Genomic DNA, 72,089 nt, shown 5'->3' with positions numbered 1-72,089 from the left:
ATTACTTTGAGGCTCCAGCGTAAAGGGCAAAACCATAGGTTTTGGTGCCAGATAATCCTGAGTTCATGACCAGTTCATTCTTTATTAGCTTTATGGTTTCTACATAATCCTCAGTTGCCAATTTGTGAAATGCTGATAGCAATTTCTATGAGGGAGTTAATGAAAATTAAACAAATGACTACAAATAGTTACTGGCAGAGTAGGTACTTAATAACTGATGGTTACTATTAAATATCATGAGAAAATTTTTTGTAGACCATACATAATTTAAAAGAAAGTGAAAGAAATATCATATGAAATTCATTATATGTGGACTCTAAAAAGAAATTATCCAAATGAACTTACTTACAAAACAGAAAGAGACTCACAGACTTAGTAAGTGAACTTATAGTTGCCAAGGAGAAGGGATAGTTAGAGAGTTTGGGAAGGCAATGTACACACTGCTATATTCCAAATGGATAACCAAGAAGGACCTATTGTATAGCACATGAAACTCTATTTAATGTTACATGGCAGCCTGAATGGGCTGGCGTCTTAGGGAAGAATGGATATATATATATATATATTATGGCTGTGTCCCTTCACTGTTTACCTGAAACTATATTGTTACTCAACTATACCCCAAAATAAAAAGTTTAAAGTTTGAGGAAAAAAAGAGAGTTTAAAGGATAAAATGCCAGATTCCTGCTGTTTTTTACAGTTGGTAATCATTTATTTAGCTTTTTCATCTATACCAAAAAGAGCTTTAAAATAATTCACTTAATAATTTTTTAGCTATGATTTACTACCAAAATCATCCAAACTAATAAGAACTTCATTTTTAATTATCTGAGGACTATATTGTTTTCTCACATACCTGCATTTCTATCACTACTTAAGAGTTTCTAAGAACACTCATTTGGGATCAATCTAGACATACTAAATATGTGTTCAATATAGGACATGAGTTTAGATAAATAGTTTTTAGATCATTTACTTTCCTGTCAGAGAAATATATATCTAGCATTTTACATTTTCTAAAAGTTAATTTTATTCAACATCTCCATCCCCTGGGATTGAGAGTCATGCCAAAGGTTGCATAGCATCAGATTATTTCATCATGGAATTGTGAAATGAAAAACTGTTCTGCCAAAGGCTCTTAGTAGACAGTAAATAGTGAAATTCATACTCTCTTACTAATGTATGTCTTTAGCAGCTTGTTTTTAAGACAGGAGTACAGAAGGTCACTATGTGATTAAACTTGAGTAAACCTTCTAATTCATAGTTAAATTTTATCTAAGTTCAATTTTCTTTTTTATTTTTTAAATTTATTTTCATTGAGATATAATTTTTAATATTTTAATTTTATTGGAGTATAGTTGATTTACAGTATTGTGTTAGTTTCAGGTGTACAGCAAAATGATTCAGTTATACATATATATATGATATATATATATATATATATATATTCATTCTTTCTTAGATTATTTTCTCATGCAAGTTATCACAGAATATTGAGTAGAGTTCTGGGCTACATATTTGGTTCTTGTTGGTTATCTATCTTTTGTATAGTAGTGTGTGTATGTTCCTCCCAAGCTCCTGATTTTTCCCTCCCCTCTGCCACATTACATTTCCCCTTTGATAACTGTAGGTTTGTTTTCAATATCAATCTCTTTTTTATAAATAAGTTCATTTGTATCTTTTTTAATTAGATTCCACATATAAGTGATATCATGTGGTATTTGTCTTTCTCTGTCTGACTTATTTCACTTAATATGATAATCTCTAGATCCATCCAAGTTGCTGCAAATGACATTTTATTTTTATTGAGATATAATTGACATATAACATTGTGTGAGTTTCTGATATACAAAATGTTGATTTGATCCATTTATATATTGCAATATGATTACCACTATAGCATAAATTAACACCTTTATCACATCAGATAATTAACATTTCTTTTTCATGGTGGGAATACTTAAATTCTAGTCTCCCAATAACTTTGAAGTTTATAACATAATATTGTTGTCTATAATCACTATTCTGTACAGTAGCTCTCCAGGACTTATTTATCTATGAGTTGCAAGTTTGTACCCCTAAATAACATATCCCTAAACCCTCACCCCACAACCCCTGGTAACCACTGTTCCACTCTGTTTTTATGTTTGACTTTTGAAGTCTCCACATATAAGTGATATCATACAGTATTTGTCCTTCTCTAATTTATTTTACTTAGCATAATACCCTCAAGGTCTATCCATGTTATTGCAAATGGCAGGGATTCTTTCTTATGATGAAATAATATTCCATTGCATTTGTATATATATGTCACATCTTTTATTCATCCATCTGTTGCTAAGGACTTATATTGTTTTCATATTTGTCTACTGTGAAAAATGCTTTTCACACACCTGTTGGCTATTTGAATGAGTTGTATTGGTTCTTTATTTATTTTAGATATTAACCACTTATCTAATATAAGGTTTGCAAGCATTTTCTCCCATTCCATACATTGCATTTTTATTTTGTTGATTGTTTATTTTGCTGTACTTTTTATTTGACATAGTCCCTCTTGTTGATTTCAGTTTTTGTTGCTGCTTGAGATTTTGGTGTCAGATCAAAAAAAAAAAAAAATCATCACCCAGACCAGTGTCAAGGAGCTTCTTTCATATGTTTACTTATAGGAGTATTACAGTATTATGTTTTATATAGGTCTTATGTTTAAGTCCTCAATCCATTTCAAGTTAATTTTTGTGAGCAGAGTCAGATAGGGATCAAATTTCATATTTCTGTATGTAGTCATCTAGTTTTTGAAGGACCATTTGTTGAAGAGACTATTCTTTGCCCATTGAGTATTCTTGGATCCCTTATTAAATGTTAGTTGAGCATATATATGAGGGTTTATTTCTGGGCTCTCTTTTCTGTTCCGTTGGCCTTTGTGTCTATTTGTATGCCAGTATCATGCTATTTTGATTACTATAGCTTTGTAGTATAGCTTGAAATCAAAAATTGTGGTGCATCTGACTTTGTTATTCTTATTAATGATTTATTTGACTATTCAGACTTTTTTGTGGTTCCATATAAAGTTTACAATTGTTTTCTCTATTTCTGTGAAAAATGACATTTGAATTTTGATAGAGATTGCATGAAGTTTATAGATAGCTTTGGATATTGTAGATATTTTTATAATATTAATTCTTCCAATAAAGGAACATGGAATATCTTTTAATTTGTGTCTTCAATTTCTCTCATCAAGGCCTTGTAGTTTCCATTGTACAAATCTCTTACTTCCTTGGTTAAATTTATCTCTAAGTATTTTAACGCTTTTTTGTTTTTGTTGAAATTAGATATAATTGACACAAAGCATTGTATTAGCTTTAGATGTACAGCTTAGTGATTTGACATATTACAGAAAGATTATCACAGTAAGTTTTCAAGCTTGCTATATTTGTTTTATGTATGTATGGTTATGCTTATGGGTTTATGTGTGTATAAACCATACATCGTTACATTTTTTTCATATGATGAGAATTTTTAAGATTTAGTCTCCTGGAAACACACTATTGTTAACTATAGCCACCAGGTTGTACGTTATACCCAGGACTTATTAATCTTCTAACTGGAAGTTTGTAACTTTTGACCACACTCACCTATTTTACCCATTCTTCATGACCTACTTCTGGCAACCATCTTCCATGTCTTGACTATTGTAAATAACACTTCAGTGAAAATGAGGGGTGCAGATATTTCAAGATAAATGATAAGTTATCTGGTATTCTTTGGGATAAGTACCCAAAGAAGTAGAATTCCTTGATCATATAGTAGCTCTAGTTTTAATTTTTTGAGGAACCATTGTACTTTTTCCATAGTAGCTACACCAATTTCCAAGTCTACCAGTAGTGTTAAAGTTTTCCCTTTTCTCCACATCCTCACAAACACATTTCTTGTCATTTTTTTTTTTAATAATAGCCATGTAAACACACTTCGTGATATCTCCTTGTGGTTTTCATCGTCCCTGGTTGTCTAGTGGTTAGAACTCCACACTCTCATTGTGGCTTTCATTTGCATTTCCCTGGTGGTTAGTGATGTAAAACACCTTTTCATAAACCTGTTGGCCATTTGTATGTCTTTGTTGGAAAAAGGTCTATTCAGATTCTCTACCCATTGTTTAACTGGATTATTTGGTTTTTTGCTATCAAGTTGTATGCGTACTTTATATATTTTTGTATAACTGTGAATAGTTATATGATTTTCAACTAGTTTCTCTCATTCAGTCAGTTGCCTTTCTATTGTTTCTTTCACTGCATAAAAGCTTTTCAATTTGATGTAGTCCCACATGTTGATTTTTACTATTGTTGCTTCTGCTTTTGGTGTCAAATCCAAAAAATCATTTTTGCCCTTCCATAAAGGAGCTTACTATATATTTTTATTTTTAATTAAATTTCTATTGAAGTATAGTTGATTTGCAGTGTGTTAGTTTACACTGTACAGCAAAGTGAATCAGTTATACATATATCCACTCTTCTTAGATTCTGTTCCCATGATGGTCATTACAGAGTACTGAATAGAGTTCCCTGTGCAATAAAGTAGGTTCTTGTTAGTTATCTTTCTTATATACAGTATCATGTATATGTTAATCCCAATTTCCCAGTTTATCCTTTCCCCCCTTGGAAACCATAAGTTTGATTTTTACATTGGTGACTCAGTTTTTGTTTTGTAAATATACAGGTTCATTTGTACTATTTTTTAGATTCCACATATAAGCATTTTATATTATATTTCTTCTTCTCTGTCTGACTTACTTCACTCAGTATGACACTCTCTAGGTCCATTCATGTTGCTGCAAATGGCATTATTTCATTCTTTTAAATGACTGGGTAATATCGCATTGTATATATGTACTACATCTTCTTTATGCATTTCTCTGTTGATGGACATTTAGGTTGCTTCCATGTCTTGGCTATTGTAAACAGTGCTGCAGTGAACATTGGGGTGCAGGTATCCAGGATTTTGTTTTGTTTTGTTTTTCCTCCAGATGTATGCCCAGGAGTGGGATTGCTAGATCATATGTAGCTCTATTATTAGTTTTTTAAGAATTCTCCATACTGTTCTCCATAGTGGCTGTACCAATTTACATTACCACCAGCAGTTTAAAAGGATGTCCTTTTCTCCACACCATCTCCCATGTATTGTTCATAGATTTTTTTGGTGATTGCCAGTCTAACCAGTGTGAAGTAATAACTCATTGTAGTTTTAATTTTTACTTTTCTAATTATTAGTGATGTTGAGCATCTTTTCATGTGCCTCTTGGCGATGAATACTAAAATTTATTTTAGGCTATGACTTAAAACTCTGTATTAGGAGTTGTATGGTATAAGGTCTTATGTATAAGTATTTAATATATTTGAGTTGATTTGCATGTATGATGTAAAAGTTGTCCTGCTTCATTCTTTTACACTCAATGGTCCAGTTTTCCCAGCACCAGTCGTATTGAAGAGACTTTCCTTTCTTCATTGTATATTCTCTGTTGTGTATATTTTTTGACCATAAATATGTGTTTACTCTAATCTCTCTATTCTGTTCCGTTGAACACTGTGTCTGTTTTTATACCAATGCCATAGTATTTTGAAAATTATATAGCTTGGTAATACCGTATGATCAGGAAACATGATGCCTCCAGCTTTTTTCTTCTGTTTGAAGCTTGATTTGTTATTTGGGGTTCATGGTTCCATACAAATTTTAGGATTCTTTGTTCTATTTCTGTGAAAAAATGCCACTGGAATTTTTATAGGGACTGTACTGAATCTGTAGATTACTTGGAGAGTTTGGATATTTAACGGCATCAGTTCTCCCACTCCATGAGCACAGGATGTCTTTCCATCTGTGTCTTGTTCACTTTCTTTCATCAGTGTCTTACATTTTTCAATGTACAGGCTTTTCACTTCTTTGGTTAAGTTTATTTCTAAGTATTTTTTCCTTTATGGTACAATTGTAAATGAGATGTTTCCTTAATTTCTCTTTCTGATAGTTCATTTTTAGTAAATAGAATTACAGCAAATTTTTGTACATTGATTTTGTATCCTGTAACTTTAATGCATACATTTGTTAGTTTTAACAGTTTTGAGGGGTTGATTGTTTAGAGTTCTCTAAATATTACATCATGTCATCTTAAAATAGTGATAGTTTTATAGTTTACTTCTTCCTTTTCACATTGGATGCTTCCTTTGTCGCTTTCTTGCTCTGGTTACGATATCCAATACTGTGTTGAATAAAAGGAGCAAGAGTGGGCATCCTTGTCTTGTTCTCAATCTTAGAGGAAAAGCTTTCAGCTTTTCAGCCTTTAGTGTGATGTTAACTGTGGGCTTCCTGTATATTGCCTATATCATGTTGAGATATATTCCCTCCATACCCACTTTGTTGGGAATTTTTATCATAAGTGTATGTTGAATTTTTTCAAATGCGTTTTCTGCAACTATTGAGATTATCATATGATATTTGTCCCTATTTTGTTAACTGGTGTATAGCATTGATTGATTTGTGGACATTGAACAGTGCTCACATCCTTAGACTAAATCCTAGTTGATCATGGTGTGGGGTTCTGCAAAGAGAAAACAGTTATTTTTAGTTCCTGCCTAGGCACTTTCCAGTATGACAGTCCTGCTCACACCTAGAGTCTGGACATTTAGAAAAGGACTCAAGCTTAGGATTCCTACCAAAAATTCTCATTTTGCTTTTCTCAGGGCACCTTTTAAAATAACCACTAAAAGTTAAGCCTGAGAAAAGTTAGTGACAGCTATTCCAACCACCTATAAGTAATAGGTACTCACTACTCTGCTCTGTTTTCTGCTTGCTCACGATCTGTGATGGAGTACTGCCCTTTCCCCAGTTCATTGCATCCACCCCTTCTCTGGGATCTGCAAGGGATCAATAACGTGACTTGAATTCCTTTGTATGAGTACAATGAAACTGCAACTGCAGTGAAGAGCTTGAGGTTGAATTTTTGGTTGTTGCTGCTACTGTTATTCAGTCGCTCTGCTGTGTCTGGCTCTTTGCAGACCCATGGACAGAGTTTCCTCTGCCCTCCACTATCTCCCAGAATTTGCTCAAATTCATGCCCACTGAGTCAGTGATGCTATCTGACCATCTCATCCTCTGCTTCCCCCTTCTCTTTTTACCTTCAGTCTTTCACAACATCAGGGTCTTTTCCAAAATGTCAGCTCTTCACATCAGGTGGCCAAAGTACTGTTGCTTCAGCTTTAAAAGTGAATCAGCTTCAAAGTGAATCTTTAGGATTCAGCTTTAAAGTGAATTTAAGTAAATTCACTTTTAAATTTACTTCTAAAGTAACAATTCAGCTTTAGAGTGAATTTTTAGGATTTTCTATATTTAATATTATATCATCTACAAATAACAATTATCTTTCTTCCTTTATGATTTGGATCCTTTATATTTCTTCATATTAGCTAGTTACTCTAGCAAGGACTTCCAGTATTATATTAAGAGTGGTGAAAGTGAGCACCCTTTTCTTGTTTCTGAACTTAGAAGTAAAGCTTTCAATTTTTTACCCTTGAGTATAACATTAGCTGTGGGTTTGTCCTATATTGCTTTTATTATGTTAAGGTATGTTCCTTCTATGCTTAATTTGTTGAAAGTTTTTATTCCTCAAAGAATGTTTGAAGGAATTTTGTCAAAATCTTTTTCTGCATCTATTGAGAGGATCATATAAAATTCATCTTCTATTCCATTCAAGTGGTATATCACATTTATTGATTTGCACATGTTGAATCATTCTTGCATGCCAGGGATAAATCCCAAATGATTAATATATATAATTCTTTTAATATGCTTTTGAATTCAGCTTGTACTTTTTTTGAGAGTTTTTATATTTATATTCTTTAGGAATATTGGCCTGTAGTTTTCTTATTGTGTCTTTATTTGGCTTTGGTATCAGGGTGACACTGGCCTTGTCAAATGAGTTTGAAAGTATTGTGTCCTTTTCAGTTTTTTTGGAAGAGTTTGAAAAGAATTGACATTGATTATTCCTTAAATGTTTGGTAGAATTCACCTGTGAAGCCATTTGGTCCCAGGGTTTTCTGTGTTGGGAGGTGTTTCATTATTCTTTTAATCTAAACTTAATCTAACTTTACTCATTATTTATCTGTTCCGATATTCTATTTCTTCCTTGTCCAGTCTTTGGTATCTTGTATGCATCTAGGAACTTATCCATTTCTTCTCAGTTTTGCAATTTATTCATGTGTAATTGTTCAAAGTAGCCTCTTATGTTAGTGCCAGCCTTTGCTGCCTGGAAAATTCCATGGACGGAGGAGCCTGGTGGGCTACAGTCTTTGGGGTTGCAAAGAGTTGGATATGACTGAATGACTTTCACTTGTACAGTTTATACCAGGAATTGTCAAACTTTTCGTAAAAGACCAAAACTTTCCCAGTAACTTTGGACACATAGTCAGACTCACTCTTTATCCAGTGCTAAAACGCTAAAGTTCCTTCCGGCTTCATGCCATCTTTATTCCGAAATAAGCAGAAGAATATGAAATGTAAGAATCAGAAGAAGTAACAATCTTGTTCAACCCCCTCATTTCAGAGGAGAAAATTTATTCCTAGAGAAGTTCTTATTTACCTCAAGTCATGCCCCGTAGTGGTTGAAGCCACACTGGAACTTCCTAGAACCTGTGCATAATCCTGAGTGCAGCCACAGGAGCCCTGAAACATCAATGTTCTGGATGGTGAAGGAGTCTGTTAGAAAATGGGATTTTTAGACAGGTTTAAATTGTTAGGAAGCTCCTCCTTAAACTGAGCTAACATCTACCTCCAGTTTGAAGTTTATATTCTTTTAAATTTATTCCAAATCTAGTGCAAGTCAGAATGAAGAACATGATAAAATCAAATGTAAGTAACACATAGAATGAGATTTCAGCAACACTTTATGCAGGGAAGACCTTCAGCCTGAGGGTGGAAACAAAGACAGGTCATCGTGGGGAGATAATTCATGGGTATGGCAAGATTAATGGTGACCAACGTTTTCAAGAGTCTTGATTACTGACATCCAATAGAACTTTCTTCAGTGATGGAAATATTCTGTTTACACTGTCCAATATGATACCAGCCATGTGAATCTATTGTGTACTCAAATGATATGACTATGACAAAATTAAGACTCAGAGCTTTGCCACTCAAAATGTGGTATGGAAACAGCAGCAGCATCACCTGGGAGCTCATCAAAAATGCAGACTCTCAGCCCCACCCAAATCTACTGAATCAGAATCTATACTTTTTACAGTGTAGTGACATAGACTATACATATTTAAACTACGGTTAACACACCATCCTATTACAGAATTAGAGTTTCCTAAGTCTATGTATTTACCTTTATGAGCATGTTGTATACTTTCATACGTTTTCATGACACTGGTTAGAATTTTTTCATTTCAGGTTGAAGAACTCCTTTCAACAGTTCTTGCAAGGCCGATCTGGGGGAATGAACTCCTTCAGTTTTTCTTTTCTTCTGATCTGGGAAAATTCTTATTTTTCCTTTATATCTGGAGGAAAAAAAATTGTCAAATTGATATTCTTGGCTGGCAATTTTTCTTTTAACACTCTTGAGTATGCCATTCTACTCTCCTAGCATATAGGATTTCTGCTGAGAAATCCTATGTGCTAGATTTCTTAGCATATAGAATCCTATATACAGATTCTTACCTGCTTCTTTCCCAATATTCTTACTCCTTCCAGTCATAGAGGTTCTACTTCAGATTCCACTACAATCCCTAAGGACTGAGATCAGAGTAGAGGTTTCCACAAAAACAAAAAGACCCATGATGTTGGGAGGAGGTGGCTAGTTGTTCCGCTGGGCTCTCTTTCACCACTGGAGGAACAGAGGCTCAAAGAGCCCTCTCTCGGTACCATGCTGGCCTGGAGAAGGGGCAATGTGGTCAACTTGTATGTGTTTCTCTTACCTTCTAATGCACTCTGCCTTCATCTCTGTGATCTGAGGGTTGCTTCAACCTCATTACTGTGTTCTAGGATTATCTTGGTGGTGCCTCGCTCTTGAATAATTGTTAGTTGTTCCTCTTGTGAGGGGAGTAAAGTCAGAAACAACCTATGTCATCATCTTGGTGAAGTCACTCTCCCAAACTTTGACTTATCTTTGTAAAATTAGAATTCTATTAGGTTAAGTCATACCCACTATAGTAGTTTCAGAAATATCATTGATATTACTATAACTTCTTGCATTATTCTTAGAGCTACATTCTATTCTTCCTGGAAAAAGACCTTGGAAATTCAATAGCATCATTGCACATAAAATTTTTCATCTAATTATCAAGTCTCTTCTTAACTGGGAAGAGGGCCAGAGGATGAGGAGGGCCAGAGGATGAGGAGGGCAAGGAGGATGAGAAAGAGGAGGAGGTGGTGGTGGAGGCAAAAGCAGCTAGTAGACTTAGCAATAATAAAATATAATGTCTTTGCATCCAAGAGGACACAGAGTAATATTCCTAGGGACCATGATAACTACTCTGTAACAAATTATTCTTTGAACTTGAAAGATTAACTTTGTCCTAAGGACCAAGTCCTTCTTTATGTATGTAGAAATATCTGCTCCATAATTAAAAAAAAAAAGAAAGTGGAAAGTATAATTAGGAGTGTCTCAAAATGTGTTTTAAATAAAAATATGAGGTTTTTTTTAATTATAATAGTACTATAATGTAGCATCTGTAAAACTTTAAATTCAAAAATTAACATTGTAGCAATGTAGAATTCTTTAAACTGATAACTGAGTTTGAGATTCTTCTATGATATAAAACTACTGATATATAACATTTGTCACTAGATTTCTAAGAGCAAATGAAACATTTTGAAACTGACAACTACAAACTGCATATGTATAGTACCCAGAAGAGGCGAGGAGGAACATGCAGGGTGAACAGATCAAGTTAACCAATTTACCTCGAGGGATTATTTTTGAAGTTTCTCAGGATGAAGGTGGAGTAAGAAATAGTGTACCACTGACTCGGCACCAACAAACCTAAGAGCTCTGAGGATAAGCACTCCACCCACACACAGCTGCGTGGCCCAATTTAAGCATGTGATTTTGAGAGGAAAACGTTGGGAAAAAACAGTCAGAGATTGCACAATTCAGGAGATTTTTGCCAAAGTGCTCCCCAGCTTGCCTGAGACACCCTGGATCTGGCTCTCAGACATGCTGAAAGGGCTTTCCTTGATCTCTACAAAGCCAGAAGCAAGGCTGCTATAGCAGCCAGCTGATTCTCTTGGGTCAGTTAGACCCAAGTTCAACAGCCTTGTAACATCTGGGCTACAGCAGAGAAAGAGGCTTCTCTTTGTTCTTGTGTCCAACATCAGCTCAGTGCAAAACTAAACTAGCTAAATAATATTCTGTCTGCCTTTTTATATTTCCATGTGTGATTGTCCTAAATAAAAATAGGGCAGAGTTTGTTTTTTAATCAAGTTGTAGTAGTAGACTTCCCATTATAATGCATTTTTTAAGAAACATTAAATATATTTATTCAGTGGTAAACTAGTTTAAAATTGCCATAAATAAGAAAAATAGAATTCTTCAATGGTAAAACCTGATAAGATCAACAGTAAGTTAGAGGTAGAAATAGAATTCTTAGAAGCATTATTATTCCTATGAAGATAAAAATAACCCTTTATCCTATGCTATATTCTCTATTTCAAAAGATACTTGGGAGACCTGGGTTTGATCCCTCCTTGGGTTGGGAAGATCCCCTGGAGAAAGGCATGACAACCCACTCCAATATTCTTGCCTGGAGAATCCCCATGGACAGAGGAGCCTGTCAGGCTATAGTCCATGAGGTTGCAAAGAGTTGGACACAACTGAGCGACTAGGTGCACACACAGAAGATAATTAATAGCTTCAATATATTTGATTTTTTTTAATCTGGTTGTCAAGTCCTCTCCTCTAAACAAAGAAAGTGGGTGTGAAGGAGAGAAAAGAAACCAAAAAAAAAAAAAGAAAGAAAGAAAAAGAAAATGAAGAAAGAAGGTATAAAACAATAAAAAGATTTCCCTTCTTTAGTATCAGAGGGCTTACAACTCTGCTAGGTGTTATGTGGCTGCCTGGATGGGAGGGGGGTTTGGGGGAGAATGGATACATGTATTTGTATGTCCCTTCGCTGTTCACCGGAAACTATCACAACACTGTTAATCGGCTATACCCCAATACAAAATACATAGTTCAAAAGAAAAATTATATCAAAGGGCTTGCAGTAAAACTCCTGGGGATGATGGCAAGCAGTTTGATAAAGTATGGTGTGCTTTAGGACTTTTGTATTGATTTCTTCGCAAGCAAGAGAAAAGACAATGTATGACTGTCAGAATTGTCCTAGGGTCTTAAGAGAAAAAATTCACGACCAGCATAATTTTTCCAACACAAATAGGTATCTAGATATCACATGTGGGCATTCCCTAGTGGTCCAGGGGTTAGGCCTCAGCGGTTTCACTGCTGAGGGCCCGAGTTCAACTCTTGATCAGGGAACTAAGATCCTACAAGCCATATTGGATAGCCAGAAACAAACAAATAAATTATTGCCTTAAAAAAAAAAAAAAGATGTCACATATGGCCGTAGTGTGGTTCATGAAACAGAAATGCACTTTAAGACACTGACTTTCCAGTACTATTTTTACTTATTAAGCCTGGTATTATGTTACATGTGAGTTCTCTCTGTAACTTTGGCAGGGAACTAGCATAATTCTCTTCTAACTGATGTGTGGAAGATAGATATTTTAAGCTTCTTCAGCAGTCTACAACCTGTCTACTTGAATTCAAACTGTATAGAACCTCAACACTTCCTATTTAGCACAATTAACTTTCCCTGGAAACTGTTAACTTACTGTTTTAACATTTAATTACTTTATGCTAATGACATGTGCATCACAATAGATTCACTAAGTCTATTAGTTGATCCACATGACATGGGCCTTTCTGATCATGGCTTATGAGAAAATATAAGATATAGGGAGATAGTGTCTCTAAGGTAACAGAAGATTTGAAGGAGTCCAATAAAGAAAGATATTCAGCATTCTATACAATTGTTCACTAGTAAATAAATTGTGACTTGTGCAATCAATGAAAATTTATGCAGCCATTGAAAATGAAGACTATAAAATATACAAAAACCATGAAAATGTATATTCTGTGTATTAATTTTTAAGAAAAAGTTATATTCAAAATTATGTGCTTGTGCTTAGTGGTTTCAGTCACATCCAACTCTTTGCAACCCCGTGGGCTGCAGCCCACCAGGCTCTTCTGTCCATGGGATTCTGTAGGCAAGCATATCAGAGCGGGATGCCCTCTTCAGAGGATCTTCTCTACCCAGGGATTGAACCCACATCTCCTGCATCTCCTGCATCACAGGTGGATTCTTTACCACTGAGCCACTGGGGATACATTGTGTATACATGTGTGTATACACATTTGACCACAGGCTTGCATACACATTTGACCACAGACTTGAAAATATATAAAATACATTGAAAAATATACCTGGAGAGAAAATGAATCAAAATGTTCACAATTTCTATGTCAGAGTTGAAGATTATGTACTATTATGTTTGTCCTCTCTAGAAGTTTTTATAATTCATTTTTTAAAATATTTACTTATTTTTGTTTTGGGATCCTTTGGGTCTTCACTGCTGTGTGCAGGCTATCTCTTGTGGTGAGCAGGGGCTACCCTTGGTTGCAGTGCGCCGGCGTCTTACCGAGGTGGCTTCTCTTGTTGCAGAGCTCAGGCCTGACAGCACAGGCTCAGTGGCTGCAATTCATGAACTTAGTTGCTCCACAACATGTGGAATTTTCCTGGACCAGGGATGGAACCCCTGTCCCCTGCATTGGCAGGCAGATTCTTTACCACTGGACCATCAGGGAAGTCTGATCTTTCATTTTGTTTTTAACCTTTTTGGTAAAAGAAAAAAAGACATGGAAGTCATTGTGGAAAACTTCCAGGAATTTTTTTCAACAAATCCAGTGTGGCTCATGCAATAGGTTTTACCACATTGGTAGAGATCTTTAGAATATATCTATCATGATTCAAGTAACTTTAAAAACAGATGTATACCCCCAATTAAAATATACCAAATAAAATTCCTGAATGAAATGAGTTCTTTAGTTTCCAAAAGGCACAAATTCTTTATTTATGACAAAAGTTTAACCACAAAATGGAAATCCCCTTTTCTTTTGGTAAGAGCATATAATTGGAATTTTTAACATACAATGCAAATGGGAAAAAATTTTAAATTATTAAGAAATGCTTAATTGTATGTTTGAGAAATTGTGTTATTTCTAGACATAACTCTTCAATTTAACTATTATTTTCCTATTTTTGTCAATGTATGACCAAAAACCACTACAATATTGTAAAGTAATTAGCCTCCAACTAATAAAAATAAAGGGGAAAAAAAAAGTGGGAGTTATTAGTCCAAAGTGAAGAAAATAAAATGGCTACTTTTTATAGAGTTTCTTTTTTAATAGAGTTTTTAATGCTGAAGGGTTTCTAAGCATTTTATGCTGAAGGCTAATCATATATCTACAGTTCTATCTGTGATATTATTGGCATAATATTCTCTTACACAGCTTCACCAGCTTTTAACCTCCCTGACACTTTTCCTGTATTTGTGCTCCATATAACACAAGCAAGCACAAAGCTTCCTGTGTTATGGTGATAACATATGCCTGGCTTTGTTGTTGGCTGCTGGAGTGAAAGGGAAGACAATGCCCTTTAACCTGTGCAAAGTAGAATAAAGCTTATCAGATCCTCCCCAGATATCATTAAAGGAAATGGGCTATGAAGGTCGCCTCTGTTAGGAAACACATATTTTAGAAAACTGTCGCTGCTAATCTTTTTTGTTTGGGCACTAGAAAATTACTCCTACAAACTTCAGTCCTTCCAGACAATGAAATTATACCAGGATAAACTGAAAAAAGTAACATGAAAAGCATAACAGGCAATAAATTATTCTCTTGCAATCATTATGGCTAATGCTCTTTACCAAAAGAATTAAGTCACTATGACTATTAGAAATTGAGTCTGAAATCCATCATGTTTCAAAGTGAAGAGCTAAGGCACATTTTTATGAACTTGTTTATAAAATACAACTGTATAATTTTACTTGTATTTAAGTTGCAGTTGTTTTATTCCTAACTATGTTTATTTATGCTCTTAGGATATTCTGTTAGGCAGAGTATTGATGGTTGAACATTCAAATCTCCTTGCTCTCTACCCAATTTCTATCTACAAATACACAAGAAAATTGTTAGTCCTAATAAACAAAGTCAACAAAGTTGTAGGATAGAAAAATCAACACACAAAAATCAGTTGTGTTTGTAAATACTAACAGCAAGCAGTCCTAAAGGCAATTAAGAAAACAATCCTTTTTCTAATAGTATCAAAAAAGAATGAAATATTTAGGAATAAACTAAGGAGATGAAAAACTTGTATACCAAAAGCTACAACACATTGCTAAAAGAAATTAGACATAAATAAATGGAAAAAGATTCCATGTTCATGGATCAGATGACATACCTTGCTAAAATTTCCATACTACCCAAAATTATCTATAGAATCAATCCAATACCTATCAAAATCTCAATGGTATTTTTACAGAAATAGAAAAAACAATCCCTAAATTCATATGGAACCACAAAGGACCCCAAATAACCAGAACAATCTTGAGAAAGAACAAATCTGGATGCTTCCAACTTCAAGATTTCAGAACATATTACAAAGCTACAGTAATCAAAATAGCATGGTATTGGTATAAAGACAGACATATAGATCAGCAGAGAAGAACAGAGAGCCCAGAAATAAACCCATGCATATACATTCAGCTAATCTTCAACAAAAGCACCAAGAGTACACAATGGTTTTCAACAAATTAGATCTCCACATGTGAAGAATAAAATTAGACCCTTATCTAGACCCTTATCATACATGATATACAAAAATCAACTCAAAGTAAATTAAAGACTTAAATATTATTCCTAAAACTGTAAAACTCTTAGAAGAATACGTTGGGAAAAGTCTGAGACATTGGTCTTGAAAATGATTTCTTGAATATGACACCAAAAGCACAGGCAATAAAACAAAAAGTACACAAGCGGGACTACATCAAACTAAAGTTTCTTCACAACAAAGGACACAACAAGCAAAATGGAAACACAACCTATGAAATGGGAGGAAATATTTGCAAACCACCTATCTTGTAAAGGGTTGGTTGCTAAGCTATGTAAGGAAATCCTGCAGCTCAATAGCGAAAAATAAAATCAGAAACCTGATTTTAAAAATCGGTAAAAGCAGGAATGCAAGGATTCTTTAATATCTGCAAATCAATCAATGTAATACACCACATTAACAAATTGAAAGATAAAAACCATATGATTATCGCAATAGATGCAGAGAAAGCCTTTGACAAAATTCAACACTCATTTATGATTAAAACTCTCCAGAAAGCAGGAATAGAAGGAACATACCTCAACATAATAAAAGCTATATATGACAAACCCACAGCAAGCAATTTTTCAATGGTGAAAAATTGAAAGCATTTCCCCTGAAATCAGGAACAAGACAAGGGTGCCCACTCTCACGACTACTATTCAACATAGTGTTGGAAGTTTTGGCCACAGCAATCAGAGCAGAAAAAGTAGTAAAAGGAATCCAGATAGGAAAAGAAAAAGTGAAACTCTCACTGTTTGCAGGTGACATGATCCTCTACATAGAAAACCCTAAAGACTCTTCCAGAAAATTACTAGAGCTAATCAATGAATATAGTAAAGTTCCAGGATATAAAATTAACTCACAGACATCCCTTGCATTCCTATATACTAACAATGAAAAATCAGAAAGAGAAATTAAGGAAATAATACCATTCACCATTGCAACAAAAAGAATAAAATACTTAGGAGTATATCTACCTAAAGAAACAAAAGACCTATACATAGAAAACTATAAAACACTGATGAAAGAAACCAAAGAGGATACAAACAGATGGAGAAACATACCGTGTTCATGGATTGGAAGAATCAATATTGTCAAAATGGTTATTCTACCCAAAGCAATCTATAGATTCAATGCAATCCCTATCAAGCTACCAACGGTATTTTTCACAGAACTAGAAAAATAATGTCACAATTTGTATGGAAACACAAAAAAACCTTGAATAGTCAAAGTAATCTTGAGAAAGAAGAATGGAACTGGAGGAATCAACCTGCCTGACTTCAGACTCTACTACAAAGCCACAGTCATCAAGACAGTATGGTACTGGCACAAAGACAGAAATATAGATCAATGGAACAGAATAGAAAGCCCAGAGATAAATCCACGAACCTATGGACACCTTATCTTCGACAAAGGAGGCAAGGATATACAATGGAAAAAAGACAATCTCTTTACCAAGTGGTGCTGGGAAAACTGGTCAACCACTTGTAAAAGAATGAAACTAGAACACTTTCTAACACCATACACAAAAATAAACTCAAAATGGATTAAAGATCTAAATGTAAGACCAGAAACTATAAAACTCCTAAAGGAGAACATAGGCAAAACACTCTCCGACATAAATCACAGCAAGATCCTCTATGATCCACCTCCCAGAATATTGGAAATAAAAGCAAAAATAAACAAATGGGACCTAATGAAAATTAAAAGCTTTTGCACAACAAAGGAAACTATAAGCAAGGTGAAAAGACAGCCTTCAGATTGGGAGAAAATAATAGCAAATGAAGCAACTGACAAAGGATTAATCTCAAAAATATACAAGCAACTCCTGAAGCTCAATTCCAGAAAAATAAATGACCCAATCAAAAAATGGGCCAAAGAACTAAACAGACATTTCTCCAAAGACATACAGATGGCTAACAAACACATGAAAAGATGCTCAACATCACTCATTATCAGAGAAATGCAAATCAAAACCACAATGAGGTACCATTACACGCCAGTCAGGATGGCTGCTATCCAAAAGTCTACAAGCAATAAATGCTAGAGAGGGTGTGGAGAAAAGGGAACCCTCTTACACTGTTGGTGGGAATGCAAACTAGTACAGCCACTATGGAAAACAATGTGGAGATTTCTTTAAAAACTGGAAATAGAACTGCCATATGACCCAGCAATCCCACTCCTGGGCATACACACTGAGGAAACCAGATCTGAAAGAGACACGTGCACCCCAATGTTTATCGCAGCACTGTTTATAATAGCCAAGGACATGGAAGCAACCTAGATGCCCATCAGCAGATGAATGGATAAGGAAGCTGTGTTACATATACAGCATAGAATATTACTCAGCCGTTAAAAAGAATTCATTTGAATCAGTTTTAATGAGATGGATGAAACTGGAACCCATTAAACAAAGTGAAGTAAGGCAGAAAGATAAAGAATATTGCAGGTTACTAACACATATATATGGAATTTAGAAATATGGTAACGGTAACCCTATATGCAAAACAGAAAAAGAGACACAGAAGTACAGAACAGACTTTTGGACACTGTGGGAGAAGGCAAGGGTGGGATGTTTTGAAAGAACAGCATGTATATTATCTATGGTGAAACAGATTACCAGCCCAGGTGGGATGCATGAGACAAGTGCTCGGGCCTGGTGCACTGGGAAGACCCAGAGGAATCAGGTGGAGAGGGAAGTGGGAGGGGGGATCGGGATGGGGAATACGTGTAACTCTATGGGTGATTCATATCAATGTATGACAAGACCCACTGAAATGTTGTGAAGCAATTAGCCTCCAACTAATAAAAATATATATATATATATATATATATATATATATAATCACCTACTTTGTCCCTTCACTCTGTTCCTTTTAATATATATATTGTTGCTATTATTATTTTGAAGTTATCTATTCAATCAATTAAGAATAAAAATCTTATTTAAAAAAAAATGAAAATAAAAGTGGGTAAAAGATTTGGTCAACAAGTATATGAAACAGCATTCAATATCACTTATCATCAGAGAAATTAAAATCAAAACCACAATGAGATATCACCTCACGTCTGACAGAATGGCTATTTTCAAAAAGAAGAAAAGTAAAGAAATCCAGAAAATAAAAAATGTTGATGAGAATACGGGGAGATTGAAAGACTTGTGCAGGGTTGGTGGAAATGTAAAATGGAAGACAGTTTGAAAGTTCCTCAAAAAATTAAAATAGAATTACCATATGCCCCAGCAACCCTACTTCTGTGTACAGTATTTATCCCAAAGATTTGAAACGTGGCTCTCAAAAAGGCATCTGTACCTCTGTATTCATTATATCATTGCTCATAATATCTAATGTAGAAACAACCTGAATGTCCATCAGTAGATTAATAGATAAAGAAAATGTCATATATACATACAGTAGAAAATTATTCAGCCATAAATTGTTTCCCTAGTGGTCCAGTGGTTGAGAGTCCACCTGCCAATGGAGGGGACATGGGTTCAATCCCTGGTCCAGGAAGATCCCACATGCTGTGGAGAAGCTAAGTCTGTGTGCCGCAACTGCTGAGACCACGCACTGCAACTACTGAAGCTCCCATGCCCTCGAGCCTGCGCTCTGCAACAAGAGACGCCACCACAATGAGAGGAACACGCAGCATGCTAGAGTGTACCCCCCACTCTCCACAATAAGAGAAGGCCTAGCACAGCCAATAATAAATAAATCTTCTTTTAAAATAAGAAAATAAGAAAAAAAGATTCAGCCATAAACAAAGAAGGCAATCCTGTCATATGCTACAGCATAGATTAACTTTGAAGACTTGATGCGCAGTGAAACAAGTCAGTACACAGAATGTACAGTTCAACTTACATTCCAACAACTTACATATCCAAGGAGTCTCACTCATCAAAGCACAAAGTAGAATGGTGATTTCCAGAAGCTGGGGAGAGGGAGAAACGTGGAGCTGCTGTTTGGTGGGTATAGTTTCAATTTTAGAAGGTCAAATCGTTTTAGAGATTTTCTGTACAATAATAATTGTGCTTATAGTTAGCATCGTTGTTCTCATTGTCATTGTTCAGTCGGTTGCTCGTGTCCCAACTCTTTGAGACCCATAGGCTGTACCCCGCCAGGCTCCTTTGTCCAAGGGATTTTCCAGGCAAGAATACTGGACTGGGTTGCCATTTCCTTCTCCAGGGGATGAGAAGAGATTCCTGACCCAGGGATAAAACCCACATCTCCGAGTCTCCTGCATTGCAGGTGGATTCTTTACCACTGAGTCACCTGAGAAGTTTGTTTAATACATATAAGCCTTATTTTCCCCATCTAAAAAATGGGAACAAAAAAGTACCTCTAATAAAAATATGGTGACATCAGAGATGTAAAGTTCTTAGAATAATACCTGTAGCTGTAAGTTCCCTTATTATTATCTCTGTTTCTTTCATTGTCTACACTGAATCACTCAAGTTCAACATAGCTGTTGCCAAATTCTAAAGTCATAACCACGTAGTCCTTCTCTCCAACCGATTCATCATCCTATTTGAGCACTGAACATTACAACACAATAATTTGATTAATGTTTGGTCAGCTGTCCTATATTGCTTAAATAATTTGAGGCACACAGGGTATCCCTGTCTAGGAGACATGAGCCTGCTGAGTTCACATGATGGTGGAACGTGTCTTAGATACTGTGTCCTGAGTCTAGAAACTACACACTCTAGGTAAGTTATTAGTCACTATTACAGTCATTTTTCTGTTACTCTTTCCAACAAATTAGTGGCACATATAGGGCCAGAGGGCTTCCCTTGTAGCTCAGTCGGTAAAGAATCTGCCTGCAGTGCAGGAGACCTCGGTTTGATCCCTGGGTCGGGAAGATCCCCTGGAGAAGGAAATGGCAACCCATTCCAGTATCCTTGCCTGGAAAACCTCATGGACAGGAGAGCCTGGGGGGCTCTTCTGGGGGGACAGAAGAACCTGGGGGGCTGCAGTCCAAGGGGTCGCAAAGAGCCGGGCACGAATGGGGAGCTAAAACTTACTTATTTAAAGGGTCAGATCCAAAGTGGGCTGATTTTTACTTGAGGGCTTTTTTCTCTATTCCAGATCTCTAAATAGATATTTTATACTGAGTAAGTAATTTCACTTCTCTGATCACTTAGTTTCTCAACTATATAATGTGATTTTTTTTTTTTTTTTTTTTTTTTGGCTGCATCACATTGTTTGCAGAATCCTAATTTCCAGACCAGGGACTAAACCTGCACCATGGCAGTAAGAGCACCAAGGCTTAACCACTGGATCACAAGGGAATTCCCATATATAGTAATTTATATAGATCACTGGTTTTTAAACTATCTCCATGCAGCTATGGCAGATGGCAGCTCACAGGCACAGGACTCTTGCACAGATGAGATGGACAATAGGTCATTCCTGGAACTTTCTCTGTAACTTTAACCCTTTTCCTACAAAATTGTATGCAAATCAGTTGGTAAATCAGGACATTTAACCTAACTAGATAATCTCTAAAACTTCTTCCATTCTGAGTTCTAATTCTAAGACAGTTAAAGACAAATTCAAAATTGTTTTAGATAATCTAAGTAGCATAAATTTACTACAATTCTCCAGTCATCTAGTAGCCTTTTTATATTAAATTAACAAAGATTTGGGTAAGCATTCTCAAGAATGAGTGTTTTATATGTACTGGAAAAAAGGAAAGTGGTCATCCCTTAGAGCGCTGAATGGCTAATAAAATCGCAGAATTATTCCTGTCTATTAACACTTACAGAATTATGTTATGAAATATTGAGAAAGATATATGGAGTTTACTACTCAATCCCAAACACAGCTTGCTTTATTATTCTTAGCACTATTTCAAGAAATAATTCTTGGAATGTCTCATATATAAAAGGACAATGCATTTCTAATATCTTTCAAGTGTGATTTTGGTTCACACTTGAAATATGTGCAACTCCTTCAGTCAATCACATTAACCCTCTTTGTAAAACAGTTTGACAGAAAATAGACAAATCTAAAATTATCTTCCTTCTAAATTATTAGGATGCTTTATTAACAAAAAAATTTCTTAGTTTTATATTATCTTATTCCAATATTTCTAGAGTGCTAAGCTCTCTGAAGCTATTCCCAGTGAGTGCACCCTACATTAATGGCAGAGAGAACAATTCTTTAAGCACAGGATTTCCAGTTCAGTGTCTGCAGAACTGCAAGGATCTTGGTTTGGAATAACTTTGAGCCAAATATTTAATAGTAAGTAATAATAGTATATATATGACAGTCCCCAGACAAAAATGTGGGTCTACCTACAAAAAATACTTTTTATTCATTTTCTATTTTGTCTTAAAGATATTAACTTATATTCCTTCAATTTTCCAAAGCAAATGATATGTTCTATTCTTTATTTTGGGCTTTCCTGGTGACTCAGTGGTAAAGAATATGCCTGCCAATGCATACCCCTGGGTCAGAAAGACCCCCTGGAGAAGGAAATGGCAACCCACTACAGTATTCTTGCCTGGGAAACCCCATGGAATCGCTACAGGCCGTGGGGTCGCAAAGAGTCAGACGTGACCCAGTGACTGAGCACACATGCATTTTTTTAAGATTATATATGCCTAATTTAAGATAACAAAATGTACCAGTAAAGCAACTTTATATTAACAATTATGAGACTATAATGATGGATAGCATGGCTAGTGCATTCCTATCAAGACTCACTATATTTTCTGATTCTCTTCTCTTTCTATAGAATAATCTGAAAATCACGCTTAAATTTGACTTTAGAAGAGAATTGCTATATATCAGTGAACAATATAGTTTTCACAATTCTGCAACCATTCCGGAAAATACTGGAGCAAGCCTAGTAAGATCTCATGACAAGTCATAATGGTGTAGAATTGTAATTGTTTAAGTGAAGTGAAAGGTTAGAATTCTCCAGGAAAATCTTTAGGTGCCAGACCATTTTATGTATAGCATGAAGTTATTGTGTAAAATAGTAGTGGACATTTTCAAACTATAATAATCAGAATTCTGAAATTGTGAGCCTCAAATTCACCCTAAGCTGGTTTTTAGACTAGATGATACTTTCTCATCAAGGAATGTCATTGACTGCAAATAACATAATTGCTGTTATTGTTGAGTTGCTAAGTCATGTCTGACTCTTTGCAACCCCAAGAACTACAGCACACCAGGCTTCTCTGTCCTTCACCATCTCCCAGAGTTTGCTCAAACTCATGTCCATTGAGTCAGTGAGTTTCATCCAACCATCTCATCCTGTGTCGTCCCCTTCTCCTCCTGTCTTCAGTCTTTCTCAGCAGCAGGGTCTTTTCCAATGAGTTGGCTGTTCCCTTTAAGTGGCTGAAGTAATGGAGCTTCATCTTCAGCATCAGTCCTTCCAATGACTATTCAGGACTGATTTCCTTTAAGATGGACTGGTTGGATCTCCTTGCAGTCCAAGGGACACTCAAGTGTCTTCTCCAACACCACAGTCCTAAAATATCAAGTCTTTGGTGCTCAGCCTTCTTTTTGGCCCAACTCTCACATTCATATGTGACTACTGGAAAAAACATAGCTTTGACTATAGACACCTTTGTCAGCAAAACAACATCTCTGCTTTTTATATGCTGTCTAGGTTTGTCATAGTTTTTCCAAGAAGCAAGTGTCCTTTAATTTCACAGCTTCAATCACTGTCTATAGTGATTTTGGACCCCAATAAAATAAAATCTACCACTTTTTTCCCCCATTTTTTCCCCATCTATTTGCCCTAAAGTGATGGGACCAGATGCCATGATCTTAGTTTTCTAAATGTTGAGTTTTAAGCCAGCTTTTTCATTGTCCTCTTTTACCTTCAAAAGGCTCTTTAGTTTTCTTCACTTTCTACCATTAGAGTGGTATCATCTGCATATCTGAGGTTGTTGATATTTTTCGTAGCAGTTTGGTTCCAGCTTGTGATTCATTCATCCAGCCCAGTATTTTGCATGATGTACTCTGTATGTAAGTTAAATAAGTATGGTGACAATATACAGCCTTGATGTACTCCTTCCCCAATTTTGAACCAGTCTGTTGTTACATGTCCAGTTCTAACTGTTGCTGCTTGACCTACATTCAGGTTTCTCAGGAGGCAGGTATGGTGGTCTGGTATTCTCATTCCTTTAAGAATTTTCCATAGTTTGTTGTAGTGCACATGGGCACAGGCTTTAGCATAGCCAATGAAGCAGAAGTAGATTATTTTCTGTAATTTTGTTGCTCTTCTATGATCCAGCAGATGTTGGTAATTTTATCTCTGGTTCTTCTCTTTTCTAAATCCAGCTTGTACATCTGGAAATTCTTGGTTCACATATTATTGAAGCCTAGTTTGAAGGATTTGGGGCATTACCTTACTAGCTTGTGAAATGAGGGCAACTGTATAATAGTTTGAACATACTTTAGCATAACCCTTCTTTGAGATTGGAATGAAAACTGACCTTTTCTAGTCCTAATGGCTTAAATAGCAAACACATTATTATCTCACATAATAAGAAATCTGAAGGTGGGCAGTTTTAAGGTTTGTTGACAAACTAATGATTACAAAGTCTGGAATTCTGTGTCTGCAGTTTTTTTGGCCTTTCCTTCATGCTTGCAAGATAGCTGCCATAGTTCCAGACATCATTTTTCTAAAGTAGGATTCTGAAAGGGAACAACCAGTGGGACTGGGGTATGATAAATTTGTATTCCTCCCTCCTTTTTAATAGAGGGAAAAATCTTTCCTAAATGTTCTCTAACAGATGTTTCCTTTCTTCTCATTTGTCTAAACAATTTCATATGCCCATTCCTGGGTGCAAAGAATTTTGGGAAGGGAACTACTTGGCTAAGGTAAATATGATTGCCATGATTGGCTCAAGCTGATTTTGTGTCTACACAGGTAAATTTGAGATTCCATTAGTATTTAAAGAGGGTGAATCTCAGGGGGGAAAAAAGAATAAACTACTGACCCGTGCAATAACATGGATGAATCTCAAAAGCATTATGCTAAGTGAAAGAAGCCAGAATCAGAAGACTAAATACTGTGTGATTCAATTTATGACATTCCAAAAAAAGCAAAACTATGTTTGATAGAAATCAGATCAGTGGCTTCCAGAAGCGGGAAAGGGAATTTACTACAAAGAAGCAGAGGTTTCCCAGACAACGGAAATTTTTTCTATCTTGATTGCCATGATAAATTGCTATTTAAATTTGTCAATTTTCATGAAAATAGACACCTAAACACAGTTATTTTACTCTATGTAAATTATACTTGAATAAACAAAAGTTAGAGGTTTCTCCTACAAAGGTAATTAACAGAGTATATTACAGCTTCTGCTATTACTATTTCTCCCTGAGACCCTTAGCATATTTTGAAATCTCACGTGGAGATCTAGAATTAAATCAATATTTTAAAGACCCTACCCCAAAACTAGTGTACACCTGAAAAATTATTTCAAAAGAGACTACTTAAGGAAAAAAAATTCAGGTATGTCACAACCTCCTGCAATAATCTTTAGCAGTTGTTTGGACCAAAATCTCTTTCCCGAGGTCAGCGACAACATGTGGAGCCAAACTTGGCCAGAATATACTCCTCTGGCTGCTCTCTTTGTCCACAGAAACTTATGTGCCTTTAGAGGATAGGTAATTAATATAAACATGTAATCAGATATACATAATAGTAGTCATAGTTCAGTGTTAAAAAATTTAGAAAATGATCTTACAAAATTTCTTTGCAAAGAAATTTCTGACATAGAAAACCTTTTCTCAGCCTCTTTCTTCTTCTTCAATTATACCATTAATATCAGGTGAAGAAAGTAAAATATAAAATAGTTAAATATTTTCTTACAATAGTTATGCCCCAGTACTTAATCTTGTTAAGAGACAGTTTAGCCTCACATTTTGTTCATATGATGCCTCTAAATTAACATCCAAATTATATTGGATAAATTCTAGATGTATTTCTATTGAGTATTAACCTTTGGTTTAATGTTTAAATAAAAACAGTGTAGGAACAATGATAATTGAGCAGGACAGTCACTAAATCTAGGCAACAGGCCTAAAAGACTTATAAATGACTTTCTCTGCAGCATGATTCCTCTTGATTTGATTCATATGGCAGTATTTTTTATGAAGTTACTAACATACTAAGTATACACAATAGCAAGTTTGAATAAAATCTGAGAAATTCAATTATTTGTATGATTTTAAAAATCTAGCTATTTAAAAATCACATAGGCCAATCAAATATTTGAATATTCTTCATTTTATCCAAATATTATGATAATTTAGAGGAAAATTAAGAATGAGAAACTGTGGAAGCAAAATGAACTAAGTAAAATTTTTATTTTGAGTAAATTTTGTGAAATGGTTGATAGGCATTTGAATGAATATTTGTGTCATTTGAAACAATGGATGGTCTCTAATATCTGCTCTAAAATGTGAATGGTGATTTACTACTATCTTCCACCAATTATCTTAATGTGGTTAATTTGAGAGGTCACTTAGGGGTCAAAAGTACTCTGTTGTATTAGCTTTAAAATGTGCAGCAGCTCCCCCCAAATTTCTCAAGCTTGTTAGTTGAAGATTCAAGCATAATACCCTCATAAACAGAGCAGTTCTGCTGAGTAACCAGAGTTAACCTCTCAAAGCAAACCATTTCTATTAAAATAACTTGTTTGGCACATCATTAGGTCTGTACTATTATTAGTTCCAGGCAAACAGATGTCTTCCTGGATGAAATCCAAGCCAGGCATCTTACTTTTTTCCAGTTCAGTAAGTTTTTAGCATGAGAAAGTGATAAAATCTTGCAATTCCATTTGATTTGAATTGTAATCTACTCCTTTACGGTAAATATTACAACAATTTTATTCTTTACAGAAGCAAGAGAGTAAACTCCATGCTTTCTAAAAATGTAGATATACTGGCTAATGATGTAAAAATTAGTTCAAAAACAAAATATTTATAATCCTTTTGAGATTATCAGTATCCATTTTAATGAAAAATATGTGTAATTATTATGTCTAAAATATACATAATAATATCAGAAATTAAAACACGCTTCAGGAGGACCACTATTTGTGAAGGACTTTAAAATGTACTGAATCCCTACACTACAACTTTTAATATAGAAGCATAAATCCCCTTTTCTCTTTTCCCATGTAAATAAAGGCATATTTTAGCAATGGTTTCCATAGTAAAAGTAGTTTTTTTAATTTACTCTATTTAAGTCTGTACATCTAAAACTTAAAAGAAATGTTACAAAGTCAACTACTTTTCCCATGATACACTCTGACCTTATTTCATTTAGTAGAAGAGGCCCCCTGAACATATCATTACCCAGCTAGATGCCGTATTTCCCAGTTTCATCAAAAAGATTCATCTCCTTCAGAATTTAAAGGCATTGAATACCAAGCAAGCTTGGATTCTTGAGATTCTCTCACTAAGTGGAGAAAATCTGCCTAGAAATAAGTGCGGCACAAAAGAAAACAAAGCTGAGAGAAGAGGGAAGTCTTGATATTATTTAAGTTTCTGCCTCCAGCTGTGCTAAAGCTACATGCATTCTGGGCTTATGACTTTTCTGAGCCAATAATTTCCCACTTTTGTTAAAACTAATTAAAGTTTGGTTTATATAGTTTGCAATTAAATAACTCTTTAATTAAAATAGCTAGAAATTACAGTCATTTAAATTGACAGAAAATTCCAGGACTTTTAATCTAAAAATAGTTCTTAACTTCAAAGTCATCCCCATGTTCCCAAAAATATCATCTGAAGATTCTCATTTTATGTAATCATTCTGACTTATTAAAAGCTAAATCCACGACATTTTTAACTCCATGACACCAAATCTGATTAGCAGTTTTAGGCTATTACTTATCTGCCAGAATCCAAACTTATAAATACTCCTTAACACATGATTCCATAAACAAATGCTTCAATTATGATATATTAGAATGTAATTTAATGACATTATCATTTGAATTATACTTTTTCCTGATATTTTGTGACATCACTATCCTTTATTTCAGGTAATGAAAGAGATAGAAGATTTATTTACAAGAGAATTTTCAAAATGGATTATATAAGCAAAAGTATATAACTGGAAACTATTTTTGTTCCATTCTATATGGAGTGAACAAATAGTACATAAATTCAAGTAGGCATTATTGCAGATTGGCAATTCAAATTAGTTCCACTGAGTTCAGACTCCGGAGTCTTGCTTGCCTGTGCGTGCGTGCTTAGTCGCTTCAGTCGTGTCCAACTCCCTATGTCTTGGATACGTTCAGTCACTCCCAACTCATTCAGCAGAAAAGACTTCAGCACCCTAGGCCAAGCAGGGGTCTAAGTATTGAGAATACTGTATTGAGGAAAACGGTCAAGGTCTTATTCCATAAGAGGTGACTTTTCTTGGCATCTCGTCATACCACCCGATGGGAGGGTTCTCCTCAGGAGTCACCCAATCACAGTCATTTTTGTCTTGAATACCTTTCTAAAGGTCATGAATCCTGAGGAAAAGCTAAAGTCACAGATAGTTGACCTCATTGGACAGCTGACATCACCTAAAACTTCCATCTACATCTACTTGGAACCTTCAAACCTGGAGGCATTCATCTCACTCTACAGCTATTAATAAGCCCGGCACAAAATTCAAGCCCCTTACTAACTTCTCCTTTCTTATGATCTCATTCCTGCTCCACTCAGTGCTTCTTCAACCCTCACCGCCAGTGCTCTTCTCTTCTCTTCAACACGTTCCTCTGTATGTTCCCGAGTTTTCATTATTTTGTTGTTTTTTAATTGGGGCTTCCCTGGTGGCTAAGATAGTAAAGAATCTGTCTGCAGTGCAGGAGACCCAGGTTTGATCCTTGGGTCGGGAAGATCCCCTGGAGAAGGAAATGGAAACCCACTCCAGTATTCCTGCCTGGAGAATTCCATGGACAGAAGAGCCTGGTGGGCTACAGTCCATGGGGTCACAAAATTCTTTTTATAAAGTTCTTTTTCATCATTTTGGTGTTTTTTAATTAGTTTTTGTAACAATGAAAATATCACTTATGTAGAAGGCAGTTAAATGTGGACTTAAGGCCTATTTTATTGTTTTTATAAACACTGAGCAAAATTGTTTACATAAGTACATAAGAACATGGAATGAGACAGATGGGAATGAAAATTTTGGTATTAGCAATATAGCTCAACTGTTGAACTGCTTTCAAGTTATTTGCCAAATATCACAGTGGTTTATCATCAAAAAGTATATTTCAGTGATCTATTAGCTCCTTTAATTGTTTTGAAAGTGGAAATTAAAAATGTTTTAATGTTCAAAAAGCTTTGTTTCTGAGTCCTTAGGGACATTCGTTTTCTTACCATCAGTTCAAATTTTCCTTTTATTTGGAGTCCCAGTCATTTTCACACCCTGGGGTGATTAACACCAGATTGGATCTAAGATATGATTTTGTTTTCTAAAGTGAGAGATGTATGATTGCATAAAGAGGTGAAAAAGGAAAGCAAAGCATGATGTCTTAATTCAAGTTCTCAGGCTTATTAATATTAAGAAAGAGTGGATATGCGAGTTGAGGATAAGGACATTGAATCTCTTAAAATTATTCTAAGCCCATGTACTTTGTAAAGTCTTTGCAGAGTTCAAGAAGTACATGTATCTCAATTCAAAGATTGCTGGTCCACTGTCCCATTAAATTCCACTCTTAGGTCAGCTGGCTTTAACAACACTGAATGCCATGTTCTCTTTCTCCCTTTCTTGGAATATCCATATTACATCAGAATGTAGTCTGCAGTACATATTCAGTATCTACACTTTCTCACTTTTCAAATATTCCTCAGTCACACTATAAACAGTATGATTGCCTCAAAATGGCAAAACCAACTCAAAATCTTTCCTGCCAAAGAAAGATTCTCTTTCTGGAGTCTCAAATTTTAATGAATGCCACTGTAAAGTCTTCTAAATTAGAAAATCCCCATTGGTCTTTCTCAATTTCTCAATCTTCTGCTTCCATATGTGACCACACTTTATTGATCAAATTTCTTACACATGTGTTATGTCTATTCATGTCTACTAATTTATCCTTTAACATGTATTTATTACACACCCATTATGTTGCAGGTACTGTTCTAATCATAATTAGCAGAAGGAAAAGATAGACATGTTCCTTGTACTTCTAGACATGTGTATGTGTGTGTCTATATATATATATATATCCATATATAAGTGTGTATATATACCCTCCATTTTAGAGTTGTATCATAAATTTTATTCAACTTAAGTTTCTAAAAGGTTGTTTTGCCTTTAGAGGTATCAATTTCTTTATATTCCTTCCCTGCAGTATGGAATAATTTAATATCCTAAAATTTCTATAGTTTATATTGTTTGATATTGGCTTTTATTATGCAATTTGATTAATATTGTAAGTAAATTAACACTGAAAATAAACCTTTTACTATGAAAGACTAGCATGAAGATGTGGAAATTCCTGTGAATTCTGAGGAAAATTTTCAAAGAAAAATGACAAGATTATAATCCAAAATTAATTAATAAGATTTATGATATTTATTAAAATCAGAATACATTGTCACAGGGACTCCTCGCCCTCTATTGCTGAAAATTCATTACAGTATTGACCACATTAAATACAGTTGCCCAAAGTGGTGTGCTTTGATGCTTTTTTATGTACTGAATTTGAAACATAATTCAGTATGTCATTTCTTTCCTTAAAAATGTAGCAACAGCTGTATTAAGCAAAATGACAAAGTTCTTGCATGCTAAGGAAAACAGAACTCAATACAAAATAATTTTCACAAATATAAAACTCTTTCTGTCCTTTGAAGATATGACCTAAGACATGTCTTCACTATTTAATGTAAGATGAAGCTGACATTCAGATGAATTAAGGTCAGGTTGACATAAAGCCAAAATCAGAGATGCTACATTGAGTAGTCATGGGGAAAAAAATAAGCTGAAAATATCTAAGTGGTGAATTACCCAACTTGTCCTCTTAACAAGAAAGTAAACCAGTCAGCATGACACTAAGCTATTCAATTATTGCTCATATTCTTTAAATTGTATTTATAAATTAAATAACAGAAGGGGAAAATGTTATACTTTGGATCTTTGCTATAGGCCAAATAGCGAAACTGTTAAAGGAACACATCCCTAACTGAAAACCCAAAATACTGATGCAGGAAATGTACTCATTACTGTCATTCCTATGTGTGATTGCTTTCTTTTTCCATTCCCTTGATGTAGACTGCCACCCCAACAGCTGACATTAATTCTAATTGGTGAAACAAAAACGGACATTTGGGTAGACAATAATTATTATACATACAAACTGACTACTTTATTAAATATACATTTCATATCATCATTCTGGTAAGGATAAAAAAAAAAATGTGATTATGAACAAGGAGAGATTTAATAATTGTTCACCCAGAAACATTCAGATTCATGGTGCTAAAGTGACACCTAGTGGAATAAAAGCAGGAGTCCAGGGCTGCCAAGAAACCTGTTTTTAAGTTTTTCACACTTTATGGAGTAAATAGCACACACACACAAACATCCAATAAACATATAAATATATGCCAAAAGACAATATGGCCTTTGGTGCCAATTCAGTAAGAAATTACTTGACAGGAACTAAAAGCAGATGCTACTGGATCTCAAATAATAATAACTCACCAAATCCTTAAAGAAATGGAGTAGCCCTCATAATCAAAAAGAGTCCAAAATGCAGTACTTGGATGTAATCTCAAAAACAACAGAATGATCTTGGTTTATTTACAATGCAAACCATTCAGTATCATAGTAATCCAAGTCTGTGCCCCAACCACAAATGCCAAAGAGCTGAATGATTCTATGAAGACCTACAAGACACTCTAGAACTAAAACCAAAAAAAGATCTTTTTTTCATCATAGGGGAATGAAATGAAAAAGTAGAAAGTCAAGAGATATCTGGAGTAACAGGCAAATTTTGTCTTGGAGTACAAAATGAAGCAGGGCAAAGACTAACATATTTTTGCCAAGAGAATGTACTGGTCATAGCAAACACCCTCTTCCAACAACACAAGAGAAGACTCTACACATGGACATCACCAGATGGTCAATACCAATATCAAATTGATCATATTCTTTGCAGCCAAAGATGGAGAAGCTCTATGCAGTCAGCAAAAACAAGACCGGGAGGTGACTGTGGCTCAGGTCATGAACTCCTTATTGCCAAATTCAGACTTAAATTGAAGAAAGTGTGGAAAACATTAGGTCATTCGGATATGACCTAAATCAAACCCCTTATGACTATACAGTGAAAGTGACAAACAGATTCAAGGGATTAGACCTAGCAGATAGAATCCCTGAAGAACTACGGACAGAGGTTCATAACATTGTACAGGAGGTGGTGACCAAAACCACCCCCAAGTAAAAGAAATGCAAAAAGGCAAAATGGTTGTCTGAGGAGGCCTTACAAATAGCTGAGAAAAGAAGAGAAGCTAAAAGCAAAGGAGAAAAGGAAAAATAAACCCATCTGAATGCAGAGTTCCAAAGACTAGCAAGGACAGATAAGAAAGACTTCCTAAGTGACCAATGCAAAGAAATAGAGGAAAACAGTAGAATGGGAAAGACTCTTCAAGAAAATTAGAGATACCAAGGGAACATTTCATGCAAATATAGGCACAATAAGGGACAGAAACTCTTTGGACCTAAGAGAAGCAGAAGATATTAAGAAAAGGTGGCAAGAATACACAGAAGAACTACACAAAAATGATCTTCATGAACCAGATGATCACAATGGTGTGATCACTCAGACATTCTGGAATGCGAAGTCAAGTGGGCCTTAGGAAGCATCACTTCAAACAAAGCTAATGGAGGTGATGTATTTCCAGCCAAGTTATTTTATATCCTAAAAGATGATGCTATAAACGTGCTGCACTCAATATGTCAGCAAATATGGAAAACTCAGCAGTGGCCAGAGGACTGGAAAAGGTCAGTTTTCATTTCAATCTCAAAGAAAGGCAATGCCAAAGAATGTGCAGACTACCACACAACTGTACTAATTTTAGATGCTAGCAAGGCAATGCTCAAAATCCTTCAAGCTAGGCTTCAACAGTATGTGGACTGAGAACTTCCAGATGTACAAGCAGGATTTAGAAAAGGCAGAGGAACCAGAAATCAAATTGCCAACATCTATCGTATTATAGAAAAGGTAAAAGACTTCCAGAAAACATCTACTTCTGCTTCACTGACTATGCTAAAGCCTTTGACTATGTGGATCAGAACAAACTGTGGAAAATCCTTAGAAAGACAGGAATACCCAACCACCTTACATGCCTCCTGTAAAAAAATATATGCAGGTCAAGAGGCAACAGTTAGAACCAGACATGGATCCATGGAATGGTTCAAAATTGGGAAAGGAGTACATCACTCCTTTGTGTATTGTCAACCTGTTTATTTAATTTATATGCAGAGTACATCATGCAAAATGCTGGGCTGGATCAAGCACAAGCAGGAATCAAGTTTGCAGGGAGAAATATCAACAACTTCAGATATGCAGATGACACCACCCTATAGCAGAAAACAAAGAGGAACTAAAGAGCCTGTTGATGAAGGTGAGCGAGGAGAGTGAAAAAGCTGGCTTAAAACTCAACATTCAAAAAACAAAAATCATGGCATCCAGTCCCACCACTTTATGGCAAATAGAAAAAATGGAAACAGAGATACACTTTATTTTCTTGGGCTCCAAAATCACTGAGGATGGTGACTGCAGCCATGAAATTAAAAGATTCTTGCTCTTGGAAGTAAAGCTACAAAAAACCTAAACAACGTGTTAAAAAGCAGAGACATCACTTTGTCAAAGCAATGGTTTTTCCAGTAGTTGTGTACAGATGTGAGAGTTGGACCATAAAAAAGGTTGAGCACCAAAGAACTGATGCTTTCAAACTGTGATGATGGAGAAGACTCTAGAGAGTCCCTTGGAAGGCAAAGAGATCAAACCAGTCAATCCTAAAGAAAACCAACTCTGAAACCTAGACAGTGTATTAAAAAGCAGAGCCATCACTTTGCCGTCAAAGGTCCATATAGTCAAAGTTATGGTCTTTCCAGTAGTCATGTATGGATATGAGAGTTTGGCCATAAAGAAGGCTGAGCCCTGAAGAACTGATGCTTACTGTGGTGCTGGAGAAGACTCCTGAAATGCTGAGCATGCAGGTGGAATTTGCTGGCTGTAATGAGTACTTCAAGTGATCTGGCCAGGCTGTGTCATCATCAATGGGGCGGCCCTGTTGTCTATGTTTAGGTCTTTCATTTGGGGGAAGATTTTCAAGACTCTTCCTTCCTTCTTTTGTAATGTAAATGTCCAACAACAGTGATTGAGTTGTGGTTAGAGTAAGGGGCTGAAATTCAGCCTCTAATACATATATTTTACTTAATATCCCTGTTTTCAGTACAATACTATCAATTTGATTATTCTTGGGTTCTCCCAATGAAGAGCCCTTCTGTTTTTACCTCATGCAGAAAATAAATCTCTGCCTATTTACCTGAGTGGAGGAAGTAGTCTAATTGTTCAGTATGAGGAAAGGGACCTAGGGATATCACTTCTTCCTAAGAAGCTTTTAATCAATTTTCTGTATTTTAGAACATCATTTCACTGTACCTTCCAACTGCCAGAGGTACTTGATCTCATTTATCCTTAGGCTCTTTTGGAATTCTTCAAAGTAAACTAGACTGGTCCTCACCTTTTGCAACAGAGGTTCAGTATACATCTCTCACCAGTTTGTTATGACACCTACCATTTTCCAGAATTATGTTGCTCTTGTGTCCACTGTCATCCTTTTGTACTTGTGGGTTCATTCCTTTTAAAACATTCCTAGGCTATAACTTCACTGGAGTTTTGGAAGGTAGCTTAATTAGAATCATATGTTTCATTTACCAAGCAGCAACCTTGCATTCTCTTCAGCTAATGATTTTTTTAACCACTTGGGGTGCTGAGAAGAAAAGCCAAAATATACTCAGATATCAGTTTATAAATATTTGAGTGAGGCCAAACTAAAGGTGGTATCTACAGTGTCCAGCTGTCCATATCCACACCTGTTAATAAATCACCTTGCAGACATCATAAGCTCATGACTGGTTCCTCAAGTTTGTGTCTCCAGAAACTTAATTTTATTGGTGGCTTAGAATTGCTCAGTCCTTTGGCAACTAGCTAATACTAACCCAAAAAAATTCACAAAGGACTTCTGTATTTAAAAGGATTATGATTTATTGACTTACAGTAAGAAATATATACTATCAAATGAATAAAATATTCAAGTTTTATGAATTACAGTTCTGTACTCAAAGTAGAAAGCCAAATAGTATTCAGTTCAGTTCAGTTCAGTCGCTCAGTCGTGTCTAACTCTTTGCAACCCCATGAACCACAGCATACCAGGCTCCCTGTCCATCACCAACTCCCTGAGGCCACCCAAACCCATGTCCATTGAGACGGTGATGCCATCCAACCATCTCATTCTCTGTTGTCCCCTTCTCCTCCTGCCCTCAATCTTTCCCAGCATCAGGGTCTTTCCAAATAAGTCAGCTCTTCGCATCAGGTGGCCAAAGCGTTGGAATTTCAGCTTCAGCATCAGTCTTTCCAATGAATATTCAGGACTGATTTCCTTTAGGATGGATTGGTTGGATCTCCTTGCAGTCCAAGGGACTCTCAAGAGTCTTCTCCAACACCACAGTTCAAAAGCATCAATTCTTCTGCACTCAGCTTTCTTTATAGTCTTTATAGTCTAATACTTATATCCATACATGACTACTGGAAAAACCATAGCCTTGACTAGATGGACCTCTGCTGACAAAGTAATGTCTCTGATTTTCAATATGCTATCTAGATTGGTCATAACTTTTCTTCCAAGGATTAAGCGTCTTTTAATTTCATGGTTGCAATCACCATCTGCAGTGATTTTGGAGTCCAAAGGAAAAAAAAAAGTCTGGCACTGTTTCCACTGTTTCCCCATCTATTTCCCATGAAGTGATGGGACCAGATGCCACTATCTTACTTTTCTGAATGTTGAGCTTTAAGCCAACTTTTTCACTCTCCTCTTTCACTTTCATCAAGAGGCTCTTTAGTTCTTCTTCACTTTCTGCCATGAGGGTGGTGTTGTCTACATATCTGAGGTTACTGATATTTCTCCCAACATTCTTGATTCCAGTCTGTGCTTCCTCCAGCCCAGAGTTTCTCATAATGTACTCTGCATGTAAGTTAAATAAGCAGGGTGAAAATATACAGCCTTGACGTACTCCTTTTCCTATTTGGAACCAGTCTGTTGTTCCATGTCCAGTTCTAACTGTTGCTTCCTGACTTGCATACAGGTTTCTCAAGAGTATTAAAATAATATAATTGTTTTAAAACAGTGAAAGTTTAAGTAATAATGGCATGTTGCTGTATTAGTTTGATGTACTCTTATTAAGTCAATTTGCCAATCAAATCATTGTCAAAATCCTGTTATAAATAATTCAATATCAAAAATTTTCATGACTATTAAGCCTTATTTCTGTGGGGTGAGAGAATACTGCGTTAAGATGAGTCCAAACTAATGTATCCAACTCTTTAATATGCATGTTCATCAAACATCTCACAAGCACTGCACTCTCAACCTGTAATTGACATGTTTAATTTCGGACTCAAGATCTTTCTGCCCAACTCTAGTCTTTCTTCTGTGTTACGTGTCACAAGGGTTTGAGACTCATTTTTGACTCTTCCCTCTTCCTAGATACCATTTATCTCTGGTATCAAAGGCATTTTGATTCTATGCCTGAGATCCATTCTTTCTTCTACATCCCCACAAACACAAAACTATTAAAGAGCCTCATTTTAGTTATTAAAAAAGTTACTTCATCTCTAACAAAAAAGCAGAGACTCACTCAAGCTAATTCAAGCAAGAGAATTTGTTGTCCCAAATAACTGGCAAATCACACAATAAGCTGGACATAAAAGGACAGGTGTTGATTAATAAAACCATTTAAGCAAAAAAATAATAATAATACATAAATACAAATTTAAGCAGCCCTGCTTTCTCTGGTATGTATCTTCTAGTGCCTTATCCATTAATTATGCATAAGAGATAAGCTTTCTAAATCCTATGTGTCTTTACATTACTTTGCTAATGTAGCTAGATAAAAAATTCTAGTGTTGGTAACATTTCTTTCAGAAGTTCTGTCTTTTAGCATCACCTGACTCTTGAGAAACCTATATGCAGGTCAGGGAGCAACAGTTAGAACTAGACATGGGACAACAGACTGGTTCCAAATAGGAAAAGGAGTACGTCAAGGCTGTATGTTGTCACCCTGCTTATTTAACTTATAGCCAGAGTACATCATGAGAAATGTTGGGCTGGAAGAAGCACAAGCTGGAATCAAGATTGCCCACAGAAATATCAATAACCTCAGATATGCAGAAGACACCACCCTCATGGCAGAAAGTAAAGAAGAACTAAAGAGCCTGTTGATGAAAGTGAAAGAGGAGAGTGAAAAAGTTGGCTTAAAGCTCAACATTCAGAAAAGTAAGATAGTGGCATCTGGTCCCATCACTTCATGGGAAATAGATGGGGAAACAGTGGAAACAGTGTCAGACTTTTTTTTTTTTTTTTTTTTTGGACTCCAAAATCACTGCAGATGGTGATTGCAGCCATGAAATTAGAAGACACTTACTCCTTGGTAGAAAAGTTATGACCAACCTAGATAGCATATCAAAAAGCAGAGACATTACTTTGTCAGCAAAGGTCCATCTAGTCAAGGCTATGGTTTTTCCAGTGGTCATGTATGGATGTGAGAGTTGGACTGTGAAGAAAACTGAGCGCTGAAGAATTGATGCTTTTGAACTGTGGTGTTGGAGAAGACTCTTCAGAGTCCCTTGGACTTCAAGGAGATCCAACCAGGCCATCCTAAAGGAGATCAGTCCTGGGTGTCCATTGCAAGGACTAATGCTGAAGCTGAAACTCCAATGCTTTGGCCACCTGATGAGAAGAGTTGACTCATTGGAAAAGACCCTGATGCTGGGAGGGATTGGGGGCAGGAGGAGAAGGGGACGACAGAGGATGAGATGGCTGAATGGCATAACTGACTCGAAGGACATGAGTTTGAGTAAACTCCGGGAGTTGGTGATGGACAGGGTAGCCTGGCGTGCTGAGATTCATAGGGTCACAAAGAGTCAGACACGACTGAGTGACTGAACTGAACTGATGTAAATGACAAATGTGATGCTTATCTAATGTTTGCCTCTTTGAACCTATTTTTCCCATTATGTGAACAGATTTTTCTCATTCTCTCCAATGTTCTGAAATTGATTAACCACGTATCTAGGTCATTCACTCATCTGACTCAGCACTTGATAAGCTTTTTCCACTTGAAGATAAATTATCCTGCTTTGTTTTAGGAAATATCTTTTATTATATTTTTTATATCATTGATAATTTCCTCACTTTCATTCTTCCCTTTGGAAATCTTAGTAGTCTGAATTTATCCATCTTGACCTTCTTTCTTTTTAATATTTATCAGTTGCTTCCTTTCTTCTTTATATTCTGGATCATTGACTTCATCTTTCAAAAATTCTATTGAATTTTTAGCAGTCATTTTTAAAACAAAAGCTCTTTCTTATTCTCTGATTGCCCCTTTTGACTAGCTAAACCATTTTAATCTCTTTCCTTTTACCCATTTTGGTAGCTCTCCAGTTTGGTAATATCCCCTTTTTGTATTTCTGAGACATTTTTTTTTTTCTTTTTCACCTCCAGCATGACTAGCTTCTGCCAAGACTTGAAAGACAGACGTGAAGTTTTTGAGACGACACAACCCACCTAGCAATCACAGTTTAAAAGTCCTTTAGTTTTTCTGTAGCAATAATAATGGGGGTACTAATATCTAATCCTTAGCTTCTAGAGTGACTGGGAGGGATTTTCACTGGAAAAATCTCATGGAGTGAACAGCTTTCCTGAGGTTCTCACTTTAGTGTGGGATCAAATTTTGATTCTGTAACGTTTCTAAACATTCTGTAAGCTAACTTAAATGCTATGATAAAATTATTTATGCTTAGAATCAGTGATTCTGTAGTCCAACCCAATGGTGGCAGATAACAGGGAGTAAACTGGCCTATACCAGTTACTTAAGGCCTATACCTTCACTTAATCCCCCTTTCCCCAGTTAGCACTTTTCATCGATATATGTCCTAGTAGTTTTTGAAATTTACCAATTCATTTTCTATTGCTATGTAAAAAAATTACCACAAACTCAGTGGCTCAAAACAACACCCATTTGTTAGTTTACAGGTCTGTAAATCAGAAGTCAAGGCAGGCCTGGCTAGGTTCTCTACTTAGGATATTACTGCCAAAATCAAGTTATCAGATAGGCTGTGGTCTTACCTGGAAGCTCTGGGGAAGAATCTGATTTCAACCTCATTAACATTGTTGGCAAAATCCAGTTTCTTGTTGCTATAGATCCGAGGTCCCCATTTCTTTTCTGGCTATCAGTCAGAGGCTGTTGATTTTTCTAGAGCTGTCTCCACCCCATCCTTATCACATGGGCCCCTTCATCTTCAAGATCAGTAACAGAATCATCTTTCAATTCTATCCTCTCCTGCCACTAGCCAAAGAAAACTCTGCTTTAAAAGGACTTGTGTGATTAGATTAGAATAACCGAAATTATCTCCTTTTTATTAACTTGATCAACTGATTAGTAACCTTAATTATACATGCAAAATCTCTTTTGCCATGTAATATGACATATTCAAAAGAGAGGGAATTATGCAAGGGCAAAGGTCATTGGGGTCATTCTTAGAATTCTGCCTATCTCATCCCTGTCTTGTTCTTGTTGAGATGTTAAGTCATGTCTGACTCTGTGACTCCATGGACAGTAGCAACCCAGGCTTCCCTGTCCTTCACCATCTCCCAGTGTCCACTGAGTTAAACTCATGTCCACTGAGTCAGTGATGCCATCCAACCATCTCATCCTCTGTCATCATCTTCTCCTCCTGCCCTCTATCTTTCCCAGCATCAGGGTCTTTCCCAATGAGTCTATTCTTCACATCATGTGGCCAAAGCATTGGAACTTCAGCTTCAGTATCAGTCCTAACAGTGACTATTCAGAGTTGATTTCCTTTAGGATTGACTTTCTTTTCTGTCCAAGGGACTCTCAAGAGTCTTCTCCAGCACCAGAGTTTGAAATCATCAGTTCTTCAGCACCCAGTCTTCTTTATGGTCCACCTCTCACATCCATACATGACTGCCAGAAAAACCATAGCTTTGACTACATGGACCTTTGTCAGCAAAGTGATATCTTTGTTTTTAATATGCTGTCTAGGTTGGTCATAGCTTTTCTTCCAAGGAGCAAACATCTTTTAATTTCATGGCTGCAGTCACCATCCACAGTGATTCTGGAGCCCAAGAAAATAAAGTTTCTCTGTTTCCATTGTTTCTCCATCTATTTGCCATGAAGTGATGGGACCAGATCCATTATCTTAGATTTGGAAAGTTGAGTTTTAAGCCAGCTTTTTTACTCTCCTCTTTCACCTTCATCAAGAGGTTTTTAGCTCCTCTTTGCTTTCTGCCATTAGAGTGGTATCATCTATATATCTGAGGTTGTTGGTATTTCTTCCAGCAGTCTTGATTTCAGCTTCTGCTTCATCCAGCCCAGCATTTTGCATCATGTACTCTGCATATAAGTTAAATAAGTAGGGTGACAATATATATCCTTGATGTATTCCTTTCCCAATTTTGAACCAGCCTGTTGTTCCATATCTGTTCACCCTCTCTGGTTGGCTTTAATGTCATAAATGAAAATCTTTTAAATTTTTTATTAATTTCATAATCTTTTCAGACTGAAAAGGATTTCATTACCTTAAACTAAAAGTATGAATCCCACTCATAGTTGGTTGCAAATTTATTTATTTTAGAGTTGGATGTGCAAAATATCAAGGTATGTTTTCTCTATAAATGATGCGACCATCTTTGCTAGCCACTATTCCCCTAGTCACTGGATTGTGGTTGGAGAAGGGAGAGAGACTTAGTAAACTCATTTAGTCTTTTTTAATAAAGTTTTTTAGATAAATGGTATCTATCACCAAAGAAAAATTGCACTGGTAGAGTAAACAGGCAAACTAGTCTTTTCAAAACAGATAAGGGAGAGAATCTGACCTAAACTATACTATAACAAAGGTGGGACTTTGGTGAGATAGAAGGAAAGTACCAGAGATACTTCAGATGAGATTGGTTAATGTGATTAGGCCATTTATGATTAGGCCATTTATTATCAAAGTTCAGCTCCACTTTGCTGAATAGGAGCAATATCTTTCTTGATTCTATTTCAAAGGGATGGCTAGCAGGTTCTTGAGAAAAATAGTACTAGGTTGTAAAACTGTGAGAAAATCTGTATATCAAAAGGCAGTGAAAAAATTTACAACTGAACGTTTTCTAAAGTAAATGTTCTAAGGGAGGTAAAGGACCCAACGTCTGGAAGAAATCTGACTTATGTTTAGTCCACTAGGAGGAATGTTAAAGTACCTTGGTCACTATTAAGGGTAAAACGCTTAGCAATTCAGTTTTCTACCCATCTCCTATTTCTCTCCACAAATTATATGAGTTGAGGAAAGTGAAGCTTATATGACCTTGTGTCTGATGACAAAAGATGGAGACCTTGAATCCATACAGTGTCTCCAGGACTCTTGCTGGTCATTTCTGCAGTGTGTTGATTACCTGTTGGGAACCACTGAGTTGTGTTGGACCTATTGATTTAATAGAAGGTATCATGTGGTGCTTCCCACAAGAGTTCTCGGTTCTGTTTTCTTCAAATCTTGAAGTCATTGATTCCTGCATTCAATAATATTGTCTTTATTTTGTAAACACATATTCCTATGTTCATTGTATATCTTCACCCCCTTGAGAATCAAGGCATTGCATCCAGTTCATTTACCTGTCTTCCACTGGCACCTCTGCATATTGCTTATCATGTGTTAGGGCCCTAAGCCAGGAGCCTAACTTTCCTACTAGCCTGTACCTCCCTAATATTAATCCAGAAGTAAGCATACTACACACACACACACACACATGTGTTCTTAGTCTTCATAAACCCAGCTCATTGTTTCAATCCATCCCTCCACCTACTCCACATACTTACCCCAACATACACACCCTGTTGAGACTGGTAGCTGACTTTCCACTGACTTCTGTTATTCTTCTTCCTACCCACTCAAGGCATTCTCTTTTATACAGTTCCCAGGCCTAATACTCTAGGCCCAGTTTTTTTATATCTTAATCCTAAATTATAATAAGTTTTTAATTATCTTTTATAATCAAATTGTATTGCTAAAGAGCCTAAAACTTAGTTCATGTAATTCAAATGACTTATCAGTGACTTTCTAGCACTAACCACTTCCCTCTTTCCTGGGCAATATGCTTCAAAATGTAATTTGGAGGGGAACAATTCCCTTATTTAATATTTGCAAAATATTACCCCTGTAAAATACTCTTAAGAGATGAAGCAAACATATGGGAGAGCAACCTGGCTATAAAAATGTTATTGATGTCTTAACTGACAGATACAAAAACAAATGTCTTATAGCTAAAGTTCTGTTTAGCAATCTGTGCTTTCCCTTTTTAATTTCAGTAAAAGTGTGAATACTGTTACTTTCATCATCTCCCCCAATAGAATTTATGGACCTATATTCAGTTGACATGACAGTTGTATCTTAAAGGCACAATCTTCTGAGAATGTTGTGTATCACTTACACATGTAATGAGTATTATTACCTGATTATGATAATAAAATAATTTTACTTATTTACAAAATAATTTTAACAATTATTTGCTATTTTTTTAAGTTTCTTCAGAGTAATTCTTAAATAGCTATATACATAATATATATATGTAATATCTATATGAAGACATATATGTACATGGAGAGAGGAGAGAAATGGTGATTGAATAAAGTGCCTTCACTCTGAAACCTTACTCATCGTAAAGTGCAGATTGTCTTTTATTTTGAGTCCTTTTAATTATAAGTATTAATAAATAAATTACAAATTCAATTTATAATTTCTTTGATTTGGATATGAGTTTTTTCTTAATGTATTACTATAATACTTTAACATCTAGCACCATTAAATTGATGGTAAAGTTGGGAGTATGGTAGCATGTATGCTAGTTGTTTTTAGTCAGAATAGGAGAGTAGCGATAAAATTAAGTTAAAATCTTAGACCTAGGATTGGATGCTGTTTATTCAGTTGTCTCACATGTGAAAGCTGCCATTTCTATCATCTTTCATATCAGAGCCTTTGACCATTTTCTTCTCCTGCTCTCCACATACCGAGTTGTGAGTTCTTTCCATGATAAAATAGGACAAATATCCCTCATCTTTATGTTACTGGGCCACAACTGGTCATTTCCGGATTTCACTTTTAAAGACAGATTCCAGTAACATGGCTTCTTTACCTGACTCATATTTTACTATTGCTATCCTCCTGAACGTAGCAACAAAGCTCATAGACAATCTGAACTATCCGGTGAACATTACATACCTTATCCCTTAAATAGTTATTTGTAAGTTTAGAGGGCATAGAGGCAATGGATTCTGCACACATACCCAACACCCATCCCTATCCAAACACAAAATATAAACATGCTGAGCACAACACCAACACTTACAGCCCTACTTAAAGAGCCTAGCTTCCAGGTTAGAATGCTGTGTTCCACATCATTGATCTTCCCCCAGCGATTAATTCTGATTATGCACCTAGTGAGCAATCGGGAAATGTTTGTGGAACGTCTTTCGGATAAAAACGATGAATCATTACACGATAATTTTAGCATCCAGAGCCCTAACTGTAACCGGGCTGTGCGGCAGTCCTAACACAGAATTCACGAGCCCCGCCCGCGAGGAACCAGCAGAAGGAACGCGAGAGATTTGACAGCGATATCTTCGACCGCCTCCGTTGGGTATCAGAAACACTCCGCGGTCAAGATCGTTGCTTCTGGAAGGAGTGGAGGCGGGTGTGATCTCGCAAAGCTACACCTCAGCGCAAGGCACGCCGGGATACCGGGGAGCCCAAATACCGTCACCAAGCAACCGACAGGCACGCGGTTGTCATGGAGACCGGCTGGCGACTCCGACAGCCTGGCTGAACTGCTGCCTTCGCCCTGCCCCGGGCAAGATGCTTCGCGGGGGCTGTAAAGCCTCTGAGAGGCGAAGACACTTGATCGACCGCCTCAGCTGGCAGCAAGACCAAGCGCTGAGCAGCAGCATCTACCTCCTGCGAGAGATGGGCCCCACCGCCTTTCTGCTGAGAGAGGAGGAACCGGAAAACAGGGATTTCCGAGTAACTACCGCCCCCAACTCGCCTCGGCTTCCAGCCAGGCGGACCCGCCCAGTCCCCCCAGATCCACCTTGTATGTGGCTACTCGCTGCCGAACCTCACCCGCGAGTGTTCCCGGCTTTAAAGACGTGTGCATTGCCGAGCAAAATAGTATTTGTTAGAAAAGTTCCGTTATTGGAGGTTAAGGCTCCAAATCATATCCAGCTTCTAAGATGCTGGCCCTTGATCTTCGGGCTTGAAAACATAACAGATTTTATTTGAGTATATGGTTTGCTTTTACGTAAATTCTCGGATCACTAGCTCTGTAACGCAGATGAAATGAAAATCGTCCAGTCGGTTTACAAGCCGTATATATTTGCTGGATAAATAAAATTGGATTTTCTTTACTGTTTTGTCTCTTGGAAGCTATAACGAGACACTTTTAAAGTGTAGCTTAAACGGCGATTCCTTGGAAAGGTCTTGATGAATAAAAATTCTTTTCACTTTTGCTGAAAACTACAGATATTTAATTTTCACATATCCTTCTTTCATCAGTCTAAAATCAGCCACCGCTCTACTTCCCAGAAGATGACCTGGAATCTTTTAATTTAATGTTATTAAATTAAATTAAATTTATTTATTTTAATTTGCTATTTTATTTTTAATTAATTTATTTTAATAATTAATTATTAAATTAATGTGATGCATTTTAAATACTGAGTACAGATTACTAACCTATGCTTATCACAGACGTCCTTTTCCCACTTTACAACACTTAGGGTATTTAATAAATAGTTTAAGCCAGTATAGACTTAGTAAGTAAAATTAAATACACTCACTAATTGAAATATATGCACAAAAAAACCCGGGAAGTACTCCATTACTCCAAGTCTTTAGCTACACTGCAAAGTAGAATTTCCTTTCAGCTAATATTTTATAGATTTTTCTTTCAAGCTTTTAAAATTAGAGTTCTTTTCACTTGCCTAAACATAGCACTCTTAAAAACAATCTTAGCTGACAATACAATTTGTTGAGCAAGGCAAAGAATATGGAAGTGGAGAATTAGACTGATGTCAAGAATTAAGATGTCCCAAGTAGACTGTATTTAGCCTTTTAGAGTCACCTAAACTATGACCTGAAAGCTCTGTTAATCCAGTTATTAACTTAATTTTACTCTATAATCTAAAAATTGACTTGAGGTGCTTTTTTTAAGTATACATTTTTCTTTTGAAGGTTTCTCTAGGAAATCCTCATGTTTGTAATTGTTCCACATTTCTGAAAGGAGGGGAACTTTGTAAGCACATATGCTGGTAAGTGATGTTGTAATGAAGATCTTCCACAAAGAAACATCTTGTTTTATTACTTATTTTTCCTTTCTCATAGTTTGAGTTCCGTAAGATTAAAGAAATTTGGTGTTGAGAAAATATAAAGGTAAAATGACCATAGCTTGTCAATATAGTCCATATAGTTTGGGGTATTTTATTTAAACCCCCAAATTTAAATTGAAAAGCATACTACCACCTCTACATGTTTGTAATGTTATTGTTTTTAATAAGAAAAAAAAATCAATGTTTAGACTTTTATTATGTACAAAGGTGAAATCTAACAATAAAACAATCTCCTTGATTCACAGCAGTGATGATAATTACATAGTTCATTATGATTTTTTAAAATTTTATTACGTCCTTTTCAGTAAGCATTTGACTATGAATTTTCAAGATTCTACTTTAGATTACTTATGTCAAATTTAGAATTTTTCGTCTAGAGTCAGAACCTGTTTGTAGGCAATCCCAGAAATGAAAAACAAAAAAAAATTCCTTCCATCTATAGTCCTTTTAAAGCTTGCAATTTGGTTTTATCATTTTACATAAAATAGATTTTTATTTTATGCCAGTTTCCTTTGGGCAAGGGTATTCTGTTCTGATTTTTATGTAACATTTTTTGCAGCATATTAACCATAAATTTAGTGGAAATATAATCCAAGTATTTAATATACTAATGTATATTTAATATATTTAAGTAAGAATTTAAAATATGCTTCCCACTTTTTAAAAAGTTATATTCCATTTTAGTTGATAATATTTGAAAGTATTTTTCTGTCATACATTAAAAGTGATATGTATAGGAAAACAAGAATTATCTAGAAAATTCCTCCATTTCCAGGAGTAGGAAGCTTCTGTATTAGTCACTCATTTGTGTCTGATTTGTGAGCCCAGGCACTGTAGCCCACCAGGCTCCTCTGTCCATGAGATTGTCCGGTCAAGAATACTGGAGTGGGTTGCCATTTCCTACTCCAAGGAAGCTTCCAGGGCAGTTTAAAAGGAGTGCTGTGAATACTTAGATTCCCTCACTAATCTTTCTTTGTGAACTACTCTTATGTCATAAAGAAACTCTCTCTGACAAATCTCTTTATTGCAAATGCCTTTTGTTTCCATGGATCATGTTTTTCACATATTTATTTTAAAACATAAATTTAATGTCTTGTAACAGAAAATGATGAGAATTTTAGATTTATACCTAATGTGTTCAGCAAAGTAAATTCTGTAATGCCATTCCTATTCTAAAATTAATAATACCTTTTGAGGTTATGTCAAAAATAAATGTTTCATTTTGATTTTCTACTTTTGGATATTAGGGTCTTGTTGAAAAAATTCAGGCTCCCAAGGAATCATGAATGTAAGTTGTGTTTGTGTGTGTGTTTTTACTAATTTAAAGTTAACAAATTAAGAAATTTTTGTTAAGACATATTCTAAATTTAGTCAGTTATTTTTCTAGATGATCTGACAGCTGTCTGTAATGCAGTTTGTTACATTTAAGAAAATTGGGACATTTTTCTAATAACAAAAAAAAAATGTAACTTTATATGACATTTCAAATTAAAAAACATTTAATAATAAATGAGATGAAACAATTGCCAGATTTTCAATACACTTTCCCTATGTATTCTAAGCAAGGATTCACAGTAGTTTGTATATCTAATTTTATTTTAATTGTGAGAAAAATAATAAATTGTTCAGATCCCAGAAATAGACAGTTGACATGATACATAATTTCTTTTAAAAATATTTACTGACAAGTTTTTATGCAAAAATTATGTTTTTGAGAGTAAAATAATTCCAATGACAGTAAAACTCAATAAATTGAGTTTAAAGTCAGGCATATGAAAATTTTTATAATTTTCAACTTAAAAATAAATTCTAGAGTCCTCAAAAATAAAAGAGAAAGAAAAATAATTCTATTACAGGTTAATTAGATTTGTACATTTTATAATAAAGATGCTGTCATTATCAAAGTGTTTCCTGAAAAGATTTATTTAACCTACACTAGATTCATCCAAGAACTACAAAGGCATTTTAAAATTTATTAATGTCTATAATAGTCATAAAAAGTAAAGTAATAATTAGGTTTTTTTCAATTCGAGGTACAGATTCTATTTAAGCAGGTTCATTCCCCTCAAACTATTTTATAAGTACAATAACAGTAGACATTTATAAGTTCTAATAGACAATAAATTAACATTAGTGTTTCACAGGCATTTTTCCTTTATATTCTTCTCTCCACATACACATTCCCTGGTGGCTCAGCAGTAAAAAAACTGCCAGCAGTTTAGGAGACCACCTGCCAAGCAGGAGACATAGATTTGATCCATGGGCCAGGAAATTGCATTTCCCAGAGAAGGAAATGGCAACCTACTCCAGTATTCTTGCCTGGAAATCCCATGGACAGAGGAGTCTGGTGGGCTACAGTCCATGGAGCCGCAAAAGAGTTGGACACACCTCAGCAACGAAATCACTGCCAGCACATATTTTCTTAAAAATGTCTCATATTGCCTGTCTCCCCTTGTTATGTCTGTAGCAGTGATTTCTGCATCTTATCAGGAGACCCGTGTTTCCACCTGCCTTCTCAGCAGCACAGTTTTGGAGGTCCCACGGGCATTTTGAGTACTAAATTCCCCCATATGTGCTCCCCTGTTGTATTCCGCAGCTCACATGTTGACTTTCCCTTTTCTTTAGCCTCAAAGCTAGAAACTGTGGCATCCTTGGTTTTCCATTTCTCATCCTCTTCTCTTGTACAAATCCCGTTTGTGTTACACCGTCCCTACTTCTCAGCTGCGCTCTCACCTCTGTCCTCGTTCTCACCTTCGGTCAAGCTTCCTCAACGTTTAGTCCTGTTCTTAGGAGCCTCCTGGCTTCCAGCACCTGCCCTTTGCTGCTGGCTCCTCCACATTGTAGACAAAAGGTTCTTCCTGACATGTCACTAGTCTTCACTTCATCCTCTCCCAACCCTTCATACACAATGATTAGATTGTATGAGTTCATGCATATTGTTTTCTTCTCTATTTCTCTATCTACTTGAAGTTTAATGTTCACATCCTCTACACTATTTTCCATATCATGTCACAAGCTTCTTCTATACTACGCTGCCCATTAGAAATATAATGTGAAGCACTTGTATAATTTTCTAGTAACCATATTATAAAAAGTAAAAAGAAATAGGAAAATTAGTCTTAATAATATATTTTATTTTAACCCAATACTTAAAAATATCATGTCAACATGTAATCAATATAAAAATTATGAGATAGTGTGATGTTTTTCCCTTTGTCTTCAAAATCTAGTCTGTCTTTTACACTTACAGTACATCTCAACTCAGACACTGTATTTTCATTAGAAATGCTTGATCTGCATTTAGACATCATAAAATATTCAATTGAAAAATAGATTCAGATAACACATAAATTGTTATAAACATACTTCTTAATTTCCAAAAACTATAGATTATTAGTCTTCCATAAAGCAACATTCAAAATTCAATTTTTCAGTCACATTATCCACATTTCAAGTGCTCAGTAACCAATGGCTATTGTATTGGACAGTACAACTCTACCCAGTTATATTCAACAAATATTTATTGTACTGCATTTTAGTTGAGAGCTCTGCTAGGTTATTTTTTAATGAATTGGATCATATGAATTGCCAATATTTTTTCATCTATGAAAATAGTAATTTCATATGGATAAATTTAATATTTTGCATCATATTCTCCTTTGTGTTCTTGAAAGCAGAAATCATGTCTTATTATTTTTATTATTAAGTATCCTATAGTAGGAAAGTTTGTAAATGGTTAAATTTGATCCTGTATATGAATTTTGAAAAATTATATTTCCTACTAAAAATATTTTATATGATATTTAAAAGATGTTTTAGCTACTTACATTGAGAAGATACTTTGTGTACAAATATTCAAAGAAAGTATGTCTCAATAATGTTGAAGTTTATCATTTAAATGAAAGCTAGAACAAACATGCATGAAAATTAAAGTAATCCAAAGAAAGCTATAAATGGCTATTCATTAATATTATATAAAGTATATAAATGTAGAGAAGAAGGTTACTAATAATGAAGCAGAAACATTTTGAACATCATTCATAGATTCTTTTCTAAAATAAATCTGGAAACAATTGTTTGTACCCTAGTGTTGCATTTCAGAAACCTGAGACTTGCTTTTATTTTTGAAGACCTACAAAGATGGTTGGAGAAGGAAATGGCAACCCACTCCAGTATCTTTGCCTAAAATATCCCATGGACAGAGGAGCCTGGTTGGTCACAAAGAGTTGGACACGACTTGTGGACTGAGCACAAACCTGGTTACATAGGAATTTTTCATAAAAATAGCAGTTTTCGAACACAATATTTTTCCCATAACCCCACAAATATTTTCCAGCAAAACCTAGCTTTATTGCCTAATGGGTTTTTTCTAAATACAATGTCTAGTAAATCCCATCTATTCCTTTTTTCAGTTAAATATTAATGGATCACACTTAAGGAAAAGTTTTTTAATTCCAACCACAAAAATATAATTAATATTCATTTTCTATTTTCTTTTTTTACTTTGTATTTATACAGAGAATAAATGTAAGTGTGGGAATTCTGTGTTCTGCTTTTATCACACACTGGTACTTTATAAATACTTTCAATGCTATATAGTCTCTCTAAATTGTCAGTGAATGTTAAATAGATTATGATATACTCAAGAGTATTATATGTCATAATTGACTTAACATTCTCCTGTTGTTTGGCATTTATTTCTAAATACCTGTTATATTCTGTTTTATCTTGACTCATTTTTATTGATTTTTTATTAATTTTTATTGGAGTATAGTTTTTCCTGTTATATTCCTTGTATATGAAACTTTTTCTTCTCTCAGTTATTTATCTAGCCTAAAGTCTCATTAATTGGCTCTTGGAGTAAAAGTACTCCAAGAGTACTCCAAAAGTACTCCAAAAAGTATTGTTTTTATTTAGATATAATTGACATAAAACATTATATAAATTTCAGGTGTATGACATAATGATTCACTGTATATGTATATTGCAAAATGATCACGAAATCACACAATTATAACTTTTTTCTTGTGATGAATATTTTTAAGATTTTTCTCTTAGCAACTTTCAATATGCAACACAGTACTATTAACTGTACTATTAACTGTAGTCACCAAGCTGTGCATTATGTTCCCACGACTAATTTATTTTATAAATGGAAGTTTGCACATTTTGACCACCTTCAGCCATTTCTCTTACCTCCTAGCCACCCCCCTACACATCTTCAGGCAACCATCAATCTGTTCTCCATATCTGTGTTGTTTGAGGATTTTTTCCTTTTTTAAGTATTAATATTTTATAGCGTTAATGCTTTATACCATTACTTTTGCTGATTAATGATTTCAGCAATATATCAGTTTTCTGCTAGTTTTGCTTTTTGGATTCATGTTTTAGTCATATTTAACATATTACATATATTTAACAGCCTATTTTAAGTCTCCAAAGTAAATAAAGATACATAGAAAATTTTGAAAAACAGATATTTCTATAATACTAGGAAAAAAGACTAAGTCACACAGAGTAGGAAAAGATACAAAGTTCATAGTAATCTATTCATTCCCAGTAAATTAAGAAAATAGTTTTCATTATTCATACACCTGACATACCTTTAGAATCTAAAATGCCCTGAAATAATTTAGGGCAAATGAAACATAGCCCTTTATTTATTTATTACCTTTTATTTAGATTTCACTCTTTATCTGTGACTCATTTTGATTTGAACCCACTTTTCTTTGATATTAATGAAATTGAACATCTATTGACTTATTTGTACTACATGTGTAAATTGTACTTTGGCTATTTATTTATTGGAGTAAAACTACAAGCTCTTCCTAAATATAGGGTTTACCCCTCTTTGCAAATGTATTCCTAATGATATAATTCTTTTTTATATGGTTTTTTTGTTTTGTTATATATATGTCGGTTTTTGTGTGTTACTAAATCTTACTATTTTTATTTTTTGTGTATATTGTTTTGATGCTTTGAAAGTTGTCCTTCCATAGTGTTTTAGATATTTTTTTCTGCTAACTTTTTCATATTATTTTTATTTTTCCTTATGGCATCCATGTGTAGTTGTATTGGTATAAATTGGAGATTGGTATTTTTTTAATTAGTTTAATTTTCTCCATATTTATACCTAGTTATCTCAGTGACAGCTAATAAATAGTGTTTCTTTTCAACCTTGTTTCATAATTTTTATTCTTTAGTGAGTTTTTGTATATTTATTGTTTTTATAATAGATTGTGATATCTGATAAGATTAACTGTCTTGCTCTTCTCTACTAAAGAAGATTCTTTCATAGTCTCTTACATTAATTTTTCCAAATTAATTTCAGAAGAGTTCGTTTCTCCCTTTTATTCTCTGATTCATGTTATAGCACAGAGAATATTTTGTAGCCAGCTTCTCTTAGGAAATTTTATAATTCAATATTTCTGCTATTGTGGAGAAATCTTTTGTTCTTCATTTTCCTCCTCATTTTTTTAGGGAGCAGATGTTGCTGTGTCTCTGTGACAGATAGCCCTCATCCTCCAAAGTAATGGTTAATTAAAGTATAATACCCTCCCACATTCCACCTGCCACCCCACCTTAGACAAGGAACAGAGATCTCTATAGTCAAATGTAACCATGAGCTTTTCAATATTTTTAGTGTTTAAGTGGTAATCTTTTTAGGGGAAAATGAAGCTTTTCATTACCTTGCAAGTGATTTTTAATCTATATGCATTAAAGAATGTATAAAATGACCAGAACTCAGGGGGGCCAGTAACAGCTGTCATTTTAATTATGGCATGTTAAGGAGAGAGAAAGAGAAAAGAACATGGGAATGGGCCAGAGAAAAAAGGAATCTAGGATGCCTTGATCAAAAACTACATGCATTGAGAGCAGGAAATAGGATAGCAGGATGGAGATAATTCAGAATTCAAAAACTGTACATCCCAAGGGTATAGATAATATAGTTCCTAATAGGTTGTCCTGAGGAATACTGACCAAATCTGTGAAGGATGTGGCTACCGAGACGCTCTTGTAAGGGCGTGAAACTGAGGAAGGAAAATAGGCACAGTGGAGTCTTGCTCTCTCATTATCTATTTAGTAATTTACTCATCTAACAAATATTAATTACACTAACTACTCAAATATCTCTTCCCTTTCTGAATTTGCACCCATTTCTTTTAATACTCTTGTATGTTGATAAAGTATTTGTTTTTTAATAAAAGATAAAAATGTGAGAGATAATTACAGCACCAATCCAAGAATGAACACTGTCATATAATTAATCTGAAACATTTATAAGGTACTGGTTGTACCAACTCTTTAGAGTAACAAGAAAATAAGAGATAATTTCCATGCTTTTTATAAACAACTCTTTTCTGACCTTTTGGCTCTGAAAGGAATACAAAAAATAGTAAACGTCAGTGTAATAATTCAACCAAGTCTGTCTTTCTGATATTTGGAATAAAAAATGCTAACTTTCCGCCTAAGTTGTTTCTGTATCTCCAATTTGCCATCAAATTTTAATACTTTGGAATTTATCACTAGCTGCTTTGCAGTTAGGTCTTGTGGAGAGAGAAATCAATGATTTGCTTCAGGGAATACATCGAGTTCAAACTCCCCAACAAGAAATAAACAATGAAAATGCACGGATTGAAGAAGATGGTTACATTAAACAGAAGGAAATCGGTTCAGACGATATCTGCTCTATTTGTCAAGAAGTACTTTTAGAGAAAAAGCTTCCTGTAACCTTTTGCAGGTGACATGAGTTTTCTTTAGATTCTACAAACATATGAAAAAATTCTAATTTAATATGTTTATAATATATCGTTATGAAGCATGTTGATAGAAGAATAATACATATTTAAGCAATCATATTTAATTGGCCTTTTATTTCCTAACACATATGTTTAAAGAGGTCCTTTTCCTACTCTAAATATTTCTGGCTACATTTAAAGACTGAAAATTAAAAAATAAATTCTACTTTAGTTCCCTTTTCACTTTAAGTTATTAAAGTAGATAATTTTCATGTTTTTGTTTTATACACATGAACAAATTCCGTAGCTTATAAGCCACCTGTTAATGTAGGAGATGTGAGACGCAGGTTTGATCCCTGGGACCCAAAGATCCCCTGGAGGAATACCTGGCAGCCCACTCCAGTATTCTTGCCTGGAGAATCCCATGGACAGAGGAACCTAGTGGGCTACAGTCCATGGGGTTGCAAAGATTCGGACACGACTGAAATGACTTAGCATAAGCAGATGCCATTGCTTAGAGTGGTTACAAAGAGTTTTCTGAAAGTAAAGGTTATTTTACTTTAAAATGATAAAAAATCTCTTCAGCTTTTCTAAATTTTATCTTTAAACCTAAATAATTCAAAATTCCGCTTATACATAAATGTTTATTAACAGTTTTGTACTCAACTATTTTTAAAGGCACTATAAAATTGGACTTGGAAAATTTGAGCAACCACTTGGTATTTAACATTTTAACTGTTTTTTTTCCTTGATTATTTACTAAAATTTTCATCCACATTGTATTTTTTCAAATGCTTCCTTTGCATATTTTGAAATTATTAACTATTTCCCAAAATATTATTTCTCTCAGCAGATATTAACTGGGTACTACCACATTCATGTTAGTGTAATTTCTAGAAAAATAAGGTGACACCTCTGCTCTCAGCAACATTTTTTATTTAAAAATAATAATTGCTATTATAATTTTCCTCTTTGCTAAGACTGTATTCATTCTCAATTTAAAAATGAAAAATATAATGATGCAAAATCTTTGCCAATTTCATTGAAATGGGGAGCATTTTGTCTGGAACGCTGATCTACTAAATTCAATATGATAGATTAGATTAGACTAGACAGAAAGGATAGTGTTTAAGTGTGTGTGCACTCAGCTCCCCAGTTGTATCCAGTTCCTCGTGATTCTTCGGACCATAGCTCACTGGGCTCCTCTGTCCATGGGATTTTTCAGGCAAGAACGATGGAGTGGGTTGCTATTTCCTCCTCCAGGGGATCTTCCTTACCCAGAGATCAAACCCGTTTCTCATGTCTCCTGAATTGCAGGTGGATTCATTACCACTGAGCCATCAGGGAAGCCCCATTTATGTCTGTAATCAAGCTATAAATGATCAGTTCTGAATCTATTTTTATGGGAAATAAAAAATGGTAGCACGGAAAACTTATTTATGTAAATACACTTTGCTGCATACAAATAATAAACATGGATTTTATTTCTAACAGGTTTGGCTGTGGCAATAGTGTTCATATAAAATGTATGAAGATCTTAGCTAATTATCAGGATGTGACATTGAACTCTTCCATGTTGAAATGTCCTCTGTGTAGGAAAGACTTTGGACCATTAAATCTTATTTTAGAGGAATTCAAAAATTCTAACAAACTTGTGACTGCAGCTGAGAAAGAACGATTAGACAAGCATCTTGGAATTCCTTGTAATAACTGTCAACAATTTCCACTTGAAGGGAAGTGTTACAAGTAAGTATCAGTTAGTAAAATTATAAGTTTGTAGTCTTTTTTTTTTTAATTTAGAAAACTTTGAACATTAGAGTACTAGTCATTTAAACTTCTTTCCTTCCTTTATTTTTTTTTTTTTTGTTTGTTTTTGTTTTTGTTTTGCTTGCTTGTTTTGGGGGATGGGTGGATTTTGTTTTGTTCTGTTTTTGTATTTGCCCTATATAGGATTAGGCTGCTTATTCAGAATTTTCAGACTAGTGATCTTATGTCAGCCCTGAACCTCAGAGATTACAGTTGTTTTACTCACATAGAGTATTAACTTTGCATTCTGGTCTAGATTGTTAGTCTGAACTATCATTCTTTCTTGGAAGCACTGATCGCAGGATTTATAATTTGGCTTAAATCAGTTTGCAAGCTCAGAGCCCTGCTAGAGAGACCTCTCATCCCCTGTAATTTTCTTTGAACCACCTATGAAGTCATTGCCAAGAACTTCTAGGACTGAGCCAGAGGGATATTAACTAGATCAACTGAAGTTAATGTCCCCCCAACTCCAAACTGCAATGATGCATGTTTTGTTTTCTTTTACATCTTAAACCACCACCACAAGATATTTAGGAAAGAAAGAAATTTTCATTACTTTTTAAGTAATCCTCAAACTTTCCCACAAGTCCCACAATAAAATATCAATTAATTGCTATGCTTGGAAATTTGTTCTTTCATAATTAAAATCTTAAAGATTAACTGTGTGTGAAGAAGAAAATATCCTGTTTCAACCTTTGTTAAAAATGTTCTAAAATGCAGTCTTCCTGATTTACATTATGATGAGTCCAATTAACACATTTTTAAAACCCTCTCATAAAACTATAGACCTGTTTTTATCACCCCAACAGAGAATGATACCTGCCTCTTGGAACTGTTCTAGTAGTTTGTTTTCTCAATGTGTCACATAAAAACCAATCAGCCAGAGCACTGTTCGCAGAAGTCTTTATTGGAAAACAGCGGGCCTGAGAAAGCGCCAGAGGAGCCTTTTTACTTGAGGAAGAAGGGCAGAATTTTTATAAGGTTTAGCAGGAAGTGTTCGGACAGTTTCTGGAATTTTGGTTAAAGAGAATTCTAGAAAAAGGAAAGACGATATTTGGCACTAGCACTCATTGCTTTGGCAGTCTGAATTTTTTTCAGGAGGGGCGAGTAAGAAAAATAAGGGACTAAGATAATGTGTGGAAAAGTAAGTTGGGAGAAATAGCTCGGTGGGGAATAAGGACAAGTGAACGTCACAGTATAAACTTTTCAGTCTTTATAGTGATGTGTTCCTCAAATGGTCAATGTGTGAGTGGCTTTGGTAAATTTCCTGGGTTTTGTGAATGACAGCGTTCTCCTCTGTCCCTCTGACTGCACTTTCTGTCCCCATGCGTGAGTCTTCCTGCTACCCCTCAATCCAGGCATTCTCCACTGTTCTGCTCCCTGCTGCCATTCCACACTCTCAGAATAACTTCTTCTATATGCATTTGTTCACAATTATTCACATCCATATCAATTTTCTCTTACAAATTAAAGAATGCACACTATTCCACTCCCTCAAATAGTAAGATTTCAGTCGTTAGGCTGAAAGAACTATTTCCAGTAGTTTAGCAATGGTTTGAATAAGAGGCAAGATAAACTAGAAAGCTTTTCAGTTCCTTCTTTGTTAAAGTTCATAATATAGTTATTAATACTTATTACCTTTTAATTTCAAAAATATCATATATATATCAACGCAGAGATGCTTAACTTTTTCTAGCCCAGCATAGTCTGATGTATGGAATAAATTACACCATTGCTCAGATGTTATTAAGAATCTTTCTTGTGTATATACATAATACTAATGAATAAACTAATACTTGCTATTTCTAAGATGTCTGAAGGATATATTTTCCCAAATTTCTCTTGGAAATAATCTTCTCATTCTTTGATAACTTGAGTAAGAAAATAACATTATTATATTGCTTGAAATGTTATTTTTTGGTGAATATTGCTGCAAGTAAATTAGAATTATCTGCTTGTGCCAAAATTTTATATAAGTAACCTATGTTTAGATTGAATTTGGCAGAAAATGAAAATTTTTATCATGTCAATAGTTTTTATTGCAAATTTTCTTATACATATGAGTTTTTCCATTTTGTGAGGGAAGAGAGGGAATATAGTACAATTCTGTTTTCAAGAACCTGTTTTGAAACAGGTTCTGTTTTGAAACCTGTTCTATTTTCTATTAAGTATAACTCTAGCATTCATGAAATCGTAGAAAAACACTGAGAAATCAAATGATAGAATATCTAATAGGCTGTTGGACCTAAGGAACTTAGACAAAGAGATAGATTCAGGATAAAGTATTCCAGAAAGACATCATGGTGGGGGTGTGTGGTAGACAAAATAATACCCTCCACAATATATCCACATCTTCATGCCCAGAACCTGTATGTTAGGTTGCATGTTGTAGGAGAATTAAGGTTTGGTGAAATTCAGACTGCTAATCATCTGACCTTAAAATAAGGAGATTATCCTGCACTGCCTGGGTTCAGCATATAATCACAAGGGTTCTTAAAAGTGGGAAAAGGTGGCAAAGAAGACAATCAAAAGGGATACGTGACTATGGAAGGAAGCCACAGAGAGATACTACATTGCTTGCTTTGAGGAGGAAAGGGACACAAACTAAGCTAAGGAAGGTGGGCAGCCTCTAGAAGGAAGGACAGAAAAGCAGATCTCCCCTATAGCCTCCGAAAAGGAATGCAATTTTGTGGACCCCTTGATTTGAAGCCCATTGAGACCCATGTCCAACTTCCAACCTACAAAATTGTAAGATAATAGTGTTGTTTAAGCTGCTAAATATGTAATTTGTTATAGTAGCAACAGGAAACTAATATAGGTAAGATTTAAGATGGGCCATGTCATTATCTGCATAGTTCCCAGGAAATCTTGACCAGAGTTTTTCACCAAAAACCATCAAAATAACTGGATTTTTTTTTTCCTGTATGTTTTGGTGTTTTGCATTTTTAGGTGTACCAAATGTATAGAATATCACTTATGCCAGGATTGTTTTGATAGCTGCTGCCATCTTTCTCACTCATTTATGTTTCGTGAGGTACAGTATCCTTCTTAAATTTCATATAGTGTTTGTATTTGTCCCATTGTAAATCTAAGTAAAATCTCAGAATATATAACACTCTGGAATAGAGCTGACTGTGTCTGAATAAAAACCAAAGACCATGATTTTTTTGATAACTTTTTCATAAGGTTTTCTAGGCAATTGGTTCTTACATCAGTAATTTATAAAATTCAACACAATAACAAATATGTGATGATATCATATATAAATCTTAAGTGAAGTGAAGTCACTCAGTTGTGTCCGACTCTTTGCGACCCCATGGATTGTAGCCTACCAGGCTCCTCCGTCCATGGGATTCTCCAGGCAAGAGTACTGGAGTGGGTTGCCATTTCCTTCTCCAGGGGATCTTCCTGACCCAGAGATCGAACCCGGGTCTCCTGCATTGGAGGCAGACGCTTTAACCTCTGAGCCACCAGGGAAGCAGAAATTAATGGCCATCAAGTTTGAAAATTCATTTTGAAAAAAAAGATCTCAACACACCAAATGACTTATTACTAATGATGATCTATGGTTTTAAAATTTCCTATATCACTTGAATTTAACAAGTAAATAAGTATCTCCTAGTGCTGAACTTACTACACAAGATAAAACATCCTCAATTACCATTACTGATTAATAGGTTAAAATTTTACTTTTAAAAGTACTGTTAGAGTAGCTATGCAACAGTATATGAGTGACTAATAATTTGCAATTTCTTTAATGTGTTAAAAAGCTATATTTTAAAATGATGATCTTTATTTACATTATTATTTTACTGATATGCATCCTACTGATTTTAATGCACAAGGTAAAAGTTTCCACAAATTGCCGAGTAACATTCACTTTTTACGTATTACAGAAGAGAAATCAAAAATGGAGATCGCTGGGGAAAAGGTCAGATAAAACTGTAAAATATGTTGATATTAAAAATGAGATAGAGGAAAAGATGCCACATTTTCAAGAAAAGCAAGAGTAAGTGTCTCAGTGAAATTTGTATTTGGGGAAATATTTAAATAATTTTTCAGTTTGGATAAGTTTTATTCATTTCTTTATTCAAGAAACATGTATTGATCAAGTACTATTATGTACTAGATGAGATAGTGTTCAAGTGAAGAGCAAAACTCTAGAGTCAGAATGCCTAAATCCAGTCCTAGTACAGCCACAGATTGTCTATGCAACTTTTGGGCTAGTTATTTCACTCCTCCCTGCAACATTTTTCTTTATCTTTAAATTGGGGGCAGTTATAAAACCAGTCTTATAGAAATTTTGTGCATGCGAAATTGATACAGTAAATATTCAAATAATGCTGTCTACTATTATATTATTAATATTAATTCTACCAAAGATTACATTAGGGATATAGTAGTTATAGTAGTTCCCTTAGTAATGATCATCAAAATAAATATAAAATTAAAACTGATAGGAGTTAATATAAAGAAAAAAATACAGTTAACTATGAGATTTGCTTTGAAGTAATCAGCCACTGGAACTTCCCAGGTGGCTCAGTGGTAAAGAACTCACCTGTCAATACAGGAGGGTTCAATCCCTGGGTCGCGAAGATCCCCTGGAGAGGAAATGGCAACCCACTCCAGTATTCTTGCTGGGAAATCCAATGAACAGAGGAACCTGACCAGCTACAGTCCCTGGGGTTGCAAAGTCACCATTAGTAACTAAACAACAACAATTGGCCACGAAGGGAAGGAAGTCTTTCTTTTCTCATTGCCCCTCTACTCCACCCTCATGAAGAGTGTTGAAGGGATTGGTTGTATTTCAAAACCCTGACTCAGCCTCTTTACTAGAGGACAGATTTTGTCATACTTCTTATTAATGAAAGAAAATTAAACCTACTGTGTATAATTACTATATTAGGTACACTATAAAACATTAACAAAGTTCATTTTAAAAGAATGAGATAAAATTGAAACATTTTTTAAAAGACAATTTCAATGAATTAACCAAACAAAAATTGTGCTTGTTCATTATATATGTAATATATATATATATTTAAAATTTTATCCTATGTATATATATTTCTATCCTACATATATATATATAGTATATCTATATATAGATAGACAGATGATTGATAGACTTCTGTCCAACCCAGTAGATACCTAGCCCATGCTCTGTGGGTGCTCCACACACTTCAGAGACCGTAGCTCTTGTGGACTATAAAATAGTTTGTGGGTGTGAAATGAGCCTATACAAAGGCTTTCCATCTCCCTTTTCCTTGGCCCTGGCTGGGTATCACACCTCAACCTATTAGAATGATAAATTGTATAACTAATGGTGTAAGAGATATTGTGGAGGTAAGCAAGAGAACATTAGGGATAGAAGGATGTTCTAGGCAGAGAAAATGGAATAGACAAAAGAGTTTCAAGATTAAAAACTGATTAACAACTTGACATAATAGAAACACACAGATTTTTTTTTTTAGTTGATAATTAAATGGCCTTGGTAAAGGCAATTTTTGTAGTTTATCTGCAGAGTTAATGAGAAGTATATCTATATAGTAATGAAAAGTACAAAGTTTTCTAAGAATATATTTTAACTTTATTCTGGATAACCTTTGAATAACAAGAATGCATCTAACCTTTAAACCAAGCTTTTGTTTTTAAATATTTGTCTGTTTTATCAGCTGCTAGTGGCATCAAATTTACATTGCATAATCTTAGTTATGTTTGTTGGTAGTTTTGGTACAAAAATGGGATTGGTATCTTTACAGTACATTTACATGGTCTAACAGTACTGAAGTAGTAAGCATATGCCCCATGTGAAATAAATTTCTTCATAGATTATGACTTACCAATTTATCATAGTAGCCCAGAATATTTAATATGGCCTACCATCCATGTTATTTCCTACAAGATGACAAAGTGAACTGGGTTGTATTTTTCTAAACACCAGCCTTTGTGTTAGCTCAGCTCATATATATGAAAGCATATAGTTTTCATCAAAATTCTATTCTGGTTTCATTGATGTGAAAAAGCTCAACTCAAAAAATTTCAACTTGGTATTTTTGTTTGAAATGACTAAATTTTGTTCTTTATGAAGTTGATGTTGAAGTTGGATTCATCCTGTTCAAGATCAAGACAATAGATTTTTAAACTTTATAATGCATGAGACTTATTATCTTCAGTTCTAAAAAGTATTGGGTTCATTTGCATGATTTATATGGAGGGTTATTACCTGTACTATTGATAGCTTCCTGATCTATAATCACATATGACCATTCATATCTCTCTGCTTATTCTCACTTAGCCAAATTTATACACCAAAACACGTGGTAAAGTCACTGCCTCTCTTTCTGATCACAAAGAATAGCAAACTGCTTGCTCCAGGATACCAGTGTCGACTTTGTTTGAAGGCATTTCATCGTGGTCAACATACGAGATTGCTCCCATGTACTCACAAGGTAGAAGTCACACCATTTTAGTTTGAGTTTCCCTGTGGGGCCAGTTTTCACAAATGGAATGGCAATTTAAGACTCTCCTTTTACTTTTTTAGTTGGATTATGAGCAGAGATGTTCAGATTGAACAGTGTGTGTAAAAATTTGCTAGAGCAGAGACTATTGAGAAGATGGCTCTCTGCCCCTCAAGGATGGATTCCTATTAATTAGGATTAAATCATTTCTGTATATACTACTGAGGAAAAATAAAATGACACTTCAAGTTAAATAATTTTGCCTACTTTGGTTACTGATAAAAAGAAAAAGCTTATAGAATATACTAACTTATGATTCTTCCGATGAAACAGAAATGCTTAATTCTACATAGTTTATTATTATTTCAAATGGACTCACTGGAATCAAAGTATTAATGTTGCTGAATCACTATGTGGTGGTAACCACATTTTTTCTGAGATAAAGTTGTTTTAATAAATAAACTTTTATAATTTATGATATTATGTCTTACCATCATCATATAAGTCTTCAACACAAGTTGGCTATGACATTTTTATTGTTTAATAATACTCATTCATTAAAAAGTAACAGTGAAAGGGTATCCATAGAGGGCTTTTCATTTTAATGTGGAAAATAGCGATCAGTCTGTAACCAACTACATTTTTAAGAGAAATTCTTCAAAATATTTCCATAAAACATGATAAATTGTATTACCTTCCAATTTTATGAAACTTTTAAAGTGATATAGGAAATTTTATATGGGAATGAATTAGGGATGATATGGAAATGAGTGATATAGGAAAATTTATATGAATACTGTACATTATAAATAAGATAATGTATCTCTCATTAGCATAACTTTTTTTTAAGTTTCATAGGAAATGTATTGACAGTTGGTTACTCCACAAGTGCAATTCATGCCCTATTGATGGACAAGTTATATATAACCCTTTAATCTGGAAAGATAGAGCGGTGAATGGACATGTACATCATTCTGCTTCAAACACAGACATCACTCATCTGCCAAAAAAGGAAGACCCAGAACTTTTTATTCCTGGTACTGGATTAGTCTTAAAACAAAACAAACCTGGAATTTTACCTATCTTATCTCAACGTAATTCTGAAAAATTGAATACACCTCAGAGTCCAAATGATACTTATCAGAATATAACAATAGACAATCTATATTCTTTCAAACTAGATGATTTAAATTCAAGAAAATCAATCTATGAATGTAAAATTAACCAACATTTTCCCAGCTATCTCCAAGATTTACCCACTGGATCCTTTGGAAAAACATCATCTCAAACATTTTTTCCTTCTATTGATCACAAGAATATAATACATCCAACTGAAATGAAAAATCCACGTATAAATAAAAAACACCACACTAGTCAAAGCCAGAAGATGAGCAAAAGTTGTAAAGGAACTAACCACAATTCAAAGAAGTTTCTTGGTAATAAAGCAAGAGAGGAAAACATGAGATCAAATACTTTGCTTCCAGATTTAAGTCTTATTGTAAGTTGGGATACAACAAAACTTAGTTTGTCTAAGAGGTATAATAATTGTATGGGGAAAATTAGACCAAAATGTAGTCATTTATCCAGAAGGCCTATATCTCACCCTTTAAATGCAAAAAGCCCTGAGCTATCTTTAATATTGGAAGGTGTTCATTTGTAAAAATTAATTTATTAAAATCAGAAAATATTTGAATATCAAATGTAAAATTTTTGCAGAACATAATAAATGCTATATACTCCTGACAAATATATATAAAATTCTCTGCTATTATTTTCCCTACTTGTCTATGAATAATGACCTATATATATACAAAGTTCTGTGTTTTTATTTTAGCTATTCTCTATGAATAATGACCTAAGGAAATGGCTTAATTTCTTATAAGACTTAAAGCATTGATAAGTATGTTTCAGGGTCTTATGAATTATAAATAATTTTTAGAAATTTTATATATGTCTTTACATTGATTAAATTAATTATTTTTAATTAAGGAAATAGATTTTCCTTGCATTGAGTTACTGTTTTCAAACATTTCATTTGGTGACATGTAACATACAGGGATTCTTTCCAGTTATTTTTTACATTTTATGAACTAATGATCACCACAACCCTATAGGAAAATCCAGATGGTGGTTTCCTTTTTTCAGTTATTTTTAATTGAAGGATAATTGCTTTACAATATTGTGTTGGTTTCTGCCAAACATCAACATGAATCAGCCATAGATATATTTGAATTGGCCTCCCTCCTGAACCTCCCTCCCACTTCCCAATCCATCCCACACCTCTGTTGTCACAGAGCCCCAGTTTGAGTTCCCTGAGTCATGCAGCAAATTCCCACTGGCTCTCTGTTTTACATATGGTAATGTATATGCTTCCATGCTACTCTCTTTGCTCATCCCACCCTCTCCTCCCCACCCTGTGTCTATAAGTCTGTTCTCTATGTCTGCCCTAAAAATTGGTTCATCAGTACCATCTTTCTCAGTTCAGTTCAGTTCAGTCACTCAGTCGTGTCTGACTCTTTGCGACCCCATGGACTGCAGCACGCCAGGCCTCCCTGTCCATCACCAGTTCCCAAAGTCTACTTAAACTCATGTCCATCACGTCGGTGATGTCATCCAACCAGCTCATTCTCTGTTGTCCCCTTCTCCTTCTGCCTTCAGTCATTCACAGCATGAAGGCCTTTTTCAATGAGTCAGTTCTTCATATCAGGTGGAGTTTCAGCTTCAACATCAGTCCTTCCAAAGAAGATTCAGGACTGATTTCCTCTAGGATTGACTGATTTGATCTACTTAAAGTCCAAGGGACTCTCAAGAGTCTTCTCCAACACCACAGTTCGTTCTACATTCCATATATATGCATTAGTATACAACATTTGTTTTCCTCTTTCTCACTACTTCACTCTGTATAATAGGCCATGTAAAATAATTCATCCAATTCATTAGCACTGACTCAAATGCATTTCTTTTTGTGGTTAAGTACCATGAACAGTATGAAAAGGCAAAAAGATAGGACACTGAAAGATGAACTGCCCAGGCCCATACGTGCCCAATATGCTACTGCAGATCAGTGGAGAAATAACTCCAGAAAGAATGAAGGAATGGAGCCAAAGTAAAAACAACACCCAATTGTGGATGTGACTGGTACTAGAAGCAAGGTCCAATGCTGTAAAGAGCATATTACATAGGAACCTGGAATGTTAGGTCCATGAATCAAGGAAAATTGTAAGTGGTCAACAGGAGATGGCAAGAGTGAACATCAACATTTTAGGAATCAGCAAATTAAAATGAACTGAAATAGGTGGATATAACTCACAACCATTATATCTACTACTGTGGACAGGAATCCCTTAGAAGAAATGAAGTAGCCATCAAAGTCAACAAAAGAGTATGAAATGCAGTGCTTAGATGCAATCTCAAAAAACAATAGAATGATCCCTGTTTGTTTCCAAGGTAAACCATTCAATATCATGGTAATCCAAGTCTATGCCCTGACCAGTAACTCTGAAGAAGCTGAAGTTGAATTGTTCCATGAAGACTTACAAGACATTTTAGAAATAACAGCCCCAAAATATGTCCTTTTCATTGTAGGGGACTGGAATACAAAAGTAGGAAGTCAAGAAACACCTGGAGTTACAGACGAATTTGGCCTTGGAGTACAGAATGAAGCAGGGCAAAGGCTAACAGAGGTTTGCCAAAAGAACACACTGGTCATAGCAAACACCCTCTTCCAACAACACAAGAGACGACTCTACACATGGACATCACTAGATGGCCAACACCGAAATCATATTGATTATAGTCTTTGCAGCCAAAGATGGAGAAGCTCTATACAGTCAGCAAAAACAAGACCAGGAACTGTTTGTGGCTCAGATCATGAACTCTGTATTGCCCAATTTACACTTAAATTGAAGAATATGGGGAAAACCACTAAACCATTCAGGTATGACCTAAATCAAATCCCTTACAGTTATACAGTAGAAGTGAGAAGCGGATTTAAGGGACTAGATCTGATAGAGTGCCTGATGAACTATGGATGGAGGTTCGTGACATTGTACAGGAGATAGGGATCAAGACCATCCCCAAGAAAAAGAAATACAAAAAAGCAAAATGGCTGCCTGAGGAGGCCTTACAAATAGTTGTGAAAAGAAGAGAAGCAAAAAGCAAAGGAGAAAAGGAAAGATATATCCGTTTGAATGCAGAGTTCCAAAGAGTAGCAAGGAGAGATCAGAAAGCATTCCTCAGCGATCAATGCAAAAAATAAAGGAAAGCAATAGGATGGGAAAGACTAGAGATCTCTTCAAGAAAATTAGAGATGCCAAGGGAACATTTCATGCAAAAATGGGCATGATAAAGGACATAAATGGTATGGACCTAACAGAAGCAGAAGATATTAAGAAGAACCTACAAGAATACACAGAACTGTACAAAAAAGATCTTCACAACCCAGATAATCATGATGGTGTGATCAGTCACCTAGAGCCAGACATCCTGGAATGTGAAGTCAAGTGGGCCTTAGGAAGCATTGCTATGAACAAAGCTAGAGGAAGTGACGGAATTGGGGTAGAGGTATTTCAAATCCTAAAAGATGATGCTGTGAAAGTGCTGCACTCAATATGCCAGAAAATTTGGAAAACTCAGCAGTGGCCACAGGACTGGAAAAGGTCAGTTTTTTTTTCAGTCCCCAAGAAGAGCAATACCAATGAGTGTTCAAACTACCACACAGTTGCACTCATCCAGCACATTAGTAAAGTGATGCTCAAAATTCTCCAAGCCAGGCTTCAGCAATACATGAACTGTGAACTTCCAGATGTTGAAGCTGGTTTTAGAAAAGGCAGAGGAACCAGAGATCAAATTGCCAACATCCACTAGATCATCCAGAAAAACATCTACTTCTGCATTATTGACTATGCCAAAGCCTTTGACTGTGTGGATCACAATAAACTGGAAAATTCTGAAAGAGATGGAATACCAGACCACCTGACCTGCCTCTTGAGAAATCTGCATGCAGGTCAGGAAGCAACAGTTAGAACTGGACATGGAACAATAGACTGGTTCCAAATAGAAAAAGGAGTATGTCAAGGCTGTATATTGTCACCCTGCTTATTTAACTTATATGCAGAGTACATCATGAGAAATGCTAGGCTAAAAGAAGCACAAGCTGGAATCAAGATTGCAGGGAGAAATATCAATAACCTCAGATATGCAGATGACACCACCCTTATGGCAGAAAGTGAAGAAGAACTAAAGAACCTCTTGCTGAACATGAAAGAGGAGAGTGAAAAAGTTGACTTAAAGTTCAATATTCAGAGAACTAAAATCATGGCATCCGGTTCTGTCACCTCATGGCAAATAGATGGGGAAACAGTGGAAACAGTGGCTGACTTTATTTATTCGGGCTCCAAAATCACTACAGATAGTGATTGCAGCCATGAAATTAAAAGATGCTTACTCCTTGGAAGAAAAGTTATGACCAACCTAGACAACATATTGAAAAGCAGAGACATTACTTTGTCAACAAAGGTTCGTCTAGTCAAGGCGATGGTTTTTCCAGTGGTCATATATGGATGTGAGAGTTGGACTATAAAGAAAGTTGAGCGCGGAAGAATTGATGCTTTTGAGCTGTGGTGTTGGAGAAGACTCTTGAGAGTCCCTTGGGCTGCAAAGAGATCCAACCAGTCCATCGTAAGGGAGATCAGTCCTGGGTGTTCATTGGAAGGACTGATGTTGAAGCTGAAACTCTAATACTTTTGCCACCTGATGCGAAGAGCTGACTCATTTGAAAAGACCCTGATGCTGGGAAAGATTGAGGGCAGGAGGAGAAGGGGACAACAGAGGAAGAGATGGTTGGATGACATCACTGACTCAATGGACATGGGTTTGGGTAAACTCCGGGAGTTGGTGATGGACAAGGAGGCCTGGCGTGGGGTCGCAAGCAGTCGGACACGACTGAGTGACTGAGCTGAACTGAACATCCCACTGTATATATGTGCCACGGCTTCTTTATCCATTTATCTGTCGATGAATATCTAGGTTGTTTCCATGTCCTAGCTATTTTAAATAGTGCTGCGATGATCATTGGGGGTAGATGTGACTTTTTCAGTTGTTTTTTCCCTGGGTATATGAGAAAACCATAATTGTTGGGTCACATGGTAGTTTTATTACTGTGTGTTTTTTTTTTTAAAGGAATCTCCATGCTGTCTGCAATAGTGGCTGTATCAATTTACATTTCCACCAGCAGTGCAGAGGGTTCCTTTTCTCCATCCTCTCTAGCATCTATTATTTAAAAGGTTTTTGATGATTGCTATTCTAACTGGTGTGAGTGAGATCCCACTGTAGTTTTGATTTGCATTTCTCTAATAATGAACGATGCTGAGCATCTTTTCATGTATTTATTAGCCATCTGTTTGTCTTCTTTGAAGAAATGTTTGTTTAGGTCTTTTGCCCACTTTTTGATTGAGCTGTTTATTTTTCTGGTATTAAGTTGAATGAGCTGCTTGTATCTTTTGGAAATTAATCCTTTGTCAGTTGTTTTATTGCTATTATTTTTCAGATGGTGGCTTTCTTTTCTACTTTATGTCCTGAAAGGAGTTTTCTTGTACAGATAATGAAATAAAATAATTATTATATAATTATATTCTTATAATGCTATAAACTATACCACATTTACAGTGATTTTACTTGGTTTTTTTTTCATCAAGAAATATATAAGTACTACCAAATTCCCTCTTTTATTGTAGTAACAATTCAGTTCAGTCACTCAGTCATGTCCAACTCTATGATCCCATGGGCTCCAGCACACCAGGCCTCCCTATCCGTCACCAACTCCTGGAGCTTGCTCAAACTCATGTCCATTGAGTCTGTGATACCATCCAACCATCTCATCCTCTGTAATCCCCTTCTCCTCCTGCCTTCAATCTTTCCCAACATCAGGGTCTTTTCCAGTCAGTTCTTCCCATCAGGTGGCCAAAGTATTGGAGTTTCAGCTTCAGCATCAGTCACCCCAGTGATTATTCAGTACTGATTTCCTTTAGCATGGACTGGTTGGATAGCAAGGAGTTGCAGTCCAAGGGACTCTCAAGAGTCTTCTCCAACACCACAGTTCAAAAGCATCAATTCTTCTGTGCTCAGCTTTCTTTATAGTCCAACTCTCACATCCATACATGACTACTGGAAAAACCATAGCTTTGACTAGATGGACCTTTGTTGACAAAGTAATGTCTCTGCTTTTTAATATGCTGTATAATTTGGTCATAACTTTTCTTCCAAGGAGCAAGCACCTTTTAATTTCATGGCTGTAGTCACCATCTGCAGTGATTTGGGAGCCCAAGAAAATAAAGTCTCTCATTGTTTTCATTGTTTCCCCATCTATTTGCCATGAAGTGATGGGACCAGGTGCCATAATCTTAGTTTCTTGAATGTTAAAAGTGTTAAGAAAGCTTTTTCACTCTCCTCTCACTTTTGTCAAGAGGCTCTTTAGTTTTTTTTTTTTTCTTTGTGTCAGAAGGGTGGTGACATGTGCATGTCTGAGGTTAGTGATATTTCTCCCAGCAATTTTCATTTCAGCTTGAGCTTCATATATGTATATATATATATGAACTTACATATATACAAGCTTGAGCTTCATATATATACAATGGATTTAGTTTGTTGAATCATCCTTGTGACACTGGAATAAATCCAACTTGATTATGGTGTATGATCCTATTGTTGAATTAGGTTTACTAATATTTTGTTGAAGATTTTTTCATCCATATTCATTAGAGCTATTGGCCTGTAATTTTCTTTTTTGTAGTGTCTTTGTATGGTATCAGGGTAATTGTGGCCTCATAGAATGAGTCTGGAAGTGTTCTCCCCCTACAGATTTTTTGGAATAGTTTAAGAAGATAGATAAAAGTTGTTCTTTATATGTTTGGTAATATCCACTGTGAGGCTGTCCAGACCTGGACTTTGGTTTTCTGGGAGTTTTTATTACAAATTCGGTTTCACTTCTAGTGAGTGGTCTGTTCAACTTGTCTATTTCTTCTAGACTCAGTCTTGGAAGACTATCTTTTCCTAGAAATTTGTTCATTTCTTCTCCTTGTTCAGTTGCTAAGTCATGTCTAACACTTTCTGACCCCACGAACTGCAGCATGTCAGGCTTCTCCCTCCGTCACTATCTCCCTGAGTTTGCTCAAACTCATGTCCATTGAATCCATTAATACCCCGAATGAACTTTTTAGCCAACCCAATAAATAAGCTCTCCTGCCCAATCTTATTTTCTAGTCCCCTTAATTAAGCACTCGTGGAATTCAGACCCACAGGATCTCCTCCAGCACCTGTCAATACACAATGGCTAAGTCTCATTTTTTCTTTAGAATATTAGGCATTATTAATACCAGAGTATCACAGAGATGTCAGAAGAGCCTAGAGGTTCAAAATGTCCAGGGTCGTTTACCCAGATATTCTCTTTGCAAATGTCAGGACCCCATTTTATCCCAACCAGGCCCTGATCTTGTCTGAACTAACCTCCCTTGATTGGGCACTTAATCTTCTGGAGCTCTGCACTCCATTAACTAGTAGTCATCAGTTTCCTCTGCCTTCCTGTTGCCAGAGTCTGTTTTTGTAAGCTTTCAGAAGGTCAACAGACTTTCATGCTTGGTAATCAGTTGCCCACACCTTTCCATGATCTTTTTCTAGGGTAGTAATGGGCTTAACAATAGCCGTTCATTCCCATTTTCAAAGTTTGTTTCCCAGTTCTCCTCAGAGGTCTGATACTTTCCACTAGCTAAAGCATACTCCCTTCCTGCAGTGGTATCCTTCACCATTCCCCAGTGGAGCGAGGTTTAGTAACTGGACACCCACTTTACGTCCAGGCACATCTGTGTTCCCCTTACCAGTGACAGGATACTCATGGCCAGTTGGACTGAAAGTGATCCTACTCCCAATTAACATCTTATCTCAGTTTTCAGATGCCTCTCATTACCAACTGGCATAAGTTATTTCTGCCAAAAACAAGGCTTACATAGAATTTGGGGGCTTCCCAGGTGGGTCTAGTAGTAAAGAATCTGCCTGCCAATGCAATAGATGCATGATCCATCCCTGGGTGGGGAAAATCCCCTGAAGTAGGGAATGGCAACCCACTCCAGTATTCTTACATGGAGAGTTCCATGGACAGAGGAGCCTGGCGGGCTATAGTCCATGGGTTTTCAAAGAATCAGATGCAACTGAGCACACAAGTAGAATTTGATGTATAAATATCTATGGAAAGAAAGTGCCCGATTCTGTTTTCATTTAAAATACTTATGTTTTGTTCATCATCTTTCATCACTCTAGTCCCTTTCCTGGATAAAGAAAACCAAGTTTGTCAGAGAGAAAAATAGAACTGTAAAGCTTTGGTCCTCCTCCAGTTACAGTCAATTCAGGGATGTTGCCATCACAGGAAGGGCATGATCTTGGCCTAGGTAGCGCTCACCAGCTAAGGCTGGCTCCGGTGAAGCTGACAGCTGCAGACTGTCTTCTAAGTGCAATCCCAACAGCCCCAGCAACACATCTTTCTGTAAAGGCCCACTCATAGGCGATGCATCCCCTGTTTGCCATAAGCATAGTGCTTATCAGTAAGGGGAGGGAGAAAAAGTAGTCTAAAATAATTCTTTTGTGGTAGATATTGCTCGAGCTAATCAGTAGCTGGTTCCTTGCTGGGCATCTGGGAAACTACATTCCCCAGTGAACCAGTGAGGTTGCTCAGTCGTGTCCAATTCTTTGCAATCCCATGGACTGTAGCCCACCAGGCATCCATGGAATTTTCCAGGCAAGAGTACTGGAGAGGGTCGCCATTTCCTTCTCCAGGGGATCTTCCCGACCCGGGGATCAAAACCAGGTCTCCTGCATTGCAGGCAGACGCTTTGCCATCTGAGCTACCAGGGAAGCCCCTGCCCCCTTGTAGTAATGCTCTGTGGCTAGCTCAGGATGGACGAAATGTGGGGAAAATTGAAGTATGTCACTGCCAGACAGAGACAGTGAAAAGCTCCCTTCCTATCTGGCCTCTCTTCCCCAGCCACAGTATTTGGGAAGCCACATACCCCAGGTGGTACAGCTACACCGTGGGTCCTCCAGCAGCCTGCAGCCTTGAGGTAAGCACTTAAAGTGTGGAGCTCAGAAGAGGTACGGAGTGAGATTTTAAATGGAGGGGTTATAGGCATATAGACGAAAATTGTTTGACTAAGGAGTGAATGCAGAGTAAATAAGAGAGATTTGGACGGAGCTCTGGAAAGCTTCACCATTTAAAACTCAGAAGACTCTAGCAAAAGAGGTTGAGGAAGAATGAGAAGCACTCTAATTTGGGTTCTAATATAACTATCCTACTATTTTCATAGCACTTTTGAGAATTATGTGAAATTACTTAATCCCTCCTCCCTTAAAATGTAAAGTACCTGGGAGCAAGGATCTTG

At 35.6% G+C, this 72,089-nt stretch overlaps 1 protein-coding gene across 1 annotated transcript; it reads left to right on the top strand.

The window, feature by feature from the left end:
- Positions 1-44,130: 44,130 nt before the first annotated feature.
- On the top strand, positions 44,131-63,325 carry ZSWIM2 (zinc finger SWIM-type containing 2). The gene is made up of 9 exons (XM_065927947.1): positions 44,131-44,295; positions 45,505-45,581; positions 46,907-46,947; positions 53,190-53,400; positions 54,893-55,144; positions 58,154-58,238; positions 59,101-59,213; positions 61,503-61,656; positions 62,516-63,325. The coding sequence occupies exons 1-9, from the start codon at positions 44,131-44,133 to the stop codon at positions 63,323-63,325; spliced, it is 1,908 nt and encodes a 635-aa protein (XP_065784019.1).
- Positions 63,326-72,089: the final 8,764 nt, after the last annotated feature.

This window comes from Muntiacus reevesi, chromosome 3, assembly GCF_963930625.1.
Source record: "Muntiacus reevesi chromosome 3, mMunRee1.1, whole genome shotgun sequence".
Taxonomy (NCBI): Eukaryota; Metazoa; Chordata; class Mammalia; order Artiodactyla; family Cervidae; genus Muntiacus; species Muntiacus reevesi.
Note: the sequence above shows the minus strand (reverse complement) of the source record. Positions and strands in the feature narration are given on the sequence as shown.

Coding starts and splice junctions, on each gene's coding strand:
- ZSWIM2 (XM_065927947.1), top strand. CDS start 44,131: ATGCTTCGCGGGGGCTGTAAAGCCTCTGAGAGGCGAAGACACTTGATC. Junction 44,296..45,504: donor CGGAAAACAGGGATTTCCGA/GTAACTACCGCC, acceptor TTTCTTTTGAAG/GTTTCTCTAGGAAATCCTCA. Junction 59,214..61,502: donor CATTTTCAAGAAAAGCAAGA/GTAAGTGTCTCA, acceptor ATTCTCACTTAG/CCAAATTTATACACCAAAAC.